At 39.9% G+C, this 72,089-nt stretch overlaps 1 pseudogene; it reads left to right on the top strand.

Annotated features, from left to right (window-relative positions):
* The first annotated feature begins 50,928 nt into the window (after positions 1 to 50,928).
* Positions 50,929 to 52,063, top strand: Gapdh-ps5 (Glyceraldehyde-3-phosphate dehydrogenase, pseudogene 5; annotated as a pseudogene).
* Positions 52,064 to 72,089: the final 20,026 nt, after the last annotated feature.

Below are 72,089 nucleotides of genomic sequence, written 5' to 3'. Positions count from 1 at the left end.
AGTCTGTGGGAAATCTGTAGTGCTCTTTTATAATTAGTGATTGATGTGCAAGCGCCCAGACTTCTGTGAGTAGTGCCAATCCTGGGCAAATGATTCTGACGTATATAAGAAAGCAGACTGAGCAAGGCATGAGAAACAAGCCAGGAAACAGTGTTTCTGCGTCAGTTCTCACCTACAGCTTTCTGGTTTGCTTGAGTTTCTCCCACAACTTCCCTTTGTGATGGACTGTTATCTGGAAGTACAAGATGAAATAATACCTTTCACCCCACATTACATTTGGTCATGGTGTTTTATCACAGCAATAGAAACAACGGCACTGAGTAAATGCTTTCCCCCACTGAGCCATCTCGTTGGGTCATGATGCAGTGTTTGATTTTGCTGAGAAGCAAGTCTACCTATTTAAACCTGGTATTGAAGTAATAAAACAAATGATCTCCTAAGGAAAAAACTCAGAAAATGAAATGTCCATCTTCCTGACTATTATTTATAACGACTGTGATAATACTTGGATGATTAAATAAAATATTCTTCAAAAATGTCAAAACACACATCTAATATTTACTGAACATAAAAAAGTTGGTCAAGGGCTGTTTTCTGCATGGATTATTTCATGTAATCTTCAAGAAAGTTCTTTAGATTAAATAGTAACACTGATCCTCATTTTATGAAGCATAAAACTCAGCTAAGCTAAGTAACTCATCCAAAGTAATGAAGTTAGTCATCACAGTCCACCAATTTAGTAAGTGTTTGTCTGGCCCTAGAGTTCAAGAGGCCTGTCAAACACAAGTCCAGTCACTGATGAATTTAGAAGAAGAGACACATACATAACTTGCAGTCAGGATGATAGGAAATGAAAGGAACACTTGGCACAGGAGCTGTGACTTCCTGGGAGCCGAAAGTAAAATTTTGTCAGGAGAAAGAGGAAAGATTTTTCTAGAATCATAATCACAATCTGTTTAGTGATGGAAAGGTATGGGATGTCTCAGAGATATGTGAAGTTCTGATATTCTGCGAGGCTGAACCAATGTGTATGCAAGTGCTCTTGCTGTCTGGTGGACAGACTTAGAACATTCTGCTGATCTTTGCTTCAAACACATTAACCAATTGCTTCCTTTTCCCATGACTTCCTTCTTTACTTTTATGTGTACACTATTGTGACCAGATCTTTCCAAGGCATGAATATAAATTCACCATTCATATATTCTTTATATTCATATAATAAGGATATATACATATATATGTATATATCCTTAATTTATTGGTTGGTTCTCTCCTTCTACTGTGGAGTCCTGAGATTGAACTCAGGTTGTCAGGCTTTCAGGCTATGCTGACTAATTTTATGTGACAGGAGCTAGAGTCTCCTCTTTCTCTTTCCCCTCCATTTCTCTCTCTACATATATCATATACACATATATGTATGTAACACAAAATACAATGGTTGAGATGAAAATACAGGAGTAAATGCTGCAGTAATAGATCTAGGGACTTGAAGATGGGGGAACAGTAGAAAAGTAATATTTCATTGATGTGGGCCAAATGAGTATCTAAGAACAAATATTAAAGCCCTGGATATTTTAGATAATTTAGGAAAAGTAAAGAAAAAAGGATGAGGGTTCCATGCATACCTTAGATTCTCCTTTCTGGGATAAGGTTCATGGTTAAGGTTGGAAATTCCCTAAGGGTTTTTATACCACACCACATCCCAAAAGAAAACCTGAAACAAACAGATTTTAGAAAACACAGGGTCTTCTGAACTGGCATTTAAAGATGGGAAGTGTAAATTATAGTAGAGTTGATCAATTAATTTCTGGACCTAGGGCACCAACTTATGCAGTCTCAACTAAAATAAAATACAAAAGAAAATACTAGGACCGCCTGGGGCATGGAGATCAACTCATAGAGAAAGAAAAACATTGACCGCAGATGAGGAAATTGTAAACATGAGTCATGCCATATTTTTTTTCAGCAAGGAATAAAAACAAACAAAGGAACAAACACTGATATTTTCTACCTCTTTCCAGAAAGAGATAAACCTTCAATAGAAGCAAGGAGGCCAAAGTACGAAAGCTGACAAGCAAAGGCCTGTGGGAGCTATGCAAGTGGGTGCTTGCTGCTCCTGGTGACTGCCCAAAATGCACAGCCACCCAGGGAACATGTCCAACGTGATGGTGGCACAGGCTGGCAAAACGAGTAGACACAATAATGGGGCAGTGTGAGTCACAGAGAAGGGTGCACATAGAGATACATGTGTAGGTCTCTGAGCTACCCAAGCATGTGACTGTATGTCTGCAAAGACCATGGTCTACAGAAATTCACAGAAGATAGGGCGGGGCTGGCTCTTAGAATCTAAAACTAGTTGCGGTGTTGCCGACCCTATGTTTTGGCCACTTCCCTCTTGAGAAATGGAGTCTCAATTCCCTCCTCTGTTCCAGGTACCACTTCATCTGTGGTATAGAGAAGGCCAGCTCACAGAGGATGTATTTCCTCACAGAGGTTTTGAATATTAACCAGTGTACGTATATGTGTGTATGGCATGTGTGTACACATGCGAGTGTGTGTGTGGCATGTGTGTACATGTGCGAATGTCTGATGCTGTGCTCTGTCACTGTTGACATTATTCTTTTGAGGTAGGATCTTTCACTGGCAGCCAGCAATCCTTAGAGATCTTCTGTCCCCTCCTTACCCAGCTCTGGCATTAGAGGCAGAATCCACTACATTTATCTTTTTCCCTGAGTACTGGGATTTGAACGCAGGTCCTGATGCTGTGCAGCACAAACTTTTATCTGGTGAGCCATTTCCCCAGCCCAAATAATGGTAGTTTTGATATGACTGTTGATTCTCCACCAAAAGGCTCTGCGCTACCGTGATGGCTGATGTAGGAAGCTCAGGTCCTAATGTATATTTTATCCAGTTCTGATTTCTACCACCAGCCAGCTTGGCTCATCGCTGATGAATACATGAGAGTGACATTTCCAGAAGAGTGTGCTCCAGTCCTTCAAAATCCCTGAAGTTGAGACCTCAGATGCTATGGGGCAGAAACAACTATACTTGCTGCTCCTACTAAACCACTGGCCCCCAGAACCCATGATTCATCTACAATAGCTGCTTTTAGACACTGGAACTTGTACTGATTCAGCTACATCACAGCTATAGCGCAGGGGTTAGCTACAGGTAAAGGACTAGTAGGGGGTGATCATGCTAACAAGGAGACAGACGATGGGTAGCAGGGATAGATGTGGGGGGAGGTGGAATGGAATGGAAAGATTGACTGGGGAGGGAAAGAGGGAGTGAGGAAGGGATTACTGGCTGAGACAGTTAAAATTAAGGCTGTTTTAGGGCCATATAGAAACCTAATACCATAGAAGCTTCTGAAATATATACATGTATAAATGTGATCTAAATGAAATCACCAAATAAAAAGGAAATAAAACCCCAACTGGACGTTGCTGACCACCAAACGAAACTTTCAGTGCTGAGAACAGGTTACATATAATTATATGCTTACATATAATTGGCCAAAAAGGCCCCACAGGACTCCTCAAACACCACAGCCTGTTGTTTGTTCTCCACAAACTAACGGCAAAGCCCCATTGCTGAAGACAAACATCTACACAACACACAGAACGTGCGGAAGCTGAGCTGGTGCTTGCCTAGTGCTTTCAACCCCCTGACTTTTGTTCAGTCAAACAGTGCTCTGGACAGTACTCTGTATACTACCAAATGAAAAAGATAATCATTGACTTGGTTACAAATTCTTCAATGTACAATGATGGATATTGTGTCAGTGAAATAGTAGCACAAAGCTTATGGGAGAAACCAATCGTTACCCAAGGCTCACTCCAAGATAGATCCCATCCCTGACACTGCTCACATGCCCAAGAACCCGAGACAAGAGAGGCCAGTGACTTAGGGGAAAACCAAATATTACTGCCTGCTAATGGAATGTAGAAATAAAATGTGTCCTAAGGACATTCTGCTCTACTCCTAGATCAGTGCTTTGGTCGGCCATCATTAGAGAAACTCCCTCCTGCAGTATAGAGGAACAAATAGGGAGAACCACAGACAGACAATGTATAAAAGTATGAGATACCTTGGAACACTTAGCCCAAAACGGGTTGTCTCCATCAAACACCTCCTTCAGGGTTCAGGGAACCCCTTGGAAGGGAAAGTAGAACTGACACACATATGAACTCAAAGAGCATAGCATGCATAGGGCCTGCATGGGTTGGGGCCAAATGGGGCCATAGTGCCAAGAGAGCAAGTATACACAAGCCGCTTCCCTAACCCAGAAGCTAGCTACAACTCAAAATCACATGCAAATGAAAAATTGCTTTTCTCCGAAGAATCTTACTGAGGATACAAACAACTTCTAAGCCAGCCGTATATGACCAACACAAAATAAACTCAATGGCATCTTTGAAAGTTCTTTCTATATTTCTCTGTGTCTATGTGTCTCTTTCTGTCTGTCGCTAACCCTGTGTCTATGACTCTTTGTCTCTCCGTCTCTCTGTCTTTGTCTTTGTCTCTTCCTCCTTCCCTTTCTTACTTTACAGATTCTTTGTGTATCTATGTGGCACCTGGTTTTGGGAAGAGATTCCTATATATATTCTGCATCTATATGTGTTTCTTGTGTTTTTATTTGACTTTTTCTTCTGTTTTGCCCATTCAGGTTTGTTTTTGTTTTGTTTTATCACATTTTATATTATGCTTCTTTAGATGCCTTTCTGTTTTCTAAGGAGAGACATAAACATGTGGATTCAGGTAGGAAAGGAACAGCGGAAAATACCAAAGTCTGGAAAGGAGGAACCATAATTAGAATATGTTTGAAAAAAATCTATTTTCAGTAAAAGAAAAAGAGGAAAAAAGGGAAAGTGAAAAAAATATAAATACCTCTAGTGTTCAATCATTTAGAATCTCCCTAGCGTGTCTACCAACTGTTAGGCTCTGTTTTTGGTGCTCTGTTTCTGGCATTAGAGTTAAACTTTGAAGAGTACATATACAAACAAACACTGTGTCCTTGGGTCTCCAGAGTTCAACTAGTTGGCAGACAGCATACTTATGTGCGTGTGGTCAAAGATCAATTTAGGTAAGGCAAGGACACAGCTTCAGTAGACTGACTTCTCCAGGAACGGGAAGGCAGAATGGGCTGGTGGTGGGCTGATGCATAGATTTATTTATATTTTTATTTACAAGTATAAAACCAATATCTGTAAAAGGTTGGTGGATATTATGTAATACCACTTTCACTAATATAACTTTCATTTAGTTTCAAATGCTTCACTAATTTAAGATTAAATGCAAGTTCCATTATAACAGTATAATAATGGCAGCTCTTAAGTTCATAAGGAAGCACACAACCTTTCTGCATGTGTGCACACGTAGGGAGAGATGTGAGCAGATGTGTATGTATGTGGAGAGTAGTCATCAACATTGTGTGTCTTCATCAACAACTCTTTATTATTACGTTTTTGATATGAAGTCTCCCACTGAACCTGGAATTTGATGCTTCTGTTAGACAATATGGCAACCAAGCCTCAGGGATCTTTTTGTCTGTGCCTCCCTAGCCCTAAAGTGACTGATGCATGTGCTACCTGCACCTGGCTGTTTCTTTTTCACATGGTTTCTGGGGATTAAGTTTACGTCCTTAAGTTTTGCCGCAAGGGCTCTATCCACTGAGTCATTTATCGAACCCCAAGAAGTACCTTTCTTATGAGCATGAACATATATGGATGATGAAGCCTACAGTTGCTATAGCTAGAAGGAGGCACTGTGGCATATGGAGAGATTGCAAACTTGGAATACAGAAAAATAAATTGAATTCGAACTCTCTTCCCTCTAATGCCTAGTATCTGTGGCGACATGCTTAACCTCCTTGAAGCCTGGTTTCAAATCTGAAGAGGCATTGAAGGGAAGACACTTTGCTTGATGGATGTTTTGGGATGTGGAGGACAGAGGGCTCATTGCTTCCTAGACAAACTCTATGGTCTCTAAACTGTGTCAACAGAAGTTGGCACTAAATTCACAGGGCCTCTGTGGAATGTTTCAAATATTTGAATTCAGTGCCATGTTGCCTTATATCTGCCAGGTACTGGTTGATCTTTTGGAACCAGCTACTTCCCAGCTGTCACCAGAGATGATGTAATAGTCCCTGAGGTTGTGGCTTATCTTTTCAAAGTTTGGTCTTGTGAGTTGCTGAGATAAAACATAGTCTTGGCCTGCATGGCTTCAGGAATCGACCTAACTGGGGTGGCAAGAGAACGAAGAAAATACTGACACCAAAGAAAAGAGAGACACACAGAAAAACTGGAATTAGGTGGTATGGATTCTGATGGAGAAGCCACAGCAACTTGGAAGCTTGCCATGTTTATTGTACATGATTGAACAGGAAAGCATGGCTATTGTACATGACGGAACAAGGAGATGGTGTTTACTATTTACAGCTGGATCTAATCTCTGTAGGCACAGTGTGCGGGGAAGCTGTCCAATAGTAAACATCAGAGGAAAAAGCTACAGGGACATGTTCCACACACATGACTATGCACGTTTCACTTGGATCAGAGGAAGGCTTTGCCACTCCATGTGTCTGAATCCTTACATGGCCATGCCCAGTTGCCAGTAGTCAGTTGCTTAGGAATTTAGTCCACTTCCCACAAAACACAATGCCTATCTGAAACTGTGTGTATGGAAGGCAATGGATATGGCAATGGCCACTGTGGATCAATGGTCGGAGAGGCTGTGCAGTACACAGACACACTTCATAGTAGTAATAATACTAGCTCAAAATAAAACAGAAATACTATGTTTGGTTTAGATGTATGATACCTTCAAGTGTAAGCATCGTGGTTTGTTTGGATGCCAGTTCTCATTAAAATCCCATGTCAGAAGTAAAATTATTAGGTAGGGTTTCTGGTTTTTTTGTGTTTTGTTTTTTTTTTTTGGTTCTTTTTTTCGGAGCTGGGGACCGAACCCAGGGCCTTGCGCTTCCTAGGCAAGCGCTCTACCACTGAGCTAAATCCCCAACCCGGGTTTCTGTCTTTTATTTATTTATTTATTTATTTATTTATTTATTTATTTATTTGTGTGTGTTTGCTTTATTTTGTTTGTTTGTTTGTTTGTTTGTTTTTGCCTAGGAATTGCTGAAACGTTCTGGGCATTGTGAATACTCCCCTTTCCCCTTCCCCAATTGCTTCATTTAATCCTGATATCTATAAAAAAAGTTAAGTGTGTTATATCCATTTTCCACAACTGAGGAGTGGATGTATTTGCTGTCTTGTCCATCACACTGAAAGTATTGTCCAGCATCTGGGTCAGCACTCTGCTGAGAAAACGCTCACCCCAGCCTCTACCTGTGCAGGACTCATACACATGCTATCCCTACATTAAACAAACCACATGAAAAGAAATGTCCTACAAGGACATGCAATGTGAACCAAAGTATAGAAATCTTATAATTTCATGTTACAATGGAACAACTCACATAAATTACCTTAGAAGGAAAGCACTACAGTTCTGCAGAGCCTCAGAGACCAACACTCTGCCACAGGCAGAATACATACGAGAATCATTCCTCCATGTTCCTACTACCTGACATATTGTGTAATATGAAGATGCTTTGTCCAGGATTTTCATTAACATGTGGAACCTGCATTTTTTAAATGACAGAGAAAAAAAAAGAATGATCAAATCTGAACTATACGTGGGAGCTGGGTGTGGTGATAGTTGATAAGTGCCAGCCGTGAAATGCTTGGTCTCTAAGCGAACACAGTATTTACAGTGTTTATTCTGAGCAGTCAGTACAACAACCACTTCCTGTGGATTCCTAAGTAATCTTCATAAAAATCTTTCCATGTGAGCTTTCTTCTTATATAATGTATAAAACACTGGCTTCCTTTGTGATCTACAATAGATAATGGTGTTTTCTTCATTGTGTCCAGTCTCCTAGGTCAAAACAGAGTTAAGAAACAACAAGCTGGGTACTTGGGAAAGTGACCAGTTCAAGGCCACATGTGGAATTGTCAGAAGCTATAAGGAGCTCTACCAGAGAGAAAGTCGATGAAACTCGGACTCAGTTGAATTGAACTATTTGTGGTAGTGATGCCCAGTGCATATGCCCACAGGTTTTACTTGTTCACATTCAGCACCAGAAAGTAGTAATTGTGATATCTGCATCAGTGCTAATAGCAGCAGTGATGGGACACATTTCTGGAACTGTGTGAGATGCACAGGTCTAGCTATGGCTAAAAGTGGTGGTGGTACCAAAGGTGTAGCTCATATTTCCATTCATGCCTGAATCTATCATCAAAACAATTATATTTGCCAGCTGAGTACTGATTTTATAGGATAGAGGGCTTCTAAAGATGCTACATCTGAAAGGATATGGAAGGAAGCACAGCACATTTTAGATGCTTTCTTTTGAGCACCACAGAACTATTTTTGACTAATGGGGCCTTAGTAAGTGAAGTGGAAAGAATTAAATATATGTCTATTCTATCTCAACAGCACAAATGAACCATCTTGAAAGACCAACTATTAGCAATGCCTTGGGAAACTGCAGACTGTTGCTTATTGACTTGTTCAGTCGATATGGAATTTTTATTTTACTTTGAGACGATGTAGACTAGATCAGATGGTTGGGTTAAGGACACAGTATGGAAAGTAGATGAAAGCGAAGTAAGATGCAACTCCCTCCATTTTTTTTTCTTTTTTTTTCCGGAGCTGGGGACCGAACCCAGGGCCTTGTGCTCACTAGGCAAGTGCTCTACCACTGAGCTAAATCCCCAACCCCAACTCCCTCCATTTTTAACCCTTTCTCTTTTCTCCCAGTGTCTGCTCATGATGTTGCAGGGGGGCTGCCCACCGGCCAGTATTTTGGTCACTGTTGGCTTCTGCCTTCCTCAACTTCAGGAGAACATGTCATCAGTATGGCAAACTGTATTTGCTTTTTCCAAAGAAGGAGAAATTGAGCTTGTTTGCCACATATTAGCAGAATTCTTGAACTTATTCCTAGGAATAGAACATTTTACATTGACTTCCATATGCTCCAGGATAACAGTTGATGTTAAATAACTCTTATAATATCAGTAGTTGAATGTAATCAGCAGGAAGAAGAGAATACAGAAAGAGGAACTTGTCTACCTCTCTACCACCAGGCATGATAATATCACCAACAGTAGAAAATTATTCGCAAATTAAGATGGATTCCTACATCGCTATTTTTGCTTGCTGTGTTCCTGAAGGCAATGGAATACAATCTCCAACTTTGGGAAAAATAAATCAAATCATCATAATGGATTTTGAACTCACAGAAGAAGAAAAATGTCTGGAAAAGAGAAAGGTAGAATTATTTTCTTTCTCACTGCTTAATTGACCAAAGAGGCTGCACTTAGAGGCGTGCAGATTATAAAACAGTACATAGTGTACGGATCAGGACTGGTGGCTGATTTGTATAATCTCAGAGTTCAGGAGGCTGACGCAGGAAGACTTCTATGAGTTCGAGGCCAGTTCAGGCTCTACAGTAAACTATAGGATAGCCTGGGTTGTAGATTAAAACCATGTCTCAAAACTAAACCGGAGGAAACAAAGAATCAGAGAATTAGTTTATATAAGGTGAGAATATGTATCTTCCAAAATACTGTGATGGTTTGCATATGTTTGGCCCAGGGAATGGCACTATCAGAAGGTGTGACCTTGTTGGATTCCTCTGTGTCACTGTGGGCTTGGAGACTCTCCCCTTAGCTGCCTGGGGATGCTAAGTCTGTTTATGGCTTCCTTCAGGTAAAGATGTAGAATTCAGCTCCTCCTGCGCCATGCCTGCCTGGATGCAGTGATGCTGCCATGTTCCCGCCTTGATGATAATAGACTGAACCTCTGGACCTGTAAGCCAGCTCCAATTAAATGTTGTCCTTATAAAACTTACATTGGTTATTGTGTCTGTTCACAGCAATAAGGCCCTAACCAAGACAAATAAATACTTTTATTACAAAGAGTATAGTAAAATTCAGTTTTCAGAAGATTATATAGCATTCAAAGGAAAAACAGTTATCAAAGAGTTCTCTCTAAAAGTGTTACTTGTGGAAATAACACTGACATATTATTTTTCTCAGATTTTACTTTTATTGTTTTCATTTTTTGACATAATAATTTATTTATTATTTGGGATTTTCATATGATATATCGTGATCACTTCCCAATCCTCCCAAGTACTCCCCCTATTGTGTAACTTTCTCCCACCCCCCTCAAAAAAAAGAAAAAGGAAACCAAAACCAAAAGCCCAAATAACAAAAATTCCAAGTTCAATTTGTATTGCCCATATACTCACTGGAACGTGGTCAAACTTTCCCCGATTAGCTACTTAAAGAAAATTGAGTCCTTCCCCACTCACACCCCTTACAAGAAGAAATCAGTTGTGGAGTCCTTCCCCACTCACACCCCTTACAAGAAGATATCAGTTGTGGAGAGCTATATACTTCAGCATCCTTATCACAATTTTAAAGAGTTTTCTTCAATGACTTTCTACCTAGGCTTTTACGTTGGGGGAGAGGGAGGAGTTATCACAGAGGCCTTCTGTGACTCTCTTTCTTAACTCAGAGTCTGTGGTCATTGATACCATGCAAAAGTAGTTTCCTTGTTTTTACAGTCAGTGGGAACATGGATCATGGACTTCCACACGGTTTCTGGGTACAGAATGGAGCACGGACACCATATGGCCTCCAGCATCAACAAGGGCCAGGTACCTCAGCATGGCCTCTGGTGACAATATAGACCACCAACATCAATTCAGCCCTATGCTGCAGCATCCATGGACAACATCCTTGTTTTCAGAGGTAGCACAGGCCAGTGACATCAACATGGTCTCTGGGGCATGGGCCACAGATACCAGTATAGTCTTTGGTGGCAGTCTGGCCCATGGACATCCAGGTGACATCATAGACCACAAATACCTGTATAGCCTTTCTCAGCAGTGTGGACCTGAACATAGTATCGAACAGCAGCTCAGACCACAGACATCAATATGGCCCTTGGCCACAGCATGAATCACAAGCACCTTCATGGTCCTTGAGGGCAGCACGGGCCATGGACATGTACATGGATTCCAGAGCAACACGATCCACTCATATCAACATGTTCTTCAGTAACAGCATAGCCCATGGACATCTACATGGCTTCAGGTGGCAGCACAGACTACAGTTGTCTGCATGGTCTAGGACGGTAACACAAGCTATAGACATTGAAATGCATCCTCCCCATTCCACACACACACTGTTGCAGTGGGACCACTGAGCCCAACATGGACCTCCCTGGCAGTACAGACCATGGACAACCACATGGCCTACAGTAGCCACAACTCAGACCACGGATACTACCTTGATCTCCTGCAGTAGCACAGACTATGGACATTCACCTGGATATTGGTAGCATAGGTCTTGGACCTGGAGAACATTGATATGGCCTCCAGTGGTAGCCCAGACCACAGTCATCCACATGAACCTTGGGCTTCAACATGGCATGGGACAACCACACTTATCATGGATACCAACATGGTCTCCTGGGGCAGCATGGCCCATGGAGGTCTTTTGAAAATGTCCAATCCAGAAAATAAACTGTTTTTCATCCCAGATATCCTGCCACTGCTCAGAGTCAGGATAATTATTAGGCTGGGTAGCATGTTCAGAGTTTGAGTCTATGCAAGCTCCAGGCTGCTAACATGTGTGTGTGTATGTGTGTGTGTGTGTGTGTGTGTGTGTGTGTGTGTGTGTGTGTGTGTGTGAACCTGAACACGGGTAGTATGGGCCTTGGACATGGAGGACATCAACATGGCCTCCAGTGGTAGCCCAGAGCACATTTGGGCTTCAATATGGCATGGGCCAATATTTTATCTACACATACACACACTCTCACACACATACACACACACACACTCTCACACACACATATATTACAGACAGATTTCCATGGAATTTTTCACTGCAGCTAGTTCTCGGTCTGGTGATGTTTCCACCCTCTCAATCTTTTAAAGTGTAGCCTACAGTGATTTTCTTCATAATTGTCTTTAAATAGTCTCATAACTTTTAAATTTTATTATTTAAAACACTTTCTTTAAAAGCTATATTTTCCTTTGTTTTGGCCACTATATCAATACTGAGAAGCATCTGAAACAGAATAATAACTTGGAAATTTGAGCAACATTCAATAAATCCATAGATAGTTCCATCAATCTTTGCCACTGGTTCCCACTGATACATCTACAGCAAACACAATTGCTGCACCTCAGCCTCGGGGATCACTGTAGAACAGGGGACAGAAATGTCATAAGAACTAAAGGAAAGGAGAGTTTGCTGTGAAATGTGTCTCCTAGGAATACCAGAAGCCATACACTTGTGGTCTCAGCAATATGACCAGAGCAAGGATGACACCAAGAGATATGTTCATGTGGAAGAGCGAATGCCCTAGATAAAGAACTACAGATGGCAAAGCTATCTTGTGTGAGAGAGAGATAGTATTGTCCAGGAAAGAGCATAGTTGGTTATAGAACACCAAATGATCAGTCTGACATATATATATATATATATATATATATATATATATAGACTGAGCAGGGTGTATTTACATATTTAAGACTACACACACACACACACACACACACACACACACACACACACACACACACACACAAAGGAAAGCAAGTGATGGAGGTGATGCCCAGGAGGGCTCAGAGAGATGGAAGTGAGAAATTATCTCATAATCTCAATAATAAAAACATTTACAAATCCAAAATGTTTCTATACTAGATAGATGAAAAGGGGGATGTGGGGTAGTTGTGACAAACCAGAACAAGTAGGGGAAAAAATAACAGAAAAATATTGGAGTGTGTGGATACACTGATAGCTGTGGAAAGACATTGCAAATCAAGAGCTGGAAGTAGGAATTCAAACTTAGTGGACAGTAGGGGTCAGGCCAAGTTTGTGGTCTTTCTCGTCTTCAACAGTATTTATCCAGTGCTGTAATACCAATCTCTTTCTTGAGTTTAAAAGTTTTTCCTTTTCCAAAGTGTTGTACCATGCTTTTGAGGGCTGGGGAGACATCAGGATGGTGGCCATGTTTATTTCTAGCTGTCATCTAAGCATAATAGGGTCAGAAGAGAGAATCCACCCTGACCTAGAATAACAAGTCACCTGATGAACTGTGCCAACACAAATCCTTCTGCAATGTGAACTTTGTTTCCTTATTGAATTGTGCCCCAGGGTTTGACATCATCTGTTGCTACTGTGAAGTCCAGACTCCCGTGAACTTTAGTGAGAATTCACCAAAAGCATTCTCCAATAATACAGTCAGCCCCAGGAAAGACATCTGAGCATTAATCAAAGCTGGTATGAAGGAAAAATTCTGATAATTCTTTCAGTAGATGAAAGTAACATATCCTGGTTTCAAATATCTCCTAGGTGGCACTGAGTATGTTTAGAGAGATTTATAACACAATGAGACTACTAGAGTAGAGTTTTTCTTTTCTGGTGGAATTCCTTAACTCCTTTAAATTTCTCAGCATAGATCTTTGTGTAGTAAAATGCCAGATTATGAGCTCAGTTTAAGGCTTTTGGAAATATGATCATGTTATTTCAAAGAACTTAATCATTTAGGGGAATGGCTTTTTTATAATAATAATAATAATCCCTGGCACCCATTTCACTTATATTGGTATTTGTGGGTTGTGGGAAAGGTAGTTGGTTATATTATCCTTTGTTCTTGCCTTGCAAAATTTCCAAAAGAAACCAGTCAACATACATTTCATTAACTTTCCTAATGCAGAGCAGAAAAAGTCAAGTTAAAAGAATGAAATGTACATCTGAAATAGTGTGTGTGTGTATGTGTGTGTGTGTGTGTGTGTGTGTGTGTGTGTGTATACATGCTTGTAAATATGCATGGAGAGGACAGAGGTTGACACTGTGTGTCTTCTTCAATTGTTTCCCAACTTCTTTTTTGAGACAGAGTTTCTCATTGAAAATTCAGCTCACCAAAAGTTCAACTAGTTGACCAAACTGGAATCCACTTGTCTCCACCTCCAGGTTTGGTATTACAGCATGGGCTACCATACTCTCGTTTTCAATTGGATGCTGCAATCTGAAATCATACTTGCACAAGAAGTTCTTTACATGCTAAGCCTTATCTCCTGCCAATGAACCGAGTTTCTTATGGATGAATAGACATTGTGGTGTAAGCAATAAGTTATTTTGGGATTGTTGGAGTACAGGGCTGGCCTCTGTGTAGAACACAATCTTGTTTAGAATCTCAGCAAACAAGAGGCTAGGACAGTAGGACTACCATGAGGCCAGCTTGGAAATCCTGTTTGAAATATCTACAGGAGGTAATAAGAAATGAGTAGTCATAGTAAACATAAATCTACAGTTTTGGAGTGTAATGAGCAGAGTAATGGCTCGCAAAGATGGGTCAGCTTTATTTTCCAGAACCTGTTACCATAAATGGACCAAGTGACTTTGCGTATGTAAATAGGGGCGAGAAGCCTAAGAAGGGAACATAGGATTGTAAAGGTAAGCTTAGTTTAACTACATAACAAACTTTAGAGAAAGATACTTTTTCTTAGAAGATAAAGAGAATCAGAGTGTTGGCTAAAATGGAGAAAGGTAATTACGGGCAGAGGAAGGTTTGTCTCCTAGAACAGAAAACCAGTATGAGGGCTGGGCAGATGGCTCAATGTAAAAAGTTCCTTTGGCTAACCAATGCAGACCTGAATTTAGAGTCCCATAAAATAATAATAATAATAATAATAATAATAAATCACTGGATATGACAGCATACACCTGTACTCCCAGTGCTGAAAGGCAGAGACAGGAGGATCCTTGTCTGGTGGCCTATCAGTCTTCTGTGAGCACCAGGTTCAAGGAAAGACCATGTCTCATAAAATAAGGCGGGGCATGGTTGAATAAAACATCTTACAGCAACCTTAGCTCCATGGATGTGCACACACACACACACACACACACACACACACACACACACACACAAACCAAATGTACAACAATGCCAAGCAACCAGAGCTTCCAGGGACTAAGCCACTACCTAAAGACTATACATGGACTAACCCTGAACTCTGACCTCATAGGTAGCAATGAATATCCTAGTAAGAGCACCAGTGGAAGGAGAAGCCCTGGGTCCTGCTAAGACTGAACCCCCAGTGAACTAGATTGTTGGGGGGAGGTCGGCAATGGGGGGAGGATGGGGAGGGGAACACCCATTAAGAAGGGGAGGCAGAAGGGGTTAGGGGGATGTTTGCCCGGAAACCGGGAAAGTGATTAACACTTGAAATGTATATAAGAAATACTCAAGTTAATAAAAAAAAAGAAAGAAAAAATAATATGAACCAAAAAAAAAGAGAAAAAAAACCAAATATGTAAAAAAAAAACAAATAAACACCGGATGCTCACCATCGACGCTCTTGATCATTGACATCCAAGTGTTTGTGATGATAACTGATAAAATTCCCTAAGGCCACATTTCATTACATCAAAAAAGGTGAAAACTCCCTTCCTCCACATCCTGTCCATTTTCAAGACATTTGCTTAGTTGTTCTTATGTCTGTGCTCTTATTGATAGATCCTTCAATCTGACTCAACAGCTTTCTGAGTGAGGGATGCTTTGGCAAGCAATAGGAAAATATGAGGGTCTTTGATCCTGGCCAGTTACAAAATGAAATTAGACTTCTTGGGAAAGAAATGTATCCTCCTTGCCTCAGAGTCCATCTTCTCCAGCACTGTTCTTTCTCCAATCAATATGGAAACTCAAATGAAACCTCCTAAAAGCAGATGGGCTAAATCTGTGAGACTTTGGGGCTGGTGGACCTCTCTGAGCACTGCTGTCTATAATCAACTTCGTAGGTTTTGTATTTTATTCTCATTGCTTTGATCCTCCCTGTTCAACATTGCATCTAATCTTTAGTGTGGAAAACTGCAAAGGGCCTGCTTGGCCATCTAGACAAGACCACAGTGTTGGTAACTGTAATGGATGCCAATTAAAAACAGCTGTGTCCAGTGACGTTGTCTGATGTTTTTTGAATAGTTAAAACAGAATCAAGGAATTAAGAGCAGAGACAAATGCCATCGCATATCCACAAGCATGCATATCATGAATATGTTTCCACTGGAAGCATTACTCTGGGTCAACCGGCTGAGGCAATATTGTCTATTTATTTCCAGTAAAGTGACTTCTATCATCTTTGCACACTATAATCTTGGGCTGGAAATTATATGTACAGCCTAGATGTCAGAAATAGGAAATCATACAGAACTTATTTGGAATCTTTCTGTTTGGGATACTTGGTCCATTTTTCACTTCTCCAATTATTTATGGTGGAACAGATTCATGGTGAGGTCACACACTTTCAATTGACACACAGGACTTCTTTACTTTTTACTACAGTCATTGTGTATTCTTTCAGTTTCCTGTGTCCTTTTAACACATTGTCATTAAATGTTCTTCATATCATTCATTTTGTTTTTGTCTTGACTACTTTCTATCACAACATACTATCCCAGGTTCATCCTGTAGAGCAATGGCCCCAGTCTTAGTATCAGTCACATCTTGTTTAAGAAGTTCAGGTTGCTTTTTATTGGTATTAATTAGTATTGGTATTAGTAAAGATATTGGGAGCCAAAATCTGGATATTGGACATACTCATCATTACAAGAGAATCTTTGCTTCTAGTCCCCTAGCTAGCAGAGTAATACGATATATGTGTATTCAAACTTTTGTATTTATAATATTTAACAGAATTTACATGAAGATATAGATATATTAAGTAGGAACATACTACATACATAATCTCTCTCTCTCCCTCTCCCTCTCTCTCTCTCTCTCTCTCTCTCTCTCTCTCTCTCTCTCTCTCTCTCTCCCCCCCCCCCCTTCCACAGGTGAATCGTTTCTGACTCTTCTCTTACCTATCTGTAACTCCAACCTCCAGTAGTGAGATCACTCTAACTTTCTTTACCCATCGAACTTTGTATCCTTCAAAGTTACCTCAAGACCAATTGGTACGTCTCCCAATATTTTTGGATGAGCGGTCTTCTGCTGGAGGGTAGTCAGCTTACCAGGGTCTATATTCTTAGAGAAAACTGAAGCTAACACTTGCTAGTTTTTCTCAGCATGTGCCCAACTCCCCTCTTCCATGCTGAGATTTGCTCTGGCTTTGGCTTGTACAGGCTTTGTGTGTGTTACATGGTGCATCCATATGTACAGCTGCCTTGCTGTGTCTAAAAACTGTTTTCCTGTAGTCTTATTCACTCTTTGCCTCACCTTCCAAAAAGAGTAGTTCCTGAGCCTTGGGAGGGGGACAAGATATATATGTATATATATATATATATATATATATACATATATATATATAAAACTTTATATATATATACATATCTCTCTCTATATATATATTCTCTTTAGGGATGATTACTCTGTAGTCTCTATATTTCGGCCAGTTGTGGATCTTTGCATTAATTACCATCTACAACAAATAGAAGGTTCTCAAGTGAGGGTTTTGAGAAATATTCATCTATGAGTATAATGACAATTCATCAGGAGTCATTTAGCAGCATAATATTAATACATTGGTTATTGACCTTAAATTGATGCCAGCTATTGGATTCATCTGGTGGAGTGGGACTTAATTCCAATCAGAAAGTGATTGTTTACTTTTGCAATGTTCATGCCACTATTGCCCTAGTGGAAATGTCTTGGTAGAGTCATTGTAGCTCACACAGTTATCAGCTAGCTGTAATTGCTGGCTACTTTTCCTTCCCCGGTGCCTTTCATAGCCTTCCAGCTATATGGAAGAAAACAGTCGGGAATAATGGTTCCAGGTCCATCCCACTTTTATTTCCTCATGTTCTATATGCAAGTACTTGGTACCTTCAGCAATATTCGATTACCCTTAAGTTCTGGAGGCTATCCCAGAGCAATGGCAATAGCTTGTAATGATTGGAAGGGAACTATGGGACTTCACTGTCAGACACTTCAAAGGAGAGAACCATAAATAGTCAAGTGCTAGGAATGAATTAAAATGCTTTTTAAATGCACACATAATCACAAGTCCATTTTTCTTTTTTATTTTCTTTTTTTGAACTGTTACATGTTTTGGCAAATGTGAGACTCATAAATCTACTCTTACGTTTTTATGTATACTAATTTTTTCTCCAGCCCAAATAGTGTTTCCCTCATTTAACCACTCACAGACTTCTAGCAGTAATGATGTATCTGCTTATTCCCTTCTTTATCCTTTCCCTAAGTGCCAGGTAAATAAAAGTATATGGAATATAAACATGGCAGACTGGCTTCCTCTACTTCTGAAAATGTATCTGTTATCATCTATAGTTCTCTGTGGCCCAATAGTTAGCTGCTTTTGATTACTGAGATGGAGTCTATCTATTTAATGGATCACATTTTGTTGGCTGAGTGTTGTCCTACTGAGAATGTCTTATTCTAGCTGGCCTAGAACTTGATATTCCTCTATCTTGGAGAATACAGGCAGATGTAACCACGTTTGCCAGTCTAAATGGCATTGAATTCAGCAGGAGAAACACATAATATATATGAGATTGTCCTGCCATCATTGTACCTACAAATCCTGATGGTGAGTGTGTGTGTGGGGGGTGTGTGTGTGGTGTACGTGTCTGTTTTTGTTAGTGTCTCTGTGTGTGTCTAGGCTAGATAAGAGGTCAATATTGGGTATCTTTCTTCATCACTCCACCTTAATTTTTGAGTCAGTCTTCTTACCCAATCTGCAGCTTGCTGACTCAGCAAGACTGGTTGACCAATAAGCCTTGGGATCATTTTGTCTCCAAGCCCCATCTCTGGAACTATAGACACATGCTGCAGCACCCAGCCTTTATCATGGGTTCTGGGTGTTGAACTTTGGTCCTCGTGCTTCTACAACAAACATTTTCACCCCGGAGTCATATCCCCAGCCACAGAGCCTGAGTTCCTATACATAGCTTTTAGACCATAGGCTTAACTCATGCTTTAAAGACTTCTTAAGCCTCTCAACTCATTCTCAGAATTGCTTTGTAAGGCAAAGTATAACTGATTGCTGCCTTAACATACATGGTTGGCAGAATTTCTTCCTAGGTGACATGTAACTGAGGGTTAACATATACGATTGACAGTGAACTTAGGGCAGCATTGATTTCTGTGACTGTTCTAATACACACCAGTCAAAGCTTAGCAAAGGATGAGGTGAAGTTTGTAGAAGAGAAGCACCTGGTATGGCAGGTCAAACTTCTTCTGGCTTACGCTATCTAGTCTTGAACAGATCCTGCCTGGATCCTTATGAGTACTTCTCCACTTAATAGAAAGTGTGTCCTGAATCCTCATATGAATCTGGATGCACAGTGTGCTAAGCTATAGAAAACAGTTATTTGGAGGATATTTACCAGAACATAACTATTTTCAAGGAATAATTAACCCAGTTCATTTTTATAGTAATGAAAATGATTAGCTTAATAGATACCAATAGTGTTTTAAATTGAGAAATTCGGATGGAAATCTAGTAGGTGTTTACTGTATAGGCAAGTGGTATATCAGGTTATCAGGTATCATCAGGTAGCAGGTTATGAACACTATTCTTCTGTTATTTGAGGTAGATCCTGCCTGTCTGATTTTACTTGAATTATGAAAATTTCAACTGCAGAAGAGAGTTCCCTCCTCTAACAGAGTAAATGACTGTAATTGCGTACATTTCATCACACACTGGAGACTGCTATAAAAACAAGGTAGCTACTGTTTGCAGGGCTCTGAGTCATACTCAGGTCACAGCAAACACATCTTTAAATTTGAATCACAGCCACAGGGAATTTATAAACCTTGTGCCTAACGCCAACATGATACATAGAAATGTATAATCAGAAACAAAGCCTAAAATGATTTATTTTCAACTTCCAGAAATGAATATATTGTCTACTATGTCGGAATTTTTTGCTTCTATTAATCATTGCTTGTAAAATAATAAAATAGCACTAAGTTTTTGAGAGAAAACTTAATTTCTAGCATTTCAGAACACAGTCCTGTGACAGAATTTTATAAGTCTACACTAATTAGTTTTTGTCAGTTTGGCCCATGCCAGACTCACCTGGAATAGAGAACCTGGGCTGAGGAATTGCCCTCCTAAGATTGGCTTGTGGACATGTCTGTGGGGGACTTTCTTCATTAATGAGTGATATGTGGGTTACCAGCTTACTGTGGGCAGTGTTACCCCTGAGCAGACGTTTTAGAGTTTTTGTAATTGAGCTGAGAAAGTAATAAAAAGCAAGCCGGTAAGCAATTTTCTTCCATAGTCTCTGGTTCAGTTTCTGCCTCCAGGCTCCTGCTTAACTCCCTCAATGATGAACTTTAACCCACAATCCAAATATGCATTTCCTTCTCCAAGTAAGTCGTAGACATGGCATCTATTAAAGTGACAGAAGGCGGATTAGACAGAAATTGGTACCAGAAAGTAGGATGATTGTGGTTGACCTGATGATGGCTTTTTCTAGAAAGACTCATGGAACCTTAGGCTGGAAACCTTATTACTTGTTCAGAACTTAGAGATGTTATAGGAGTGTGGAAGATAAAAACATTGGGAGAAATGCAGATGATGGAGGCCTGACTTGTGAAGTTTCAGGAGGAAGCACTCTATGGAGACAGCTCATGTGATGTTTTGGATTAAAGTCTGTGGAAGTGAAACCATGGCTTTGGTGGGATAATTGATGCAGACTATCTGGGGCTAAAGAAACAGCTGTGCTTAGTGAGAAACCCGTGTCACTGAGGAGTTATCTTCAGTGAAGTATTTCTTCAGAATCAGCATGTGGAAGCTATAGCACAGAAGAGTCGAAGGCTGCGTCACAAGTGGGCAGCAGAACTTGGTAATGTGTGAGTCTACCATATAGTACTGGTTTGGGTGGCATAAAAGCTATAGGGTTAAAGGAGTCATGGAGGACATTTGAGGCTTGGAACTAGAAGAGGCTATGGGTGAAGGTGCAGTCTCCGTTGCCATGGACAACTCAAGATTAAGGGCGTCATGAAGAGAAGCTGAGGTTTGGCATTATGAGGTAGGGTGACAGTCCCTAGAAACTAGAAGTGAAGTTATAACCTTGGTTGCAGTGGAAACCATGGGATATTGTTGATGATAGGACGTGGGACAACTGTCAGGGATAGCAGTAGGTATGGCTATATAAGAAAATTAGCAGCAAGCCAGGCGAAGCAAGCAAGTAAGCAACTTCCCTTCATGTTCTCTGTGTCAGTGCCTGCCTGAAGGTTCCTGCCTGGGCTTCCTTTGATGATATCCTACCCAATGCTGGTTTGGGTGATGGTGTTTAGCACAGCAACAGAAAGCAAGCTAGGACAGGTTCTGTTTTCTGGAATCGATTCACTCATTCATCTTCTCATTCATTACTTTTTTAGTACTTTACCTATAACTCAGGAGAACCATAGAACATCTTGTTCTATGCCCTGCTGTAAGCAGTGCAGCACTTTCTTATGCCTGGGGGGTGGGGGTGGCACTTGAGAGTTTCTACTGAACGGTAGTTCTTCCATTTTTATTTTCAGCTGCAACTTCCTTAATAATTAAGAATGAAGTTATATTGTGACTAATAAACTCTAGGGCACTCAAAAATGAACTACTCTTACCAGGCCAATTTCTGAGGCTCCCGGGTGAAACAAGTCATTGATTCTCAGCAGGCTATGGTCCCAGGTGCCACATCCTCAAGCAAGTCCCATTAAGCAGAACCCAGGCTTTATTGGAGGTTCCCTCTCAAAGCCAGGTTGGGTTTAGGTGGTTAATTAGCTCCTTTGTCAAGGTTAGGAGGGATGAGGATTTTATCTTGCTGACCACAGGATGAGTTTAGGAAAATAGTTAGATGGATAGAACAATAGAACTCACGTGGGTGGTGGTGAGGGTACTTAAGCTCAAATGAATGGATCGACTAGAATTCATTACAGAAATGTTACACTGAGCATATACCAATCTTGAAGAACTAATATTTAATTTAGATCAAGGCTAGCACTCACAGAGCTGCACAAGAATTTCCCAGGGGTCATAAACTAAGATATGGCTGGTGTAATAAAGGGAAGCTAGCTTTGGAGAAAAACTCTCCCTTTTCTATGTATGTATGTATGTATGTATGTATGTATGTATGTATGTATGTATGTATTTTTCATCCCGATCTCTTCCCAGTCCCACCATTACAAATACCTCCCCTATTACCCTCTTAGGAGAAGGGGAATCTCCCCTTCGATAAGGATCTGTAAGGGCACATCCTTTCTCACTCAGGCCTGACCAGACAGTCCAGTTAAGGAAAGGGAATCCCCAGGCAGGCAACAGAGTCAGAGACAGCCCCAACTCCAGTTCTTAGGGGACCCACATGAAAATTAAGCTAAACATCTGTGTGAAAAGTTTAGAGGGCCTAAGTCCAGCCCCTGTATGCTCTTTGGTTAGTGTTTCAATCTCTGTGACCCCTATGGGGCCAGGTTGGTTGACTCTGTAGGTCTTCTTGTGATGTCCTTGGACCATCTGGCTCACTCAATTCTCTCCCAACCCCTCCACAAGACTCCTCAAAGCAACAATTAATAAATGGAACCTCATGAAACTGAAAAGCTTTTTGTAAGAATAAGAACACCATCAATGGGACAAAATGACAGCTTACAGAATGGGAAAAGGTCTTTTTTAACTCACATCTGACAGAGGACTAATATCCAAAATATATAAAGAACTCAAGAAATTAGACACTAACAACTAAATAGCTCAATTTAAAAAATGAGATATAGAACTCCACAAGAGAATTATCAACAGAGGAATCTCTAATGGCCAAGAAACACCTAAAGAAATATTCAATATCCTTAGTCATCAGGGAAATGCAAATAAAAACAAATTCGAGATTCCATCTCACACTTGTCAGAATGGCTAAGATAAAAGTGATATCACTCAAGTGACAGTGCATGCTGGTAAGGATGTTGAGCAAGGGAAACACTCCTCCATTGATGGTGGGAGTGCAAACTCGTGCAACCACTTTGAAGATCAATTTGGCAGTTTCTCTGAAAATTTGGTTTAGTTCTACCCCAAGACCCAGCTATATCATTTCTGAACATAGACCCAAAATATGTCTTACTATACCACAGAAACACTTACTCCACTATGTTCTTACCAGCTCTATTTGTAATAGCCTTCATGTCCCTCAAATAAAGAATGGATAAAGAAAAATGTGATACATCTATACAATGAATATTATTCAGCTATTAAAACAACGACATCATAAAATTTGCAGGCAAATGGATAGAACTAGAAAATACCATCTTAAGTGACATAACTCCGACCCAGAAAAACACATATGGTATGCCATAAGTTAAAAGTGGACATTAGCCATAAAGTACAGGATAGCCTTGCTATAATCAACAGACACAAAGAAAGAACGTAATAAACAAGGTTCAAGGGAGGATGTATGAATCTCATTCAGAAGGGGAAACAAAAAAGTCATTGGAGGTGGATAGATGGAGGGAACTGGATGGCGGAGGGGTTAGGAGGGAAATGGGGATGGAGATCAGGTATGGGGAGAGCAGGACAGTAGTTGAGGGCTGGGAGTTAGAATGAAAATGGGTGGGGGCCATCTCTGGGATTTGTTTCATCAGATAATACTAAATAACACAGAGCAAGCACATCCACCAATTTCACTTGGCCACTCTTTGAAACAGAATTAAGCATTTTTTTTAAATTTAGTTTTTTTATCTTTATTAACTTGAGTATTTCTTTTTTTCAATTTTTTTTTATTAACTTGAGTATTTCTTATTTACATTTCGAGTGTTTTTCCCTTTCCCGGTTTCCCAGCCAACATCCCCCTAACCCCTCCCCCTCCCCTTCTCTATGGGTGTTCCCCTCCCCATCCTCCTCCCATTGCCACCCTCCCCCCAACAATCACGTTCACTAGGTGTTCAGTCTTGGCAGGACCAAGGGCTTCCCCTTCCACTGGTGCTCTTACTAGGATATTCATTGCTACCTATGAGGTCAGTCCATGTATAGTCTTTGGGTAGTGGCTTAGTCCCTGGAAGCTCTGGTTGGTTGGCATTGTTGTTCATATGGGGTCTCGAGCCCCTTCAAGCTCTTCCAGTCCTTTCTCTGATTCCTTCAATGGGGGTCCCATTCTCAGTTCAGTGGTTTGCTGCTGGCATTTGCCTCTGTATTTGCTGTATTCTGGCTGTGTCTCTCAGGAGCGATCTACATCCGGTTCCTGTCAACCTGCACTTCTTTTTTTTTTTTTTTTTTGGTTCTTTTTTTTCGGAGCTGGGGACCGAACCTAGGGCCTTGTGCTTCCTAGGTAAGCGCTCTACCAATGAGCTAAATCCCCAGCCCCTCAACCTGCACTTCTTTGCTTCATCCATCTTATCTAGTTTGGTGGCTGTATATGTATGGGCCACGTGTGGGGCAGGCTCTGAATGGCTGTTCCTTCAGTCTCTGTTTTAATCTTCACCTCCCTATTCCCTGCCAAGGGTATTCTTGTTCCCCTTTTAAAGAAGGAGTGAAACATTGGCATTTTGGTCATCCTTCTTGAGTTTCATGTGTTCTGTGCATCTAGGGCAAGAATTAAGCATGTTAATAGTAGATTTTTTTGAGACAAGGTTTCTTTATGTAACCTTGATAAACTTGGACCTCACTATGTAGACAAGATTGACTTCACACTCATAGGACCTGCCTGCCTCTTCCTCCTGAGTTATGGGAATAAAGGCAGGTACCACCAAACCAGCCAGTAACTTATTTTTTATAGAACACAATCAGGATGTTACTCATCTCTCTTTGTCAGAATTCACCATAGCGTTGTTTCAGGTCCGATGAGTCATGCCAACACCTTCAGCCCTGGGAAGTGACCCTCCCTTGTTATCTGTACCTCCCAAGCTCCATCCAAAACATAACGAGGAAGGTAGAGAAGGGCATTAGTTAATCTATGAAGTCACCTCAAAGTTATTACTTTCAAGATGAAATAGTTCATGAATTTGAGATAATTAGAGAGTACAGTCTGTTTCCTTGCAGTTCTATGGCACAGTTCTTATGTTTTGAAGTTTTAACTCAGGACTGGCTTTGGATCTAGAAACTGAGCTGCCGAGGCAGTCTAATGATCTCATCAAAACAGCCTGAGGATGCAGGAATTCATTTGCAATGCAGACTGACCTTGGATACCAAAAGATTTTAATAGACAATTAATCTTTGCAAAGTAGAAGGAACATTTACCCTGCCATTTAGAGGCAGCATTAATTCTATCAATTATACTATGAGAGCAATTCTGAGTATTTTAATTTTTGTTTGCTGTGTCTTTTTCTAATACTTTAGCCATATTTCCCAATATTGAGCTGCTGAGGCTGAAGGTGTTTGAAATTTCTCTCTCTCTCTCTCTCTCTCTCTCTCTCTCCCATGTTTCTATGCTTCACAGTAAAAGACTGAAGAGGGGAAACAAGCACAGCTAAAGCAAGAGAAACTGTTCTGTCTCTTTAGCTGTATTCCTTAACTGGCCTCTGTTGTGTCCACTTCACCCTCACTAACTGAAGCATTAGTCAATGCAAGTCTTATAGAAGGTAGTCCTTCCTGAAAACCAGTCATTCTCAAGGGGATGGAAAGAACTGGAAGTTCTGGCTCTAAGGAGACAACATCTTAGATATGAAAACGGCTTATGGTTCCCCAAGAAATACATATGCAACTGAACTGTATATAAGTACCTACCAAGTTGTACAGTGTGTTTTGGTACTATAGTGTCACAGGGGCTGAAGACTAGATAGAAACAGTCAACAAGACCCCTTTTCAGGGAAATGGTAAAAAGGTCAAGGAATGTCACTTTTAAATCATGAGCATCCTATTGCCTTCTCAAATGGCTTACTTGCACAGGAATGATCTCTTTTGTAGTTTATACTTGGCTTGTGCCATCTCTTAGGGGAAGAAAGATAGATTGTTATGGCTCTGAGCATAAGCCCAGAACAGACCTTTAACCATTCGAGTCTTCTTCATACTGTCTTTCTATAGTGCTTTAATAATATCAATCAAACTGTGATGGTTTTCCTTTGCCTACAAGTATTTTTAGTCATAATTTTCTCTTTTCCAAATTAAAGCATAATTGGAAAATAACTCCATCATTGATTATTAAGCATCCTTTTGAATTATTGCCTTGATAATGGAATCTTTCTTGCCATTAGGAGTATGCTACTCTTTTTTTAAATATTTTTTTATTAACTTGAGTATTTCTTATTTACATTTCAAATGTTATTCCCTTTCCCGGTTTCCGGGCAAACATCCCCCTAATCCCTCCCCCTCCCCTTCTTTATGGGTGTTCCCCTCCCTACCCTTCCCCCATTGCCGCCCTCCCCCCAACAATCCCGTTCACTGGGGGTTCAGTCTTAGCAGGACCAAGGGCTTCCCCTTCCACTGGTGATCTTACTAGGATATTCATTGCTACCTATGAGGTCAGAGTCTAGGGTCAGTCCATGTATAGTCTTTAGGTAGTGGCTTAGTCCCTGGAAGCTATAGTTGCTTGGCATTGTTGTTCATAAGGGGTCTTGAGCCCCTTCAAGCTCTTCCAGTTCTTTCTCTGATTCCTTCAACGGGGGTCCTATTCTCAGTTCAGTGGTTTGCTGCTGGCATTCACCTCTGTGTTTGCTGTATTCTGGCTCTGTCTCTCAGGAGAGATCTACATCCGGCTCCTGTCGGCCTGCACTTCTTTGCTTCAGGAGGGTGCTACTCTTGCACTAAAACTTTTTTTGTGTGTATTAGGTATGAAATCAGGATTGTCTTGAGTAGCTCTCTTGGGTTTGTGCAAATCTCTTTTTCACTTTTAAGGTGTTTATGACATTTGCCCTGGATATTCTTTTAAAAATTGATTTTACTTTTAATTATGTCAATGTGTAATCTGTATGTACCTATGTACAAAGGAATACAGGTGCTTTCAGAGCCCTCAAGAGGACATCAAATCCTCTTAAGTTGGACTTGTAGACAGTTGTGAGTTACCAACAAAAGTGCTGGGCCCTGAACTCAATGCTAAACTTTGCAAAAATAGCAAGTGCTCTCTTAATCACTGGGCCTTCTATCTACCTCCACTTTTCCCTTCATCTGGAAAATGACTTGAAAAATGTATTTTCTCATCTCTTTTGTATCTATGTACATATGTACATATTTATGCTAAGTTAATGTGTATAAACTAGTCCAAGTAGCACTGTCTGTCCTTAGATATATTAATTACATGTATACATTGCAAGCAGTATAAGCATTAATATTTCATACATATATTTAAAATTTTATCTTGTTTATTGATGTATTGCACACACATATGTGTGTGTGCAAGCACACAAATTCTAGAGAGCACGTGTATATGGCAGAGAACAACATTGAAGTGTTAATTCTCTTGGATCAAACTCAGTACAGCCAACACCTGTCACCACAGAGCCATTTCACAAACACCACATATATTTATGTGTCCTTTAGAGCGTGTTCTCAGAAGAGTCTGTGTACTGCTGTTGTGGAGGGCCTGAGTTTGGTTCTCAGTAACAGTTTTGGGAGACTCACATGCTCTCTTTTGGCTTCTGTGTATACCTCCACTCACATGCATAAATGCACACATCTGCACCTAATAAAAATTAAAAGATAAAAGTCTAAAAAAAAGTGCAGTCAGTGTATTCTTTGTATATGCCCTCAAATTGATTTTTCTATAGTTCCTTGGAGGCGTCCTTTTTTATGTAAATAGAAACACTGTGTAGAAAGTACAATTGCTGCTTTTTTAAGTGGTGAGACACAAATATCACATGTGGAATAGGTTACAATATCAAATTAGCAGAGGTCTAGAAATATCTATGTACTGATAATAGTCAACTGTGCTACTTCACTCACACTTCTTATGTAACTCTAGGGCATGAGTTAGCAAATTATAGCCCCCCAAGTAAAATCCAGCTGCATCTTGTTATTGCAAAACAACAACAGCAACAACAACAACAACAACAACAACAACAACAACAACAACAACAACAGGTTTTACTGGAACACAGCAATGGTTTTTTATTTGAATGTGGTATGCGGCTACACAGGATGGAGTAGCTCTGACAGATAGCATCTGGCCATAAGGACTCGCATGCTTAATCTGGCCCTTCATAAAAGAGCTCATTGGTCTCTTCTCCATCTGTCCATCAAAAGAGTTCCTTTTATTTCTAGTTAGATGTTGAAAAGAAAGGCTGGATCTCAAAATTTCTAAACCACACTTATCTTTCCTCTAAAACCTGCTCTAACCTGACTGACATTTGGGCTGAATTCAGTGTTCAATTCAAAGATTTATGAATCATTGCTCCACTCTTGAACCCTTTCAGAAGTCTCTTCCCTTCAGTCAGATTGTATTACTGCTCTTTTCAAATATTTAAACCTCATAGTCACCAAGTGCCAGCACACTGCCTGGATCAATATAATGATTAACTGAATCTCCTAGTATCCTCCTTGAGCATCATTATTATTTACTGCTCTTGCACTTATTCTTGCATATAAAGTGATCTAGATAAAGTGAAGGCAGACAATTAACTTTATCTGTTTCTGACTCTGTAATTTCCCTTACAATACTAGCCCAGTGTTTTTACTAGGTCATAAAGTCTACTCCTGGACTCACCCACTTCTTGTCCTTCAAATTTTCTTATCATTATTTATATTCTAATCTCTGGACAATTTACACTGCCTCTAATATACACCATTCCTTCAACTTTTGCATCAACTCTGTGTTAGACCTTGAACTCTCTTCAATTTCTGCTTGACTCATTCATTCACTTTTTTCCTGTATGTTTCCTAAGGAAGCTATAGTGGTTTTCATTAATTGTCAACTTGACACAACCTGGAATCACCCAAGTATACCGTTCAAATGTCTTGGTTAAATTAACTGCTATGGGAAGAGCCAGTCTACTGTGGGTAGCACCATTCCCTACGAAAGGGTTCCTGAACTATATAGGAATGGAGAATGACAATGAGAGCAAGCAAATAAGCAAAGACACTTTCATTCTTCTGCTTTTTATTGTAAATGTGATGTGGCTATTTGTTTCAAGTTCCTACTGCTGTAACGTTTCTGTGTGGTACTGGAACCTAGAATTGTAAGCTAAGAAACTCATTTCTCCTAAATTGCTTTCTGTCAGAGTATTTTATCACAGCAACTGGAAAGGAAATGAGAACAGAGACCTTTAACATCTTAAGCATAATTGCAACCATTTGCTACTCTAAAATCTCTTCCTAAGTCTCAGTATCCTGTGTCTTGCTCTATTTTCTCCACAGTATTTAGTTATGGTATCTTTTGATTTATATAAATATCATAATTTACTTTCTGATTCTACGTGTTGGAATGCAAACTTATGAAATAGTATTTGGGAAATTTTTAACTAGTTTATCATGGGTGACTAGTCCCAAATAGCTCTTACAGTTATCTTGTGACTAGAAAAAAATGACCTTTGGTTTTATATAATATATATATATAATATATAATTAATATATAATATATAATTCAAGTAAAACCTAATGACAAATCTGTTCAGCTGATGTATCTCATGTAAGAAATTTGTATGTGTAAGTATCTGTGTGTCTAGGTAATTTCTTTTGGATTTTTTGTCTCAACATTGTAAATTATGTATGGAGAAAATATCTCCAAATTATAATGGAACTTTTAAATATTTTGACACTATAATATTTTCATCAAATTTCTTATATGCATACAAGGCATTTTGATAACATTCACCCCCTAAGTTCTTCCAGAAACTCCTTACACACCCACTTTCATGCACTCTTTGTAGTAACACATTTTATACTGCCCATAAACTCATGGGTAAGAGACCATTCACTAATCATGGCTAACTTAACCAAAAGCCACACGATTAAAGAAAAGTGATTCTTCCCCAGAAACTATTAAATATCAATATATCCTTTAGTTAGCAGTAGAGTCTCGTGAGACCCCTCTTCCGTGCTGGACTATTAACTGGATGGATTTTGTGTAGTCTTTTGTGAGAAACCACAGTGTCTGGAAGTTCCTGACTGAAATTCTCCTGTCATATTCAGAAGACACTGTTTCATACAGGTGCTCTCTTCTGCCCCTGCTTTCTTCCTTTACTCGTTTGTGAAGGGTATAATTGTCATATTGATACTCCACATGTGGCAAAGTCTTCCACAGAGACTTATTTTCTGCATATTTGACCAGTTGTGAGTTTCTATAATAACCAATAGCCATTGTACAAGTGAACTTCTTTGATGATCTCTGGGAGATGCCCTAATCTGTGGATCTAGAGATATTAATTTAGAACGTAGTTTCATATTGTGATCACTTAGCAAAAATAATTGCAATATTTTCAATACTCTGATCTATGAGCTATCCAGGCATGGATTCTTGGTCAAATTTATAGTACCAAGCATGTGTTTTCTCTTGTCTCAAATTGCATCAGAAAGCAATTGGTTACTCCCATAACCTTAATGCCACTATTGTACACATGGTCATATTTGTCTGTTGTGATTATTATGTAGTTCATAGGGTTCATAGCTAGGTAAAGCTTTCGATTTTTCTCTGCAAAGAACCTAAATAGAGCCTTCTAACAAAAGGAAAGCTATCCAATATAGATGCATTTTGGTACCAATAGATTTCACCATGTCATGTGATCAAAGGGTGGAATTTTAAGTGATAACGCTTTGCCATAGTAGTCTGCCTGGCTAGCAACCAAGAACAACAGCAATAGCCTGTTTCTTTGTAAGAATATTTCCATGCCACAAATGCTAGATCATTGTTTGTCCAGGCTTTCTTCTAAATACTGAATACAATTTTCACATGGGATCTATTGTGATCTACTAGTATATTTTCTCTTTTATTTAATATTGCAGCACTGTATTCCAAAGTTGTCTTAACAATATTTCCAATTTACCAGTATTGTATCAGTTTTTAACTATAGATTTTGTTCTTTCACAATTTCAAACACATACACTATGTATTTTGGTGTATTCACCCTCCCTTCTAATCTATTGACAACCAACTGATTCATGGAGAAAGACAATAATAGTTTTCACTTGTATATCCACTGATCTCTCTCTCTCTCTCTCTCTCTCTCTCTGTGTGTGTGTGTGTGTGTGTGTGTGTATGTGTATGTTTTATATTCCATTCATATATACTATATATATTACTGTATACCTGACCTGCTATGGCAGGCTCTAATGATTAGTTTCAAATTCAGGATAATACAGATGGTAATAATTTATTGTTATGGGAAATGAAACAAAGCCACAATCAGACACATTGTTTTGAAAGTCCCTTATGTACTGTTGTCATTGGCAAGCTATCTTATCTAAGTCCATAGAGCGATTCCCAGCAAATTCATTATTGTATGAATAGTCTTGCCATAGATTTGACTCCACCTATACTTGTAATAACTTCTCTTATGAAAACTTCAAGTCTTAACCTAAGTTCTTTAAAAAGTAGAGCCTGAGAAAAAGATACACTGCTAAACTTTCATGGAAGATGTACAAGCTTGAGGTAGTGACAAGGTAGAGAAACAATAGTAAGACAAGGAGAAGGCAATGTAATAATCAACTGCCTAGCCATGTCTGCACTAACTTGTGATTCATGTATTATGTCTCACTTAAAATATTATGAAAAGTAGTAGCAGGCTTAGGGAGATGGCTCATTGGGTAAAATTCTTGCCGTGCAAGCATGAGGATCTGAGTTCAGGTCCACAGGACACATAATTAAGTTATGCATATGGCAGCATGTATTCAAGAACTCTCCATTTCTCCAGTGAAATAGAGGTGGAAACAAGAGTCTCCAGAAGTCTATGGGCTAGAGAACTCATGTAGAAGAGATTGTCTTTAACAACAAAAAAGGTGAGAACTACCACCCAGGTTGTTCACTAACCTGCAGGAAAGCCTGGAGACATCCACAGTTACACACACACACACACACACACACACACACACACACACACACACAAATAGTAGCTCACAACTGCTTTAACCTGCAATTCCAGGAGCTCTAATGTTCCCATTTGTCCTCTAAGTGTTCATGCATAAATGTGGTGCATATAAACATATATAGGCAGACACAATACACATAGAAATAGTAAATAAATAAGAAATCTTGATTCCAAGCAAAGAGGTAAAGGACATCAAGTTGCATGGCAACCATTTATTAAGCAGAGAAAAGAGCATGCCATTACAAAATCCAAAGAGAACAAGAATATCACCAATAAGATAGATCTATATATTAGTCAATTTTAATGGATTTTACTAGAAAGATGTAATAATTTTAAATAATCATACTATGTAAAAGATGTAAAAGTTGGCAAAACAATTGCAAGATGTTGACAAACCACCATTGCTCTTAGCATTCCTTCTAGGCTTTGCCCCATACTAATCTGGCAACAGCCAGGTATGCCTGACTCACTGTAAAAGGAGCTGTTTGCTCCTTCCCCTCTCCTTTTTACTCTCTTACCCTCTTACTCTCTTACTGTCATACTCTTTCCCTCTCTGTCCCTTTCCCCATTCCTCTGCCACCTCTCTTTCCACATGTTCATGGCCGGCCTCTTCTCTCTCTTTCTCTCTTTCTCTGTCTCTGTCTGTTTCTCTCTGTCTCTGCCTCTCTGTCTCTCTGTCTCTCTGTCTCTGTGTGTGTGTGTGTGTGTGTGTGTGTTTCTCTCTCTGTTTCTCCCTGTCTCTCCTCCCTTCCCAATTCTTCTTTCTATGCCCTAAATAAACTCTATACCATACTATACCCGCCATTCTCATGTGACTGGTACTTCAGAGGCTGTTACCTCAGAGGGAAGGGATGCCTCAGCATGGGCCCGCAGAGGCATTCCCCCTCCAACTCCTCACACCACAACCAATCCCTGGCTTTCTTTTCTTTTCTCTTTTTTATAAATCACAACAATTGCAATGACGACACTAACAAATATCTCCCAGTAGTAGATAGATCAAGTGTTATTAAGATTAGGGCATCAGGCAAACCCTAACAGTTCAAAGAAACCAAACCTATTAGCACATGCCACATTATTTGTATAAAGGAGATAATTATCAACACAGACAGAAATTATGTATAGGGTACATTTTTATCTGATGGAGAATATTTGATGACTAATTTTACTTTTATGACTTATTTCATAAATTGTCCATTATGGAAAAGAGCGGGAATGTATCAAACACTTGGCGTGTTCTAGATAACTTCATCTCAGACAGTCTCGTGATTTTCCTGAGTCTTCATAAATGGCAAAGTTCAGGATGAGATTGGTTTGTCAGCAGGAGACTTCTGTCAAAATGCTTGACTTCTCCCTTATGCTACATGAAGAATTGTGAGCATGAGTAGATTTAGGTGAATGCCTGAATAGGAAATTTATGGGAGTTCCTTCCTTCTCTTTCTCTCTTTCATCTATTCTTTTTTCTCCATATAAACCTTGAATAGCTGTCAAAAGGAAGTACTTACCATTGTGAGTCTTTAATAGTGTTAATCTAGAATAGAATGAAAGCCCATCCTGTCAATACTGACTAATTTGTATCACACTGATGCTCATCAGGTGGGGCTGACCTTGCTTCATTAAGGAGCCTGAAGGAAAATGATAAAAGCCTAGAGCTCTTAGAAATGTGACTATCTCATGCACACAGTATATTTTGTCAACTAAGCTTGGGAAATTGTGGAGTTTAGATATATGATTATTTTTGTATATACCCCATAAATCATATGAAGAACTATTATATTTAATATTTTAAGATAGAAAAATTCACAGAGTGATTAATTAACTTCAGTTGACACTTCACTGATATCAGAGAAAGGTCAAAGGTAGGCACCTTGAGCCCATGTTCACATCTGCACACACCACCTCCCTCAGAGGTAAAGAAATGTATTATAGGAGGAAACTATTTACTTCTGTCAAAGTGGATCTTTTAGTTTGTCCTCTTCCTCCTCTTCCTCCTCTTCCTCCTCCTCCTCTTCCTCCTCTTCTTCCTCCTCCTCTTCCTCCTCCTCCCCTTCCTCTTGTTCCTCCTCTTCCTCCTCCTCTTCCTCCTCTTCCTCTTCCTCCTCCTCCTCTTCCTTTTCCTCCTCCTCCTCTTCCTCCTCCTCCCCTTCATCTTGTTCCTCCTCTTCCTCTTCCTCCTCCTCCACTTCCTCCTCCTCCTCCTCTTCCTTTTCCTCCTCCTCTTCTTCCTCCTCCTCCCCTTCCTCTTCTTCCTCCTCTTCCTCCTCCTCTTCCTCCTCTTCCTCTTCCTCCTCCTCCTCCTCTTCCTTTTCCTCCTCCTCTTCCTCCTCCTCCTCCCCTTCCTCTTCTTCCTCCTCTTCCTCCTCCTCCTTCTCTTCTGAGTGGGTAGGACCCCCTGGGTATACCTGACCTCCAACAATGGCACTTCATGTCTTTGAGGCTAGGCACTTCTTCCACAGAGGACTCACAATGTAGCCCAGGTAGTACAACATATTCCACATACAGGCAACAGATTTTGCATAGCCTCCATTCCAGTTGTTCCAGACCCACATGAAGGCCAGAGCTTAGCTGTAATTTTAATTTTTAAGATGTAGCTATTTGTTGGAGGTTAATAATCAAAGTCCTATATTAAATAATTTAATGAATATTTAAAACATACTCTACTAGCAGGTAAACAAAAAGAAGTCAGCAATGCATCTCTCTGGCCTCACATATGTTGCTTGGTAATTTCCCCAAATTTGTTTTTACAGGGATTGTGACTGAAAACTACTCATTGCTTAACATATTCATTTCAAGTTCTCATCCAGTATCTTTGTTGAGATAAATACGATGTGTCTTTGATGTAAGGAATCCCCCAGTGCAGTCATGAAAAGTTGCTAGGTACTTCTGTATGGATGTTGGTAAGCTCCATTCAACATTATTTATGATGTGAGTCCCAACTTTTTTAAAAATTACATGTGCCAAAGAGTCAAAATACAGTCATGCTCCCCACAGAGGCATATGAGGGCACTTTCTGCTTTATTCTAGAAGGAACACTTTTACTCATTTTGTTTCCGTATGACTTTGCAGACAGTAAGAGTGAAAGGTGTCTTGCCCTTATGACTGGCTCTTGAGTTTGCAGTAAAGCACGTGGTTCCTTGCTTAGAAACATAGAGATCCTGAGCTGGAAAGAACCTTTGAGATCAGCCACACGACTTTACAGAAGAGAAAAGCAGAACCTAGAAAACGAAAGCACCCATTTCAGGGCAGCAGATCCAGCCTGTGGCTGAGGAAGTTCTGGAATGTGAATTTGCTTTGGTCTGCTGTCTGCTGTGCTCCACCACACAGTCGAAGTTTACAAACTCGCACTTCAGTAATGAGTCAACTCACTTATCTGACCTGTTAGCTTGCAGTGAGCACTATACAATCCTTCTTTGTGTGTACTCACGGGAGATGCTCTTCTTTCTTTGATGCTTGGTGCTGACTCTACCTGTACAAAACCACAATTATAGGTACACTTTGACATAGTACTATTTAGTATATTTAGGTTAGAGTTTGTTGTACAGGATTATCATTTTCCGTGCTAAACAGTTTCTTCTTCGTGTTCAGCTGGGTATGCCTACAAAGGGTTTTCATAGCTGTGCTTGTTTGCATCTGATGTTCCCTCACAGAAGAGGTGCTGAGAGGCCATGGACCCTCACGTGAGTATCCAGCCATCCCTCCAAGTCAGTTGTATGCAGCTCTGCCCTAATTGTATATGGCATCCTGAGAAACTAGAATCTATAGGCTGGGGAGGAGGTGCCACCTGTATAACCATGGGGAGTTATTATCTTTGCTGGGCGGAGACTATTTGTGACTATTTTAAGGCTCCCCACTTCTTCCAGTGTGACTGCTTTAAGGCCATCTACACTGGAGGCTGTAAATTTTTATCCAGTGCTATTAAAGGAAGATTAGCAAACTCATTGGTTCTCCAGAGTGAACTTCAGTGGCATCATTGGGACCTTAGAAGGAATGGTAGACATTATTTCCATCACTAGAAAAGAACTCTTAGGAACATATTGCAATAAAGTGGTGCTAATAAAATATTACAGTTAAAAATTAGACACCAATGTATCCTTTATGACCATTATCAGCCCTTTTCTTGTCTTGAATACTTATTTCTCTTTCTGGCTGATTTCAGTGGAAGTTTCCACAGTGATAAACCAGAGACAAAAACAAAAGAAAACAACAACAACAACAACAACAACAACAACAAGCCACACTTGGTCCAGCCCATGTTACCTCCTTCTCTGGTGGCATTCCACTTGCTGGGTAATGGAGCATTAGAAACGGAATGCTCTAATGGAGAAACTGCACTGTGAGTTGAAATCTATTTCTGGTAACTTTAGCAGAGATTGCAGTCATCATGGCTGACACACTAGGCTGCAAACCTCAGAGGCTGATGTTGTCATGCTCTTCCTTCCCAGATGTTTCTCTCTTCTTGTCTGTAGAGAGAAAGAGTAGACGAAGCCCCGAGTGAGTAATCTCTTGAGTGCATGAGCCCTGTTGACATAGGCACTGCCATGTCAAGGACCTCAGAGCCACAGATATGAAGGAACCACAAACCTCCTCCACCCTCTGAGGCTTAGAGGGAACTGGCAAAGCTGTCTTCAGGGTACTGACTCCAAGTGTGAACAGTGAGCACGTCAATGTCTACCACAGCTTCTCTGACCAATATTATTGCCTGAAGGGACTGCACCTACTGAGATTAATTAAACCTGTCTCCTGGATCTAGCTGTGTGCTATAGATGGCTTTGTCCATCTGTACATAATAACTGTGCCCCTTTGTTTAACTCTATATAGTAAACACACTGTGCTTCTGGGCACTGTGGTTTCTCCATCAAAGAGCCCAGACCACCCAACACCAGCTTTCTTTTTGTGCATCTGTGTGTTTGTTTTATTCTTTATTCTCTCACCTCTCGATGTTTCCACGTCCCAGAGTTGTGGATGGACTCAGCTATAAGCTCAGTTCTTTAAAGCTTTCAAAGAACCATTCTGACAACTACAATTTGATAGGCCAAGAAGACAAGGACTGTGCTGCTAGTTCCACCAACACACCTGCAGATTGGAGGTGTGGCCTTGTCGGAGGGGGTGTGTCGCTGGGGTTGTCTTTGAGGTTTCAAAATCCTCCTCTCCCTCTCCCTCTCCCTCTCCCTCTCCCTCTCCCTCTCCCTCTCCCTCTCCCTCTCCCTCTCCCTCTCCCTCTCCCTCTCCCTCTCCCTCTCCCTCTCCTTCTCTCTCTCTCCCTCTCTGTCTCTCCCTCTCTGTCTCTCCCTCTTCCTTTCTCTCTACCCCCTGTTTGTGGATGAGATGTAAGCTCTCATCTATTGCTCCAGCACCATGCCTGCTTACCTGCCTTCTACTCCCCACCATGATGGTCATGGACTCACCCTCTGAAACTGTAAGCAAGACCCCAGTTAAAATTTTTCTTTTACAGGTTTCTTGGATCATGGTGTTCCTCCACAGCAATAAAACAGCAATTAAGACACTTAGCTACCATCTTGCCACTCTCTAGTTTGTTTTGGTTGCTGGCCTCAAGCAATTTAAGGCTCAGCAGGGGCCCTGAAGGAAATGGCAGCACAGTCCCCTGGCTTCCTTCCAGGATTCTCTTAGCCCATCAAGTTCTACTTGTCATAATTGTTCTTTGAAAACATTAAAGAACTGATGTTCCTAGTTTATCTAGTTTACGTATTTATTCTCTGCATGAAAATTAATATAAGTCCTATTGCCACAGCAATATATATAATCCATCAGAAGACCTTGGTTGTAAAGTAGGACCTGTAAAACCCCTGTTTTGGCATCATGTTCCCACTTTCCTGCTAGAACTAGGTCCTGATTTGATGGTGAAAGTTGGCGTCGATAAACATAGCAAATGCAAGCAGTGAAGTTTAACTAGCTAGCTTCTCAGTGTCCTTTTCTTGCCCAAGCTTCCATTTACTCAACTAACCTGACGTTTCTAGCAAGGCATGACTTCTCTCAAGCCACAGCCACTGCTCAAGGTGTCTTTTCTCACTTCCAAACTCCAAAGTTTGTGCCATATGCTCAACCCTGACTCCTGTCTTCACCTCTGAGAGCCTGGTGCATTCCTCCATTAGAAGAGTCTTAGCCATTGAGTCTCCTTGAAAATCGAGTATCTTTTTTCTTCTTTATTTTCCATGTTCTACATGGGGATGGTTTTCTAAGATTCGGGCACTCTGAAGCCAGACCACTGCTTCACACAATTCAGTTACTCTGCGTGTATGATTAGAACCTCTTTGTCCAATTGCATTTTAAACTTTATTTTCACACCCAACTTCTTCTAGTTTGCTTTCTGTTCGTGTGGTAAGCAGTGAGGAAAGGGTTAATCTGGATTACAGGCTATAGGCTATCATCAAGAGAAGCTGAGGCAGGAACTGAAGCAGAGTCCGTGGAGGAATCTCTGCTCACTGGCTTGCTCTTTGGGCTTTGCTCAGCTCTTTTTCTTCTACAACCCAGGACTATGCGCTTAGGGGTGGCAACAGTGAGACCAGGCTGGGCTCTCTCACATCAATCATTACTGATAGTAAAAAGAGCCCTACAGCTCTGGGCATAGGCAATCTGATGAGACAATTCCTCATTTGGGGTTCTGTTCCCAGGAAACTAGTCGGTGCAAGATGACAAACCTAACCAGTACAGAATGAATGGCCCATTTTCTCCATTTTTTTCATTGATATGAGGGTACAAGGTTTTTTTCTCTCAAACCCAGCATTTTTTCAAGACCCTCTACTTCACCTTACGTTCTCTGGTCCTCCTTTAGCAGAAGAAAGACCACTCACGCTCCTAGGTCACAGAGGCATCATCTGCTATGTAAGATTCTGTTCTTTTCTTCACCATCAGTTCCCAAAGCAGTGGCATTAACATTTTTGCATTTATCTGAAGTCATTTTCTTATTACCCTTTAGTACAAGTAGTAATTGCCTTACAAGTGTTTATTTTATATAGTTGAATTCCAGTGGATAACACTATAGCCTTCAGTGGGTTCTTTAGACAGAAAATAAAGCAACCCAAGCCCTGCAGGCACTCCCCAGAGGAGGTGCTTTTGCTCAGATGAGTCTCCTAGCACTTGTAGTTATGGCATGCGGGTGATTGGTAATGTACCCTGTACCCTTACAACTTGGGCTGAGCCAGGAGAGACATGGTAATACTTAAACCTACCGTTTTAATACCCTCACCAAGAGACTAAGTTATGCAGTTGCATGCAGGGAAAAGCTAATATCTACTCACTTGAGCATGACGTAGCATTTATGCAATTGACATAATTGACATCTGATTTGCGAAGACTCTTTTGTAAGGTAGCAGGCACTTAACTGGGGTGAGTTTTACTTTGAACTGAGGTTAGAGGTGTTTGGTTTGCTCTTTTAGCGTATGTCCCAAACATAAGCTATAAATAACTTGGAATGCAAAGCAGGCATCTGCTTTGCCTGAAGCAATGGAAACATGAGATCTTCCAGAATGTCAGGTACAGTCCCTTCAGCTGTGCTGTGCAATTAACGAGGAAACACCAGGAAGGAAAGTCACAAACGAGGACATTTCAGACACACCTAAGGACACGCAAGGAATGTTAGGACAGAATTCTTCCTCTCATGCCTGCAGATTGGACGGAAGCTTTGACGTCACCTTGAAACGCTAAAGTAGTTGATGACGTCGCCTGTCGCGGGTGTCTGCACTAGAACAGATTGCAGAGACGGACATTGCTTCTTTCTGCTCAGCTGGATATTGAAGAAAGACGCAGCCCCATGGTGAAAACACAGAGAGTCACTCAGCTGGACTTTAAACCTGAAGTCAAAACAGGGCCCGTGAGTGGAGGCATGGCTCAGAGCGGGCATGTCAAGGATCCTCCACATGTATTTCCAGCTTCTAGAACCGAGAAAACAACAAGGAACTCTTTCAGTCATTTCAATCTTTTTTTTTTCTTTTTTCTTTTTTTTTCGGAGCTGGGGACCGAACCCACGGCCTTGTGCTTGCTAGGCAAGCGCTCTACCACTGAGCTAAATCCCCAACCCCAGTCATTTCAATCTTAAAACCCCACCTATGTGCGTCCTAAGCAGGGCATTGCTGTACCTGTGCACTTCATTCTTCATCCTCCAGCCTGCTGCTCTGCTCACCTAAGAGCATGCGCGACTCATCCCTTCTGTGCAAGAAGTGGGTACTTAAGATTCACATTCTGGTTTTCCCAGCTAAATAGAACTGTGAGGAAACTAATGATTGTATAAGATATTCAAAAGGCTTTAGATGGATAGAAAGGGCTAGATGTTTGCATCCCAACGCATAAGCCACTGAAAAGTGGATGTCTATTTCAAAGATGAAGAGACCCCAGAAAACATGACCCAGATGAATATCTGGAGCCCTCGGAGTCTCCTAAAGATAGTCTTAAATAGTGGGAACATAATCACTCACTCTCCATCAAGAATTACAAAAAACTCCTGGAGACACTAGACATTCTCTTTCATAGCTCCCACTGAGGCTTTCTAACATTGTTTTCTATAATTTCTAAGTACACTGGAATGTGAGCCCATACTTGGTAGTCTTTATAGCATCATATGTGGAAAGGTATCATGCAAAATATTTCATATGCTCTCAGTTTGTCCTTACGATGTTGTACAGAGGTCACTCAGCACACCAGTTGGGATCCCAGAGCCTCTCCTCTGAGATTCAGTATGCTTACATGTCTCATGAAATGACAGCTTTGCTCCAATTTTCAGCTTCAGAAAGAGGTCACACTTTACCCTTCTTTTGGCAAGGTCTCCTAGATGCCCGCTGGTGTTCTACAGGGCATCAATACTAGACAACTATATGATTAATGCATTAATGTATTTTCTTTCCTGCTCAGGACTTGGATGGCTTCCAATTTTTTTCTTTTGTAAAGCTGGTTTCTGGTCTTGAATTGTAAACAGCAATTCTTCCTATCTATGGTACTTCTCTGCCTTGTCCCCATATGCAGTTTGATTTGTGAGATGTGGGTTAGATGACAAGAACTGTTAGAGCCTTTATAGAAACCAATATTGATAGTTGTTGGAATAAAAACATTCACATGGAAAAAGAGTCTGTTAAGTATAAAATAGCCTAGAGGGAAAACAAAAGCCATAGAACATTGAAACCTCATTGCTCACAAAAGTTTTCCTAACAAATTAATTTTTTGGAGGACTAACATGACCTAATTTATCTCATCACTCTTTGCTATGATGCAGAAAGACAGATATTCAGAAATGTACGACACACCCTCAGAGCTTCTCCTTGTTCAGAACTGACTCCCTCTTTCTCTCTCTCTCTCGATCTTGAACTTAATGCAAACATTCCACACTTGCCAATGAAATGAAAAGCAACGCGCCCTATCTTTCTATCTCCAGCACATTTTTCACTCACTGCGCAGAGTTGGCCTGGGGCTTGTTTTTAAAAGTACCAGATGTTTTTTTATTTATTTATTTATTTTTACAAATGTATTTGTCTTTGTGTGGTGACAGATGCTCTTTGAGATGGCAAAGTATGTAACAGCAGAGTTTGTCATTTCAAACCAGGAAATTCAATTGTTCCTGAAGTCACATCCAGAAGTGAAATCTTACTGTTGGGCTCTTTAGTGCGTCATAGGCCTGCCACTCTCAGCTCTGGGGGTGGGGCTGTCAGGAGGACTGGTGCACTCTGAAAGGCAAAGGGAACCTTCAAACGCCATTCTCTTATTCCTGTTCATTTGATAGTAATGCACCATGTGGACCTATGACGTGGTGAGGGCTGAGCCCCATTTCTTGCTCTCCCTGTCTTGTAACTGAGAATGCACCAAGTTTCCCCTTACAAATGCAAAGGAAAGTTATCAAAAACAGAGAAGTGATTATTGCAACATGGAAACGATCATTGAACTCTAAAGAAGCCATAACTGATGATGGTGTGTAGAAAGGTTACCGTCATGTGACTAGAAAAGCCATGGGTTGACCAGATAGAGAAAAGTATTCTTCCCTTATGTTGTCAAGCCTGTATACACAGGGACAATAGGGACACAGCGTAGTGACATTTTGTGGGGACAATGTGATAGTAAAGCTATAATGATTCATTCTGTCAGCATCTCTAGGGATTTAGACATACACACTCATTTAATACTGTTAAAAAGGGAGAATCAGCCCGAGGCTTAGCCAAATAGCACCAGAAAATTAATTATAATCTCTTCAGTGACAGTAAATTGTCACTAGCAGTGAAAGGTCTAATAGTGTAAATGTTCTGCTTCATTTTGTGTAAGTAGGAATGTGTATATTTATGTGTGTATTCACCTGAAACCATTTATATGCTTTTCTAGGTTACACAACCGTGAAACATTTCTGGAAAAATGCCTAGGAGGTTGCTAAGTTTTCTAGGAAGAGAAACTTAAGCTTAAAATTGCAATATGACATAATATATATTGTGTACTGATAGAAAGTTGCTCTAAGTGCATAAATCCCTTTAAAATCTAAATAGATTATATGCTGATGTATCAGAAACTTATTTTAGAATAAATTCAAATTTTTGTCTTACATGATACATTGCTAAGATTAAAATCTACTCCTAGGCAAATTAGACAAAAATTAAAATTTGGTTACCCCTCTCAATGTGGGAGGGTCATGGCTGATATATATCAGAAACTCATTTTAGAATAAATTCAAATTTTTGCCTTATATGATACAATGCTAAGATTAAAATCTCCTCCTAGGAAAATTAGACAAAAATTAAAATCTGGCTACCTCTGTCAGTGTATGAGGGTCATGGTGCTTCATGCACCACTTAGTCTAGTGAATAGATGATAATGTTAATGAAGGGAAGGGGAATAGCTGAGCTGAGACAGTACTTCCCTCGTGAGCATGAAGACATGGTTTGCATCCTCAGAACTCACATGAGAAAACTAGGGATAGTGGCTCTGTTTATATTCCCAGTGCAGGGAGTTGGGGACAGAGACTCCTAAACCTGGGACTTGTTAGCCAGCCAGTCCCACCTATTTGGTATGTTCCAAGTTAGTGAGAGAATCTGTCACAAAACAGGGTTTCAGGTGCCTAAGAAATAGTACCCTAGGTTGACCTCTGGCCTCCATGAGTACATAGGCTTGTATACATGTAAATATTTGCACATACATTTTGATGCATGCATGAATATGCACATGAACACAGATGTGCTGATAGCCACAGGTTTTGCTGAAGTTCATTTAGTTTTCCATATATTATCTTCTAAAACTATCACCTGCTTTCTTCTTCTTCGTTTTTATTGGATATATATTTTTTACTTTTAAAATGTTATCCCCTTCCCCGTTTTCCTGTCCATCAGTCCCCTAACCCCTCCCCCTCCCCTTCTATAAGGGTGTTCCTCTCCCCATCTACCCCCTTACCACACCCCTACACTGGGGGGTCCAACCTTGGCAGGACCAAGAGCTTCTCCTTCCATTGGTGCCCAGTAAGGCTATCCTCTGCTACATATGCAGCTGGAGCCATGGATCAGTCTACGTGTAGTCTTTGGGTAGTGGTTTAGTCCCCCAGAGCTCTGGTTGGTTGGCATTGTTGTTCTTATGGGTTTGTCATGCTCTTTCTTTAAGAATTCCTCTCATTGCCCTCAGCCAGCAGTATTCCAGCAGCCATTGGGAGTTTTTAACCTGACAATTCCTTTTATTCCTTGCTCTCCAAGAGATAATCAATGTAAGCCTGACTATCAGAACTTTCCCTGAAAGCATGTGACCAAGCTTACACCAAGTGGACATACATACATACATACATACGTACGTACGCACACGTGCACGTGTGCACACACACACATAAAGAATTGTAAATAAAGTTGTTTGAGAAATCATTCACTTAAGAATATGTGTGGCTGTCTTATGCACCATGGAAAGCACATAATTCCTCACTTTAGGATTTTATTTAATAATGCATAAAAAATTCTGTTTGAAATTTTCTCTTCTTTTTCTGGACTTGTTTTAGTAACATTTGCCTTTAATGATCCCAGAAATGCCAAAATGAAAAAGAGTGCTGCAATTGCACTGGGATAAAAACAGAAATGGCAGAACAACAAAAGAGCGAGGGGGTGAGATTACATATTAGCCTTTTGTTCTCATTGAAGGAAATGTGTTTCGTATGTTGCTGGGATCTTTCCCTGGGATCAGCTCTGGGAATCCATTGTATCCTGTGGTAGGTACACTGTTTGTGGTCAAGTTATATCAGACAAAATGCACCTATCAATAGTTCTTTGGTCCTCATAAAACATAATAGACCCTAAATGGTTTTTGTCAACTACAACATCTGGTGTTCCTACCTACAAGAAAGGTATATGTTTTTAGAGAGATAATTTTTTATTTAAGCGCTATTATTGCCAGACATAGAGGTACACACCTGCAATTCCAGCTTTGGGGGAGCAGAGGCAGGATGATTCTAAGCTCAAAGCTAAAGTACCCGACTTTCTCTACAGAGAAGAAACCAAAGAAACAGTTTTGCCCAAGTTTAGCTCAGAGAATCTATGAGTTTATAGGTGTCGAAGGAGCGTGAGTAAGGAGTTTTCTGCATCCATGAAAAGCCCACTCTAGCCTGCGTAATCACATAAGAGTTCCAGCGCTAAAACTCCCACGGCACATCACAAGATGTACTTTTGGAAGTGAGAGGCGGAACCAAACTGTAAGGAGCCGTAAATGGCAAACCATTGTAATACTGTGTTTATGCAGATGAATTTTGATGGTTCTGTGAAAGAAAATGTATTCAGAGCAAATACATTTAAATAAATTTGTGAAGCTTGTTCAGTCTACCTGGTGGGTAAGCTGTGGAGTCAGCATTGTATATTCACTGCCTGGCACTATCTTAGTGCATTTATGCATTTATGCATCCATCTTTCTAACCCAGCTCCAATCTTCTCTCCCCTAGTCCCTAACCAGGCTGGCTTTCTTGCTGCTCTAGAGTAGAGAAGCTGCTCTGAGCTCCAACTCATATCTTGATGTTCTGACTAACTGCTACGGATGACTGTCTCTCCTGAGATCTGGCTCCCCTTTCCCTTGCTTTCAATGGGGACTTGTTTATTAGAGTGAGGTTAGCATCCTCATTCTCTGAACAGTGCAATTCTGATTTTTCACACTAGACAGTTATTGTGCACTTATTGATTACTTGCTGGTGTCTCTGTGGCATCCCTTAGGTTATAAGGTCCTTGAGAGCAGCCAGCAGATTGCTTGTATTTTCATCCCAGTATCCATTTGAATGACAGACTGAACTAGACATTTAAGAAATATTCGATGACTCAGTGATGAAGGATATAGAGAACATTGTGTTGGAAATTTGACTTAAGGGTCTACCCCCATGCTGGCAAATCATGTTCCTTTCTAGACAATAAATTTTATAATTGACCTAGTTTGAACCTCCACAGCTTCATCTCATATAGTTCTCTACTGATATTAGGCAAATGAATGAAACAATGTGTGTGCCCCAAGCACAGGAAATGCATCAAAGTGGACCCATTAATTCTTCCACCTTGCATAGTCTCTTCCTTGGTGTATGCCTTTTCCTGCCTACTCTCTTCAATCAATTTGAAAAGATAGCTTCTTGGTGTTCTAGGTTGGTCAGCAATTCATTTCTTGACTTGATTTGTCCCCTTCCTCCCCCTCTTTTTTTTTTTGTCCATGTCACTTATTTGACATTTTTAATCCATTCATTTGATCCTTTGACTGTTTTGAACATTTCTAACTTTTTTCAACTAAATATTTTCATGATGTCTACTTAACATTTCTGTGTAGTATTTATAATGAGATGAATAAGAATAAGTACATGAATAAATATGAAGGCCAAAAAATCATGACATGAAGTGGGAAAGAAGATAGTATATTTGTTTGTGTATGATAACCAAAATGATAACCAAATAGGCTGATTCACCTGAAGACTCGTTACAACCAATGGCATCCCTCTGCCCCCACAAGGGTGTGGTATATGTAGTATGAGTGGCAAGACGAATATGGAAAGGGTAATATAATCAACATTTCCCTACATTTGAGTTCTCTAGTTCTCTTTTAATTTAACTGGCTATCATTGACAAGTCTTCAAACCTCTCCCAAATCTCAAATACACACACACAAAAAAATCCCATAGGAAGTTACATGTGTTCCTTATTAATTAATTACCTAATGCTCTTTTTGTATGGCTATAAAAACATGTTCATGCTTGACTTTCTAGGTCAGGATCAATAGCACTGAAATGTCAGGACCACATTTATAACGTCCAATAGCCTTTGACAAGTCTGGATTTACCTCTCTCCATATATTTCTATAGGAAAGAATGACTGCAGATATTGACGGGCTCAGAGAAGGACAAGGAAAGCAAGAAGTGAACTTTCTTGAAAATAAAAAAATATAATACTACCATAATGTAGCCCATGGATACAGCAAAGGCACAACAGTTGAGGACACTTGTATCAGTGTTTAGGAAATACAGCCCCTTTGGTGACTGGCACCTTGCTTCTGAGAATTGATGCTATTCTTGCAAATATGCTCCCTAAATCTTAGAAACAGTGCCTGTGATAAATTCCATGAATGCAAATCCTTCACTCAAGGCAGACCCCATAGCAAACCACCATGCTGGTGGCACATTGTACCTATAGCATGCCAAAGACAACCAGAGTAATCAGAACTGGCTTTTACAGTTAGAACCAGTGTTCCTCACACTTTGAACCTTACACTCCGGCTCTTATAAATTTATTTTACTATCTCTTGGTGAGTTGGGTGTACTCTGGCAAGTTCTGACAACTGTGGGTTCTTGTCTAATTTATTTGCCTCTTGAGTACTCCTGGCCAGGGGCTGACATCTGCTTGCTCTTAGCACTATTGTTTCCTTCTGAGACTGCCAATCTCATCAGTTTAAATATGGCATCTAAAATATTCTTTCAATATGACAACCCAATTATAGCTAGTGATCAAAAGCAACACGCCAAGCTAAGTTGGGTAAAACTCATACTTGAGAATAAGAAAGCAAGTCAAAGTGGAATATGTATTTGAGCTCTTGTCCTTTCTCCCAGTATTGATTACTATTCTTCTCACTGAAGTAAACTCCTCACAAAAATCAGCTTAGTCATAGTGTCTGATCTAAAAAAAGAAATGAACCCGATCTAACTTTCTGTGCTCTGACTTGGAGAAGGAAGGCCCTCACAGACACTGGTTCCAGGTGCCACCTAGCCCCACCTCCCAGCTGCCTCCAGCTGGCAGAGAAGCTGAGCCACAGAGTTTGTGATAGCCCTGTCAGCTCAGCCGCACAGCTGTAACTCCAAGGTTTAGATGAATCTGTAATTCTGTGTCTGTTAAGTTTTGCTGTCTCTTTGTATGTATGAGTGTACATGGCCACTGCATGCCTGATTCTGACTGGCCTTGAATGTGTAAATAAATGCTGTTTCTTTCCACCTGCCTGGGCTCAGAATTTACCTCTGGGCTTTCTGGTCACCAGATCTAATATAGTAGGGATTGAAATGTTATTTGGGTATGAATAATATTAAAGTCATCTTATGCTATTCTACTTTATTGCTGGCTCTGGAATTGGGTTATGGTTTGCCCTTTTGCAGACCCAGGCATGCTTTCAAAGTCCAGGTTGAAAAACTAAAGAGATTATTGGCTTATCAGTTTTGGATATAGTTAAAATATCTAAGCTCTATAACAAAAAGCTTAAAACTAGTTACTTGGGGTTGGTGATTAAAAATCTGTGCTTAGATCATCTTAAACCATATGCCGTGATTCTATTTTGCATATAAACAGTACATGGCTGGTTGCCATCTTGGCTGTGGGATAAAGAACATGGAGCCATCATGGCTTCACGGCAATCTTAACTAAGGGCAGCCATGTAGTTGGCACTGCCAAATTGACTAAGGACAACCACATGGTTTATGTAATTTCCGTCCTGTCTTCAAAACCAGGTTTGTAAAGATAGGATTTAAAACAATACTTGTTTAATGAAATTACTAAAACCGTACCTTGTACAGCATGTACAAGAAAGTACCTTGCTGACAGCCAAACTTTGTAATGCAAAAATTAATATTGATATTCATTTTAGAGACATTAGATTGTTTACACTGGAAGAAAATAATAAAAATAAAAAAAATAAATGAGGAGAATGAAAATAAGAAAACGTTCTAAAACGCTAAAGTACTACTACCACCAGTAAGTCAGATTACTTACTTTATTTCAATTTTCTTTCATTTTTGAGTCTATAATTTCATTCCAACATTCCCTTTTATTTACTCCCTCCAAAAGCTTCCCTATATTCCTCTCACTGTCCCTCAAACTCGTGGCCTTCCTTTTTACTAACTGTCCTTGCATGCATATATGTCTGTGTCTATACATGTAGATTCTAAAACATGACCTTTTTAGACCGTGTAATCTCTTTGTATGTATGTTTTTCTCATTTCAAACTACAGGCCTTTGGTGTTGCCGAAACTGACTTCCTACCCAGAGAAAGAATTCACCCCAGCAGAGTGTCAGCGCTTTCCAGACAATATCATCCATTCAGCTTTCTACTTCCTGAATGGAAGGATCCATTGGTCGCTACCATATATTTCTGAATTTTCTTAGTACTTTGATTTGAAAACAACAACAAAAAAAAATTAGTCCTTTTCAAATTGAAAGAAATTCGTAAAATGGGTCTCAACTTTCTTCCTGCTTCTGATTTTGCTTTTTAGAGGTATACACCTAGGGTTAACTTCTGTCTCCTGGCCCCTGAGAGCTGTTATCGCCTGACTTATGTGGCTCTGCCCACTTCCCCTTCTTGAGGGCAAACTTCAAATCTTTTAGAAATTGGATGAAAATAACCAACTGACATAAAATGAAACTCATATTTACAGTAACATGTTAAGACTGAGTCTCCTTAGATGGTAGTCAGTATTTCATTCACAAAAATAAAAAGCATTTTAAGTCTCCCTGCCCCATTTCGAGGGGAAATGAAGCAGTAAGAAGCAGTAAGAAAACATTAACCAGTTCTCCATGGTAAGAAAATGTTCCATACAAACGGGAGGCTAGGACAAGACAAGCTTGCTAGACTCACAGCTTCACTCCAAGGGGACTTTCGCAGCTTGTAACTAGAGAGGCAAACAGAATATTTTGTCAAACTTGCAAATTTTGACAAGATTTATAGGTTTGTGTTAAGAATTTAGAGGAGGTCCCAAACCCCAGAGTGACAAAAGTCCCATTCCTCTCTCTCTCTTTATATTTATATGCGTATACATATATATGTATATGTATATATATGAATATGTATGTGTAAGTATTTTTAATTTTTTTTAATTTTGCTTTTTTTGGTATTTTTTTGTTTTCTCTTTTTTAGATTTGATTTCTTTTTTAAGAGAGAGAATAAGAACATGAAGTAGGGTGAGTAGGGAGGATCTGGGAGAAAATACAAGAGGGTTAAGAATATGATTAAAATACATTATATGAAACATTAATAAAAATAATTATGAAAATAGACTTTTATAAAAGCTAGGGCCTAAATGAAAAGTCCTCATATGTTTGGCCTCCCAGCATTTCACTCCATTACTCTTAAGCTCTGAAATTATTCTTATACTGTCACATGCCCTTTGGGTCATGCTTCAACCTTGATTGGCTTGGTATTACAAAACTCAGGCATCCTTACAGTGTTCTGTTTTCTCTGGACCTGTGACACTCGGTTCCCCTACTTAGCTGTCTCTTTGTTCATCTGTCTCTCAACATCTACCCAGATTCAGAACTCTGTCCAGACCTTACCTCTATTTATCTCTCATCCTGACCATCCCTGGTGAGGACTACACCACCATTCCCTGAGAATATTTGGCACTTTCACTTTCATTCAAGAAAAATAAAAGCAAGTGGATCCATTTTTAGTTGCTGATGAAAATTCTGTTATTTTATTCTCGTGCTAAGGTTGGTTTTAAGTCATATGTCCTTACTAAAGATGATTGAAAAGCCAAGAGTGAACAATAGATAGACTGGCTCCGTTAGGTTCTTAATGCTTTCAGCCTAGCTCTGTGCAGTCAGTTCCAGCCATGCTCTCCCATGTTAGACGAAATCTCTGCACTACAGTTTATTAGCATCTGTCACTCATTTGTTTCTCTGCTCTCCAAGTCAGCAAGTAACGATGGATGAGTGGCTATTCCTAGAAACACAATAAAGTCTTCTATTTCATATTGTGAAGTTCAGCTTGGCCTTCAACTTGTCATCCAGCCTAGCCTGGAATCACACTCACCATATTTTCAGCTCGACCCCAGAGAGCTGGAGGTGTAAGCATGAGTCGCCCCCATACCTGGCCACCATATGAGAAACTTCTCTGATTTTACTGCATCTCACTTTTTATACACTCTGGTTCTGTGTGAACCTCAAAGGAAGAGTCTAACAGTTATTGCTCTTTGATTTCCATGGCACCTGGGGTTCCTATAATCTGTTGCATGTCAAGAGATAGAAATCACCCTCACAGAAGACAACAGAGGTAAGGATCAGGAAGGAAGTAGTCTCAGGTGCAGCAGAAGGATCCAGAGGTTTGACAGTATACTAGGAGAAGTGTGTTGTAGAAAATACTAATCTAACCTTGGATATTAATAGAGAACTCATGAGCTATTGCGAGATAGAGCCACTTTTAAGCACGGAACATAAGACTTAGTTTATTTGCAATAAACCTGCTATTTACATATACAACAAATACATAGCAAAGACATTTGGTTTTTCTAGGCTTTCTCTGCTGGTTAGTTTTATGTCAACTTGACATTAACTAGAGGCCTGTCTGTGAAGAAGAAATCTTAATTGAGAAAATGCCTCCAAAAGATTGGCCCATAGGCAAGTCTGTTGTTCATTTTCTTTGACTGGTAATTGAGGTAGGCAGACCGAAGCCCACTGTGGATGAGCAATTCCTGGGAACGTATTCCTAGGTGTTATAAGAAAACCAGCAGAGCAAGCATGAAAAGCAAGCATGCAAAGCAAGCTAATAAGTAGCACTCCTCTACAGTCTCTGTCACCTTCTGCTGCCAGGTTCTTGCCCTGTTTGAATTCCTGCCCTAACTTCCCTTAATGACAAACTGTGACATGGAATTCTAAACTAAAATAAACCCATTCCTCCCTTTTGGTCACAGTATTTTATCACAACAATAGAAACTCCAACCAACTCTGTTCCTCCCTGTTCTGGAGACAGTCACATCTTCTCATGCAGTGCCAGCTTTGTCCCATACACAAGATGGTGAAGGTCGGTGTGAACGGATTTGGCCGTATTGGGTGCCTGGTTACCAGGGCTGCCTTCTCTGCATCTGGCAAAGTGGAGATTGTTGCCAACAATGACTCCTTCATTGACCTCAACTACATGGTCTACATGTTCCAGTATGACTCTACCCATGGCAAGTTCAACGGCACAGTCAAGGCTGAGAATGGGAAGCTTTTCATCAACGGGAGGCCCATCACCATCTTCCAGGAGTGAGATCCCACTTACATCAAATGGGGTGATGTTGGTGCTGAGCATGTTGTGGAGTCTACTGGTGTCTACACCACCATGGAGAAGCCTGGGTCTCACTTGAAGGGTGGGGCCAAAAGGGTGATCATCTCTGCCCCTTTGGCCGATGCCCCCATGTTTGCCATGGGTGTGAACCAAAAGAAATATGACAACTCCCTCAAGACCGTCAGCAATGCATCCTGTACCACTAACTGCTTAGCCCCCCTGGCCAAGGTCATCCATGACAATTTTGGCATTGAGGAAGGGCTCAGGACCACAGTCCATACCATCACTGCCACTCAGAAAACTATGGATAGCCTCTCTGGAAAACTGTGGTGTGATTGTCATGGTACAGCCCAGAACATCATCCCTACATCCACTGGTGCTGCCAAGGCTGTAGGCAAGGTCATCCCAGAGCTGAATAGGAAGCTCACTGGCATGGCCTTCCATGCCAGTTCCTTGTTCCTACTCCCAGTGTATCCATTGTGAATCTGATATGCCGCCTGGAGAAACCTGCCAAATATGATGACATCAAGAAGGTGAGGAAACATGCATCTGAGAGCCCACTAAAAGGCATCCTAGGCTACACTGAGGTTGTCTCCTGCAACTCTAACAGCAACTCCCACTCTCTTCTACCTTTGATGCTGGGGCTGGCATTGCTCTCAATGACAACTTTGTAAAGCTCATTTCCTGGTATGACAATGAATATGGCTACAGCAACAGAACCTCATGGCCTATATGTCTTCCAAGGAGTAAGAAACCCTGGACCACCCACCATAGCTCAGCAAGGATACTGAGACCAAGAGAGAGGCCCTCAGTGGCTGAGTAGTCCCCATTCCACCTCGGCCCCCAACTCCCTCAAAATTTTCATCCCAGACACCCATAATAACAGGAGCGGCCTAGGGAGCCCTCCATACTCTCTTGAATACCATCAATAAAGTTTGCTACATCCACAAAAAGAAGAAAAAAAAGAAACTCCAATCAAGATACCTCCGTTGCTATACAACATTTAAACTTCAACATATGATAATTATAAACATCAACTTTAACTGTTCTGAAGTTAATTGAATTCAGAATATGATCCTAGTGTAATCCACTATAGAAAACAACCCAAGACACTGAAATTGCTGAAATTCTATGTGTAGTTCTTGAGAACAGTTTTGGTAGGTAGAGTGCCACGTTATACTTAGAACTTTAAAAAAAATAACTAAGTAGGGAGCGTTAGGATAATACAAGTGGAAGTAAATGTGAATTATTTGACTCCACGCACCCTCTTCCCAAAGACAGTACACATGTGTTTGGCAAACGTGCCAGACACAAAATCTTGAACTCAAGCATAATGCAATACCATATGTATATAGTTTATTATAAAATGGTTACAGATGCATTGGTCAAGCTCTGAAGTTGATTCTATCATATATACAGAAGCCGTGGAGGAACAGCATCATATATAGACATGTAGTTAAGAACATGATATGCAGTAAAACCTTTTGATCTTCCAGCCCTTGCTTTTTTTTAGAATGTGAGAAACTTACTTATCACATGTAGACCTGGAGATCATACTAATAACTAATTCAAAAAGAAAGGCAAAGTTTAAAAGACCAGGTTGGAACAATACCTAGCACATTCTGAGTGGTTCAGAAAATATTTGTTACTGATGATGATTTATTTCACAAAAAGAAACATTAGTTACCACACAAACAACTGAGAATAAAAAACCAATTTGTTAAGATTATTCTCATTACTAAGGATACTATGATTTGGTTTGATATTCTGTGCCAGGCACTGGGCAAGAGGCTCAAGTTGAGTAATCCTTCTGAGTTCATAATGACACTGTATATTGACTACATTTGATGTTATTGTGTAAAAAGGAAAGTAAGACTCAGAGAAGATGAAAATCTGCTTAAGCTCACAAGGGATATCAGTCGATTGGGTATGTCAGACTCCTGAGTCAGTCTTCCTTTTCTGCCTTATGCTTCAGCTGTGTTTCCTTTAACAGGGTATTGATAAGTTGCGTGGGCTGGCCTCACCTTTGGAACACAGAGCCATCAATGTTCCTCCAGAGTTGTGATTTCCCTGCTTTACCTTCTGGGTATTGGAATTACAGGCATGTGCTACTGAGCCTACCAAACCAGTACCCTGTACGCATCATTCTATACTAAAGCTCAAATTCTGATGGAAGAAAATACTGAGGAAATGAGCCTTTTACTTATCTGTAATCTGTAGTCTTGTTTAATTTTTACTGGTCTGTGTATATTCTGAAATTGAATCTGATTTCCTAATATAGAAAAGTACATGGAAAAAAAGTAAAGGTTATCAAGTTCAACAATGTGGTTTGAATGTGAAATATCCCCCATCAATTGAGATATTTGAATACTTAATCCCTAGATGGTGGTGTTATTTTGGAAGGATATACAACATTTAAGAAGTGTATAGCCTTGGAAGAGAAAGTGGATTACTGAGGATTAACCTTGAAGTTTTAGACTTTGGCCTCACTTCCTTCTCTCTCACACATTGCTTTTTGATTGTGGATATGACAGGACCAAATGCAGTCTTGCTCCCATTTTCATGCCTTTCATACCATGACAGAATGAATTCCTTCATGTTCTAAGCCAGGAAAAGCTCTTTCCTCCATAGATGCCATCTAGTCTTGTATTTTGTCACAACAATGAGAAAAATAAAACAGAAAATTGGTTACATAAGTAGGGTTGTTGCATGATAAACGTGATCATAAACTTTGTAGGCCTTTGGAACTAGTTTGCAGGAAGACGGCAGAAGAGTTTAGAACTTTGGGTGAGAAAAACTCTAGAGTACTTTTAAAATGCTTAATGTGTCATTCTAAAAGATATTTGGTAAACTAGAACACTAACAGAAAAAGAAACTGTAGAAGCCCAGTGTATGAGGTTCAGAGGAGAACAAGGATTCTGTTAGTTACTAGATTCGAAGATGCTTAGGTTATTTTCTAGTTTTAAATCTATATTCAGGTGTATTTTAAGTGAGGCTGACTTGAAATTTACTGAACTATGTGTTTAGTAGAGGAATTTCAAGGCAAGATTGCATCCAGGCTATGGAATGAGGAAAGATTACTGTTCACCTTTCTTATTCAGGTATATAGTAAAAAGAAAACAAGTGGATAAGAAAGATATTGAAAATCTTCAGGTTGTCAAAAAGAAAAGCTTGAATAAATTTAAAGTTGAGACAAAGATGCATGAGTCCTAAAATTGAGGTTATTACTGTAGAAGAGGAACCCCTGCTCTGTACTGAGACAATAGAAAATGTACCAAATGGGCAAAAACTCATCCATTAAACGTTCCAACTCATAAGCAGGTAAAATGTATTTGAAAGGAAAAAGGACTAAATTAAGAATGCTAAATGGGCTTCCCTATTCCTGAAAAGCAATTTTCGAGAAGTCTCCCTCTAGACACAATTCCTGCTGCAAATATGGCTCAGGGGATCCATTATTCATCCTGAGCTGTCAGTAGAACTTGGCAGCATTATCCACAGAGTACTGTTTTTTCAGGTATAAAAGATGATGCAGAATTGAGTAGGTTATTCAGTCTCCCACCATGATTTCACAGAACAGTTGAGACCTAGCAATGTGTGATAAGTTTCAAGTCCTTTCAAGGAGGCTTTGAGAAGTCATCACAAAGCAATGAACGTAAGTTGTACTGAGACCCCAAGATGTTAAAGATAATGGAACCATGGAACATCCCCTGAGAAAAATTGCAGCTTAGAATAGATCGCATTCAAGAAAGAAGCTCTACTGGAGACAAGATTGTTCTGTCACTAGCCCTAAATACCTTATATTGGGATTTGATGTTTGATCTGCTAAGTTTAGTCATGCTTAGATCTTATCATCCCTTGTTATTTCACATTCCTACTATTTAGAACAAAAATATTTATTCTGTTCCATAAAATGTCAGAAGTATAGAGCACGATCACATCACAACCACCACCACCACCACCACCACTTCCTCCTCCTCCTCCTCCTCCTTCTTCTTCTTCTTCCTCTTCTTCCTCTTCCTCTTCATCACCACCACCACCATCATCATCATCATCATCACCATTATCATCAATCATCATTATCAATCATCATCCAGGAGCTTATAAGTAGAAACTGCATTTAGTTTCAAAAGAAACTTTGGACTTCTGAAGATTGTTGGAATTATTGATGGCTACAGAAGATGGAAAGAATGCATTCTGTATCATGAGATGGACATGAGCTTATTAGGACCAGGGGGCCAGAGGTTCATGCATTTGAATTCTTGGATAAAGTTGTGGTTCCATTTGGAAAGTTGGTGGAGCTTCTGAGACCTTAGTGGAGGAAGTGAGTTACTGGGGACAGACCTTACACTTTCATGGGCCAGCCTCACTTCCTGTGGATATAGGCTTCTGCAGTATGGATGCCAGGTGATGAGCTGGCCTCCTCATCTTGACCACATAAATTTCTGGCCATGATAGGACATGCACGTTCAAACTCCAGGTCATAATAAACCCTTACTTCCTTAACTGCTTTTGGTCAAGTATTTTTCCAGAGCAACAAGAAATGTAACTAATGTATGTAGTTTTTCTAGAATAGCCTTGAGTTCCCAAAAGGTACAATTGACCTATGTACAATGGTTCTAATAATGCTTCAAGTTCAATGTTGGGTCACTGTACAAAATGTGGGTTTTAGGGAATGTTAGTTACATAGTGAAATATTTCTGTGTCAGAATGCATATCTACATGCTCCATGGGCCCATGGATGGGTACAATGATGGAAAAGGAAAGATAAATGTGTGCTAGAGTTAGACAAGCAGTTGTCTGAAAAATAAGAGGAATTTAAAAAATTCTAGATATCTAGAGGTCAAAAAGAGTCCATTAGAAGCTATTTACCTTTGAGAAAGAAATAGAGATTTCTCTCAGTGGAAGTAAATGCATAGAAATGTTCTCTTCTTGAAAGAAGTTAACACAATGGGTCCTGTCACCTGCCACTCCCCTGACTTCTCAATAGAAGACTCTCTGCTCCACCCTGTTCATCTTGCCCTGCTAATCAGATTTGTTTTGACAGTCACTAGTGTTTCTTGAAGATGAACCCTTGGTCTAATCCTGTTTACTTTTTTGTCACGGGGTTGTAGAACTCTGCTCATTCCAGTTAGGTTCAAACCCTTCAATCCTGTTGGGGTGGGGGGGGGAACGGGTTTTCATCTCTTAGAAGGAGATGGAGTTTGCTTTCTACTTAAGCAGGCAGAGGACAGACCCTTCTGATGCAAGAAGGTAAATAAATATCAAAATAGAAGGCTAGGAATGCAGTGCAAAATGTCAAAGTACAGAGTATTCTACAATTGGGCAGTTTCTTTCATCCTCATATTCTTCGAAATTAGCCTTCTTTTTCTGATTTTTTTTTCATGTGAAGATATCAAGGCTTAAGAAGGCTAACCATAGGGTCAGAAATTTATAGCATCTGTCATTTTACCCTCATTTTCCACCAGGGTCTGATCTTAAACAAGAAGAGGAGACAGGCTATGGGCATCTATGACCTCTTTCTTGATGGCATAGGAGTATTCTGTCTGGGATGCTGTCAAGTTTTATGTACCTTAAACATATTTATCATTCAGTATGTGTTTACATTTAAGAACTCTAACAATAAAAAATACTAATAAATAATTTATTCAAAGTCTCAGTGGGAAAGCTTAAATGGAAGGCAGAGTGTCTGCCTCCAAAGCCCAAACATTTAAACAGAGCATACTGCCTTTCATTTCATACCTTCTGGGTGCAGCAGCTAATGTAAAGAATAGGAGAGTGAATCCCCTAAATTCCAGGGTTATTGCTGTCTGTATCTCCTCAGGGAATTAGACTAATTCCAGATACGGTAGGGGGAGGACACTCACCACACATTTGTTACCCATTTAAGAAGGAAAACGCTAATACTAAAATACCATCAGCAGTTCTGCAGATTGAGCCACGACTCAATTTCCTAACTTCTCTGATATTGTCAGACAATGATCTGGCACCCAATGTAAAAGTCTAGAATTGTCTTTCATCTTTTATCTCAGGCCAGCATGCTTAATTGGACTGGGATAGAAAAATAGAGTAGAAAGGAAGCCAGCATTTGGTTCTGAATTAACTGTGTTTTGACCCATCTCAAAAAAATAGGAATAGTAAACAAAACAAAAAATTTATTCCATAAAACGATGCCTACCACAAAGGTGATATACTCTGAGGGAAAGTGGGAAACCAGAGAGGAGGACCCAGACACACACACACACACACACACACACACACACACACACACACACACACACCATAGAGAAAGTAGATTCTACAGGATTTGCTTTGTTTTGTTGTTTGTTTGTTGTTGTTTATTCCTAGGGGAAATTTGAATAATTTTTGAGGTTCTCTGCCATTGTATAGGACATTGTATGGTTGGAGACACCAGTGAAATGTCTCTTGTGTGCTACCACACTGTGTCCAGGAAAGCCTTTCAACAAGTGTTGCATACTTGTCTACAGACATGTTTTGACCTCAGACAAATATAGAAAAGTATGGAAATTCCTCTGGCCCCTTTTCCATAGGTATCGTCCAACTTTCATAGATAAATAGTCCTCCTACTTTGTCTGTTGAAATATTTATTTGATGTCAGTTGGACTTTGGGAGGTTTTATCTCAGTCACGTCACGGTTTTCCTTCCCTTCTGCCGAAGCTGCACAAAACTTCAGGTCAGAGAGAATGCCAGGGTCCCAGTGCTCAGAGTCACTTCCTTATACATCTCTCTGTGGCCTTAAGTGATCTCTGTAGTCTGCACGAAGTACGTCTGTAGTTCAATTGCTTTAGTCACAAACCAGCTTCTCACATCATTGGTTTTCTCCCTTCAAGAGAGAGAGAGAGCTCATCTCTCAGCAGGTGATAGTCCAGGATGCCAACATAAACCACACTCTGGTAAATGCAACTTTCATAATCATATTCATCATGTAAGTAGAGCTCAAAATTATCAGTTTATCACATGCCATCAGAAGGGGAAAGAGCAGAGATTGAACAAATATTACCAACCGGAAACTTGGTTTTGTGTGTGAGGATGTAAAAGGAGTCTTAAAAGATTATAAATATGCTAATGAGATGATAATGATATGCCTCCTATCAGGTGTCATAAAGAGGAAGGAGGTTGGCTGTGAATCAACCAGTAAGCACTCTATGTGCAAGTCAAGGCTCTCTACCTTTTACTATCTACTTGTATTGCCTCTTATCCATTACAAATTCCCAGAAGGTAGATAATCATCCCCATTTTACAGATGTCAAAACTAAGTAAAGTTCAAATCTGGCTTATAGAAAGCAGCAACTGTTTATAGATAGGCCTAGGTTTGAACCCAGGATTCTACTGCTTAGAATTAACGTGAGTGCACATTTCTAAGCTGGGTCTTCACTGGTAGAATGAGACCACATGAGGCCAGAAAGGGATGCTCCAGGCTCCAGGCACCATGATCTTTCTACTGCAATATACCATGCCTTTTATTTCCTGAAAACTCAATAAAGATGAAGTCCAAACTTTGGAAAGGTAATCGAGACCTGGCTTGTTGGTTGGTTGGTTTTTGTTTGCTTTTTTTTTTTGTCTCTGACTTAAATTTCTCTATTTTCTTTTGTTTCTGTATTGCTTTATATTTGATTTCACAATAATTTTACCTGCTTGTATGTAAGTATACTTCTTGCATGTCTGTGAAAGTCTATAAGGTGAGGGCACCATATTTCCCTTTTGTTTTAGTCCCAGCACCAGAAATATTTAAAATGCTAATTAATCCTGGGTACTAATCTATCAGAAGAGATACCTAATGAACACAGCCATTGGATAATCACCAATATTGCTGTCAGACTGCTGGTGAATGCTCACTTTATATGAATGAATATAGAATATTTTAAAAATTTGCCCTTGCTTCAGTCTTTTGCTTCTATTCATACCTCTTTCTCCCCTCACTTCTCAATACCCATTTTAAGCTGTTGCTTATGCATCTTCAAAATTATCAAACTCCTTCAGTGGCAAGGATGGAAATGATAGTACGTAAAATGCCTGTTGAATTTTAACTACTTTTTATAATGATAACCCCAAGAGTCCCAGAGTCAGAGCTGACTGAAGGAATTCTGTGAAATGTGATTCTTTTATCGAATGACCTTTCCAGCTACTGTGGTGCCTAGAGTAGAAGTTTAGACATTTATTTATTGAAATTAAAAGGTAGATTCTCACCAATTAACCACTGTATTGTAAATTATTCTGCATCTGGCAAATAGTGAAGAATTTAATAATTACAAAATCCTTAGCATAAATTAATTTTAATGTGACTTTCCAACTAATACTTTGAAAATGTAAATAAAGCACACATTATTAATTTAGAAGTCAATCTAATCCTTCTCTACTCCTTGGAGTGTATAGGGGAATTAATAATACTCGGCTCTGTTGAAGGTGCACTAATTATACCTGACTACACACTAAGCCTAAAGCATTTGAATGAATCTTCTCCTGACCTTAGACACCCCCTTCATCCCACTCCTAGGGTTCAGTTTGTAATTAGCTCTGCAATGCATGGCATGTGAATTCCTAAGGATTAAGGAGGTGTGAGGGAATCTAGCCCTGTGGAAATGATATCCCAATAGACCAAAGAGAAAGATTCATACATTGAGTGCTTTGATGAAGAGGTGAGTGCAAATGAAAGGATCCCTTCTGCTGCTGTGATATGATACTCCAACGTAACACAGCTTTGAGATGGAAGTGAGTATTTGTCTTAGAATCCCATCACATAGTCCATCACAACAGGGTTGTCAAGGCAGGAACTCTGAGAAGCTACTTACATTATAGCCAAGAGCAGAGAGGAAGGACTGAACGCACACTTACTTGCTCAGCATACTTTCTTCAGCTCTCACACAATTCACGCCTCAGCCCATGCATTGGCAGTGCTTGCACACAGGTTGGTTCTTCCCACCTCAATATGAAAAATTGCCACACAAGCATGTCCGCAGGCCAAGATGCTCTAGACAATCCCATATTGAGACTGTTTGCTGGTGGTTCTAGATTGTATTACATTGATGAAACTGACAGGCAACTACAGGACAAAAATTATTAACACTGCTTGGCAGGACACAAAAGTATGAAAAATTCAGCTCAGGCACAAAGAAATGATTTGCTTGGATACAATATATTCTTTTGAAGACTGGAAGGTTTCTTAGTCTGAAGGTGTAAAGCCTTTCAGCATGGGAGGCATTTTGACAAGATAATTAATAATAATAATAATAATAATAATAATAATAATAATAATATAAAAACAGTAACTAAAACTGAAGTCAGAGAGTGTCCCAATGGAGATGGTATTTTACAAATAAAATGAAGAAGACATTTTCAGCCAAAACCATTCAGTTTTTAGAATTATTTATTCTTCCCAAGGTCTTATACATAATGCCATTTCTATTAATACCAAACAATGTAAACTTGTATTTACATTATTTTTTTCTTAGTCAGTCAGTATTAGCTGGTATTGTGACCTGTCTTATCATGCTACTGAATTCCAGTATTCTCATTCATAGCATGTTGAGGAAAGGGTGGAATGGGCAGGACATGCACACAGCATGTTAGTGTTTTAAGGCCAATGCAGAAATTGCAGGTACTGGACTAGGAAACTGGACTTTAGGCAACAGAAGGTAATTCCCTTCAGAATTAGCATCGTTTTAATGTATTCATACCACGTCTGTAAATGCTGTCACAGCTCCCCTCAGAACTCACAGCTGCTCATGTCAATGTTGATTTGTGCCTGCGAGGTTGCTATAACAATTTTTCAAAACAATTATGTAACACATGATTTAGTTGATATAAATCAGAGCTGATAGAATTGGTTTTTTACCCAGCCCACCCAGCATGAATGTGTGTGTGTGTGTGTGTGTGTGTGTGTGTGTGTGTTTGTCTTCTAAACTAGAAGGGAGCCTGTCTTCCACTTTGATTTCCATGGGCTCATGAACATTGCCACCAGATCCCCATGACAGCAGCTTAGCTGGTCCATTCTCTTAAAATTGTGTCTAAAATAGTTTGCTTGAAATTTTACTAGTCTCCATATTTTAGCCATATTTTTAATAAACATTATCTGAGTTGAACTTTCCTAAATAAGAGAACAGTCTATTTAATAACCAAGTTTGTGTATAAGTAATGGTAATTACCAAATATTTATTTTGAGTCTTACCTTTGAAATTAACTTTAAAATTGACTCTTGTCCATCACTCTGCTTACTAAGCACAATACAATGTTGACCACAGAATTACTACTACTTATCTGTCTGCATGCCCAACCCAGGATATCTGAAGATTTATTGTTAAAAAATATTACCGACCTATTCTTTGACCAGTGGGAATTGTCTCCAGGTTTAGGGTATTGGTTTTCACATCAGCATTAATTTCTTATGGCTATAGATATGGGAGAAAAATGACTGGCAAGTCAGGTTCACATTATGAACAACTGCCTCACTTTGTCTTTCCAACCACAGCTTACGATTAGAATATTCTAGAACCAGGAGTCCTGCTTCACTAGAGACCATATCTCCTCATCCCTACATCAGCACTGGGCCTCAATGATTATGGGTTAAATGGTGCCCAATAATTGGGAGAACTTTTTCAATGTGTTTTCTCTTCTTCTGACACTCTGTCCTATGTGCCTGCTCCTGGATTTACCTTGACAGTGCAAATACCTCTCAATTACATGATCTCATAAACCCTTGAACTCTTAAAATATTCCTTCCTGTGCTGTCTACTTCACTAAAAATTGCTCAGTCCAATTATTTGCCTTCTCTGAAGTCTTGATTTTCCCACAAAATGGTACACTTTTCATTATCCTGTTAAGATGAAGCCGTTCTTTCAAAATGTTAGAACCCCATTCCCTTAGGTCCGGAGAACTGGTCCAGACTGTGCCATTCCAATGCTTGCATATCGTGATTTTGTTTATTGGGAGTCATATTTTTTGTTATGCCCTACTGATTGTGTCATTCTGAGCAAGGATTCTGGGAAATTCTCATAATTGCCCTTTCTGAAATGGCTATAATCTTCATTTAGATGAGGTTGAAACATCCTTGAAAATTATCCTTTCCTCACAGCAAGTTTGACTGATCAATTTTATTGTACATTTTTTCTGCATGTTAGCAATAACTTTCACGGGCATTCACTACCACTTGTGACTGACTGAACATTCTGAATCTGTGTCAGTAAAATCTGATGGCTTCACCACAGTATTCTTTTCTTCCTGCAGAGTCTCCTATGATCACATTGTGATCTCTACTCTCTCTATGGTATCTGCCTTTTTTTATAAGCTCCAAATACTCTAACTGGTTTCACTTTCTTCTGTATTTGGAAAGTGTAATTTCAATTACTCTTTCCATAATACCTCATGCTTCATCCCTTCTGCAAAGTTCATGTGTCTCTATAAACCAAACCTTTCCTCAAGGATCACAATACATGTTCTTGTCTTCAGGGATGTTAATTATTTAAAAACTGATGTGCTATTATGGAGTTCTGTCCCAAGGAAAATACCTGCTCTCCAAATTCAGATGTTTGTTGATGTCCCCAAGCCGCTGTCACTGGATCTGATTAGCTTTATGCACAACTGCCTTCCATAGCAGCTCTTATCTTTTACCAATAATCTGCTAATCTGTGTTCTAGCTCCCACTTTATACATGAATAGCATTGATTCTGAAGGCTGATTTCTTTGAACTTATCTTGTGTTTCTTTGTAGTTACCTTTTACCATTATATTTTGTACTTACCTCATGTGACATACATACAGGCAAATTAAAATTAAGAAATAAAAGGAGAATATGTAAATATTGCTAATGATGTATACTAATTCCTTAGGTGACTATGCAAATAACCATTACACCTGAACATCCTAGATGTCACTCAGTAGGAGACCAGGGCAAGAAAGTGAGATTAGGGCAGCCTGAGAAGAAGAGGGCTGTTATCTTTATCACACTCCAGAGTAGAAGGAGTGAGAATGGATTCAAGAGAGGATGAGAGCCTGGTGTGTTAGCCCTTGGAGTGTCCGGCAATACAATAGATGACCCTTACTTTAGTTTGAGAATCACTATTGTCCTCTGCCCTTCATCATTTCCAAGGCACGCCAAGCACCTTCCTTCACTCTTGCTGTTTAGTAAACATTAACTGCACACAGAGCGCAGCCAACATGTTGTCATTCATCAGCAGTAGCAGAGCTGGTCATCTATTTCCATGCAATACAAATGAATTTGGTTTCCATGTGACTCCTGTCAACTATTCAACCCACTTGAATTTTGTTGTTCTGATGTCGTGTGAGGACAGATTGTGAGTCCCCTTTCTTCCATACAGGTACCAGCCTTTCCCTCACCACCTACTGAAAGGTCTTTTCTTCCTCTGCTCTGCTGTGGCATCACCTGTACTGTAGGTGATGTGTCCATGTGTGTGCTTGGGTTTAAGTTCTCAGTGTCACCCCCCACTCTCTGTGATGCTTTGTAAGAAGCCTTGGTATTCGGTAATACAAGTTCTACAGGGTTTCTTCCTTGGCTGGGCCCCTTACGTGTCTGTCTGCATTTCAAAATCAGTTTGGCAGTAACCATGACATTTTGATATCATCGGATTATTAATGTGATATACTGCAATAAAATATAAGTGTTTTGGCATAGAGCATAATTTGCCTTTATAACCTAGTTCTAGTTTCTTGCCTGGTCACATTTCTGACCTCCCCCCACTCTCCTGCATTCATTCTATAGTAATTGCAAAAATTATAGCTTCTCTTATGTGCTTATTGTTAAAAAGGCATCTCATGTTTCTGGGTTTTCCACATTTTTTCCCTCCTTTATAAAACACACGCCCTCCACTGCTGTCTGCTTGTAATCTTATACTCTTCCTCTAGATCTCATCTCTGTAATTCCTGTTAAATAAGGACAATGGTCATCATCAGCACATGTATGATCAAGGCCCATTGCACTGTGTGTATCCCCATTGCAAATAGCATACCATATTGCAGTACCGCAAACTACTCATTTTACATTTTTGCCTATTTATTTTTGAGAAAAGGCCTCTGTCTCAATCTGGCCTCAAACTCCTGATATTCCTGCCCCCATTTCCTGAGCACTGGAGTTACAAGTGTGCACACAATGCTAAGTCTATGTGGTGATAGGATCACTCTCTGAGCCCATGTATGTGACTCGTGCATGTGGGTAAGGGTGCACCTAACCAATTCTGTTGCATACATAGCTCAAGCTACTAAATTCTAGCAAAGATTAGACAGGCTTTTAGAATACACCCAAGTACATGGTCTAATCAACATATCAAACTGTTAACGATTTATCCAAATACAGAATACTGACAGAATTCTAGAATCAATGTCAGACCATAAATAACAAGAAAACATTGACCCCCGAAAAATACAAACTACCTTTATGACTAACAAATCATAAAAAGTAAACTGTTTGTTGCATGTTTATATCAAGTAAGTCATTAAAATATTACAAAACAGCACATCAAAGGCACTGACTGGCTTATCTAATCTGAGTCCAACTACAGATGCCAGCATGATCCCATCACTTCCCCTGCCTCTCTGGTTATCTCAGATAATTGCCTTTTGAGCGATCTGCCAAACATGCTTTATTTATATATTGCTCAGTAAGGAAATACTTCATCAGAATAACTTCAGCCATAATTGCAAAATATACTTTCCTGTCCATTGGAAAAACATTATGGTAGGTCAGAGCAGTGAAGCAGAATTTCCAGACCTAGAAATCAGAACTGGAATCTCACCTCTGTCTCTGAACATGCATGTCTTTCTTCTACGTTTCCAGGGTGTTGTCAGAGCTCCAGAGGATTTGTAGTGCCCACATGTGTGATCATGTGACAGTGGGCAATGAGAACCATCCAGTTCTCCCTGTTTTGTGGGAGTGGGTGTGGCTACTGAGGAAACAACATTATAGTGAACAGAGGGATTGTGGGATGTTACACAGATGACTGTAACCTGTAACAAAAAGGTGCAGGCTTAGGAGCAAGGAGCATTCATTGTGGGATGGAGATGATATTGCCCATCAAGAACTATTTAGGAAGCAGCTGGGTACAGGATCCTGTGATTAACTCATACTCGAGGTACGGATCCTAGCTTCAGAAATCAAATAGAGACAGCCTCTTAAGGTGAAGGAGTTGCTGGGGATCAAGAAGAAATGTGTACCCCTGAAACCAACAGCTGCCTCTAGGGCTGAGCCATGGAAGAAAAAGAACAAACTTCAGACAGGATGGTTGGGTTAACAGGGCTAGGCTATTTTGTACTGTTGGGAAGGAGGACTGTGTCTTGGAACTCTGATTTAACACCTGTTCTTCCCTTAACAGTCAATGGATCTTCACAAGAGTCGGTGAAAATCACATGTCCTGGCACAGTAGTGAAAATAATACATTGGTCAGATGATCAAATCCACTTTTTAGGCTGTTGGAATTTGCAACTAAGCCTTCCAAGTAGTAACTCATCTGAAAAGATTTTAATTTCATTGACTCTCTAGTCAGCCATAGACCTTTCCTCCCTTCCTCACAGGCAGTTTTACTTAATGTCCTTAACCACAGGATGGTCTCTGACACTTACTAAAGCCAAGATACTAGTTGGAAGGGAGCATGGCACTATTGTAAACTCAAGGGAAGTTCAAAGACTTGGTCTCAAAATCATGACAGTTAAAGCAACTATTACTGAAAATATGGCACAAGACAAACATCCCTAAGTGGCTGTTTCGTTTCATTTCCTCTTGTTTTTCATTTGTTTGTTTGTTTGTTTTTTGAGACAGGATTTCTCTGTGTAGCCTTGGAAGTCCTGGAACTCACTTTGTAGGCCAGGCTGGCCTTGAATTCATAGAGACCTGTTAGCCTCTACCTCCCAAATATTGGGACTAAAGGCATGTGTCACTATCGCCCAGCAGCTGACTTTCTTTGTAGTCAGGAAAGAATCTGATAGGAGTTTCAGGATTACATCAGCTTTAATATCAGCTCAACACACTGTATAATTATCTGAGATGAGACTGTCAACTGAGGAAATGCCTAAATGTCTGGGATTGTGGTCATCGTCCACTGATGTAGAAGGAGGACCCAGTCCACTGTGGGTATTCTATCAATAGACAGGTGGTCCTGAATTGTATGAGAAATTTGGTCCAGGTAAGCTGTCCTGAAAGCCAGCTAGTGAGAAACACCGGTGGTCCATGGCTTCTACTGTACTTCTTTGGGTGTAAACAGATCCTTCAAGTTCCTGCTTTCAGTACTACCTTGATTTCTCTCAGGGTTGAACTATGATACAGACTCATAATCCAGCAAATCCTTTATCCCCCAGGGTTACTTCTAGTTGGGGTATTTCATTACAGCAACAGAAGTGAGTGACAATGCTGTCATGAAGCTCTGCACAAATTCTTCTGTGCCCCATGAGGGTGCAAGTGTTTCTCACTGTGGGAGGAAAGATGAAGAAAGAATGTTTACATCTTTAATCATGTGTATGGATGTGGATGTGTGCACATGAGCGCCAGTGCCTGCAGAAGCCAGAGGTGTTGTATGTCCCTGCAGTTGGAGTTACAGGCAGTTGTAAGCTACGTGACATGGCTGCTGAGAAGTGAATCTAGGCTCTCTACAAGAGCAGAGTGTTCTCTTCACCATTAAATCATCTTTATAGCCAAAGAAGGAGTAATTTTAAATAGTGTAATGTATAAACAATACATTTAATTATTTACTGCATTCTTCTCTCTTTAATACATGCTTTTAAAATATTATTCATAATGTAGAAAGATCATTTGCCATTATTTTTGAGAACTTGATCAATGATATAAGCTTTTACTGATTCTCTCTCTCTCAATCTCTCTCTCTCTCTTTCATACACACACACACACACACACACACACACACACACACACACACCCATGCTTCTATGTGTTCATGTACAAGTGGAGGCCTGAAATATGAAATATCTACTATATTTTTTGAGACAATGCTCTCATTGAATCCAGAGCACTTTGGCTAAACTGACTGGTCACTGAGTTCTAGCTGAGCCTGTTTCTGACCCTCCTCACCCCACAGCTCCCAGCACTAGGATTATAGACAGTGTCACCACATCTGCTTTTCACAAAGGAGATTTGAACATAATTCTTCTTGATTGCATGGTAGTTACTTTCCTGATCGATCCACTTTCCTAGCCCAATGAATAAATATTTTTATAAGGATAGGAGATTAAACTGTTAACAGTTTTCAGTTTTGTACAAAAGAATGAGTTTTCTGGAATTATGTTACTGAATATTTCTTGGTTTCATAACATGATATAGAATTTGTTTGCTCCATTAATATTTACCCAGAAAACTCCTATTTCTTCCTTTGGAAATCGTTAGAACATGTGTTTAAGAGGACATCTGGAAACAAAAATTTCTCAGCCACTGGCAACCTGTCTCTCTGTGTCTTTCTTTACCTCATGAGAAGCTAGCAGGATGGGAGTCAGAGAATCAGCAGGTACTTCAGTTTTTATCATTTATCAGTTAAATAAATAATTTATTACAATACAGTTCTGAAATGAACATTTCTTCCTAGGGAATTTCCTTAAAAACCATTTCCAGTCATGTCTGGGTGACATAGTATTTTAGAAAGCCAATATTGCATCAGACAGTCTCAAATTTGCAAACGGATTAAGCATTATTTTCACTAGGCCACATTTTAATAGCATTTATTGCTCCTAGAAACATGTTTGTGTGAGTTTTCAATAATGACTTATTCAGTGCTTTAATCATCGGAAGTCAAATGGCTGGATAAGTAAGCACAGAGAAATGTGTTGGAGCTCCTTTAATTATCAAATTCAGGTTTTATATGTATGGGAAGAATTGAAATTATTAGGACAATCCTTGAAGCTAATTCATTTTTAGGGAGAAATTTTTCTTATGTGCTTACATGTTGTTTCAGTTCTTCCTCTTTTAGTGATGTGTAATAAGCATGCATGATTTACGATTCTCTGAAATCCTTCCAGGGAATGGTAACAGGAATCCATCCAGGCAAACTCATGGATGACTATATGGTAATTCCTTTTTGGAATAATAGTTTAATGTAAGAAGAGAAGATTCCTAGAATCATTCTCATGATGATGGTGGTGGTGATGTGTGTATACGAGCATGCGTGTATGCGGGTATGCGTGCGTGCGTGCATGCGTGCGTGCGTGCGTGCGTGCGTGCGTGCGTGCGTGTGTGTGTGTGTGTGTGTGTGTGTGTGTGTGTTAGTTTTGCTCATTCAGTCTGTGGAATGGAATACCAGAAACTCTCCACAATGGTTTTAGTCAATGGAACACAATGGTGTTTCAAAGCATGACGTCTGAATTTTACTACATTTTAATTTCTGCTCCATCACTTATCAAGTTTATAACTTCATGCAAGCCATCTTCTAAATGTGAGTTCCCTGTGTTATATGTAGCCAACAGTCTAGTGGCTACTTCTCAGATCCATAGAACAGGAGTGGAATGAAGCACTTCACATGTTTATTTAGTGCAGTGTCTCAGGCATGGTAACAAAACATGATTATTATAATTTAAATCATTATTCTATTACCCTTTAACTTCCTTTGAAAAAAACTTTTAAAAGAAAAATTTAATCCCCTTAAGACGAGCAAATGCCCTGATTAAATGTTTAGTGGAACTTACAGCTGGTCTGGGATCAGATAAGGAACTACATGCATCTCTCTCTGGCTCATCTGAGCTGACCTGAGCTCCCCCGGGCTGTTTGCTGTTCAAGTCCACACCTCTGGCCTAGCAAACTGAAAATATGCCGCTAAACAAAGTACCACACCGGTGTTACAAGCAAACATTTCACTTAAAGCTAATGAAATGTTGTCATCAGTGGCTTCTACGGGACTTAGAGAAATACAACTTTGAACATTTTAGAAATTATCTAAAATGTCCGATACATCATTGTTAAATAGCGTTTTGGGAACACAGGTACCTGAGACTATGTTCTTCAGCAAATGAGTTCGATCCTTCCAACACAGGAGTGTTAGGGTCATACAAAGATAAGGATCAGTAGAAGTTTGAAAGAAAACGGACAAGAGTACTGTGATGGGAATGTCTGAGCACTAAGAGGAACTTGACCCGCTTCGCTTCCATCTCTCGCCCTGTTCTACCACCACATTCCCCGATTCCCATCCACGCTGCTCGTGGGTTTTGTGCGGCTGCAGTGATGAGCAAAGCTTATCTGCAGGAAGGAAACTGGGAGATTGCAATAGCTCTGAAAGAATTTGTGTTAAGCACAGCAGCAGTCAGTGACACAGATAAGCTTCACCCGAAGCCACTGATGTGTAACATGTGGGACTCTGAACAACAGGAAGATGAAGAGCCCCTTATTAGATCATGATTAACAGTTTCAGTGTGGGAACCGCTACCCAGTCAGCGCTGAGCCCTGCTCAGCTACTTAGGTTAGAAGGAAGCCAGCCCTGCAGGTCCTCCTTTCTTCCTCTCCTAACCTTACTCCTTTCTAGTGTTTACAAAAGCCCTCTTTGCTTGCCTGGCCTTTCACTTACTCAAAGAAGGTCACTTTAATTCAAAACCTATTTTTTTCTTGGCTGAAACTTTCTTTTTTTTTAATTGGATATTTTTATTTACATTTCAAAACCAATTATTAAATTTATTTTTGTACTACTTTTTGAGAATTTCATGAGGGTTGTATTTACATCATGATTGCCCCTTTCTACCATTACTCTTCCTGTGTACCCCCAACTCCCTCACAACTATGTATGCTATTCTTTAACTATTGTTACATACACATACACATAGGCTGTATAGGTACAGCCTACTGAGTCCGTTTAGTGTTGCTCATAGGTATATGTGTTAGAAATCACCACTTGGGATTGGATAACCTACCACAGGCCTCATCCCTGGAGAAGAATGAATCTCCCTCTCCCAGCAACCATTCATTTCCTGTATGACATCATCTAGGGGTGCAGACTTGTCATATTTTTTTCCATCCGAGTTGGTGAACCCACTGCTATTATCATTACACAGATCTTGCTTAGGTGAACATGGTGTTAGCATCCAGGGGTATTGCTCCCTGTTATAGACAGAAGACAGTGTTTTATCCTGTGGCAGACATCCTCTTCCTCATTGTGCCCCCTGAGCCTGAGACATGGGGGTTGTGTTGTATATGTATCATGTGGACATAAGCACCCTACAGGCAGTCGAGCACAAAGACTCTTTAGCCACATATTATGTAAACGCATGTGAAGGGATGAGCCTAGATGTTTCCTTTCTACAATTTTTTGCTGTGTGGTGGTGGCAGCAGGTGCCTTCCATGGCATGTCTGTGGAGGTCAGAGTGTAACTGACAGGGTCAATTCTGTTCTTTCACGATGTGGGTCTTAGAGACTGAATTCTGTTCATCAGGCTTGGCAGCAGGGCCATTAGTCACTCAGCCCCCTCTAAGAGTTATTTAATTTCTAGTACGTAAAAAAGACACCATTAGCTTCTCAGTTTATTTTTGATTCAGTTAAAGACCCTTGGAAAATTTAAGCACTGTTCTTTTACAGTTCAATAAACTACTCAAGTAAATTTGTCAAACTCATAACATTCTTGGAATGTTTGAGTCATGTGTCCTTCTGAAAGCCATCCAAAAGGAAACTCACCAGAGATAAATAACTGTTTTGGAAACACATACACGTGCATGTCCGTTCAAGAACTTCAGATTAGATCCTTGCTTTGAAATAAGACTTTAGATATGTGGTATAATAAAATTGCTTATCCTGAGGACTTCAAAGAGAGATATGATATTTTGTAAACCAATGTGATGAAATTTTATTACACTTATTATTTACCATGTTAATACACAAAAATAAGCTAGCACCAGGTCACGAATATTCACAATGATTATTTTTTAAAGTTCTCATGAAGAATGTTCAAGGACTACGGTCAACACTTTACACATCTCCTTGTTTCTGTATTCTTTTCAAAGAAGAAATATTTTTCCAGATTGCCAAAATAAACATTTTGCTCCTGGAAAAGTAAACTTTATGGTTTTGATTTATATCCAGCCAAAAAAAAGAGTCAAATTCCATTTGCTTTGTTCAAAATCAGCATCTACTCCAGGTCCTCTGTATTGCCTTCAGTTGCTAAACCCCCTGGGCTTGACTTACCCTATGGTTGTCTAAGGGGTTTCTATGTCATCGTGTTGGTGACCGAGACCTCTGGATGAATATATATTATGTATTATTCTTATATATTAAAGTGAACTCTCAGTCTTCTTGTAAACAGACTAGAGCATGTCCTGTGTGTGGTTTGCACCATGGTGGCAGAGTCGGTTTGCTGTGTCACTGTTAGAGTTGCTCAGACTGGCCCCTGAACTGTGTAGTCAGCTTCTGAGCTCTCCAATCTTCTGTTCAGCTCTCCCACCAATGGTCAAATGGTATTTTGTAAGACTCGCTTTGTTTACCTTATGCTAACACAAAATGAGGATCTTCCGTGAATCAACTACTGCAAAAGTGTGGCTTTCCAAATTTCACATCACTTCTGTGCTAACTGTGTAGTTCGTGTTCTCGCATCAATAAGAATCATCAGGGTGCACCATAAGACAGATTTACTTTCAAAAGGATAAATACTGCTTTAAAATTTCTTTTAATTTTAAGATTAAAAGTATTCTATTTCTCACTTCCCTTTTCTCCCTTCAAACCTTCTCTCTACTCTTTCTAATCCATAGCCTCTTTCTTCATCAACCGTAATTACA

This window comes from Rattus norvegicus, chromosome 6 (genome assembly GCF_036323735.1).
Source record: "Rattus norvegicus strain BN/NHsdMcwi chromosome 6, GRCr8, whole genome shotgun sequence".
NCBI classification, from domain to species: Eukaryota; Metazoa; Chordata; class Mammalia; order Rodentia; family Muridae; genus Rattus; species Rattus norvegicus.
Note: the sequence above shows the minus strand (reverse complement) of the source record. Positions and strands in the feature narration are given on the sequence as shown.